Consider the following 72,089-nt stretch of genomic DNA (forward strand, 5'->3'; position numbering starts at 1 on the left):
AAACAATTTGAGAGGAGGCGAACTTGCACTCCTAATACACTTTGTTTAAGACCTACTTGGCGCTAGGCCGTTAATACAAGGGCTAATCCCATACTAAAGAGGTGACTTAAGAAGAGAACAATTTGTTTTACGTTAACGAAGAATAGATTGAGAAAACTAAGTTCACCTCACAACAATATGAGTGGGAGCTCGAGAGGGTTAGCACTCTCTATCCCAGTATGAAGCTTTAAAAGAGAATATATGAAAAGAGTAGTTACATTTTAGGAAAAGGTTACATGGTTGAACGCTTAGAACCCGCCCCGAAAGTTAAACTGCTGAGCTAGCAAAGAAAGAAGTTATTAATCGGCCATTACCTTGTTGTTGACCGCTGCCGAAGAAAGAGGCGCTTCCCGCCTCCTGCTATGTACTTAACACACTGAAAGATGGAACAGAAGTGGCACGGAGACCCAAAAATCAGCAGTTTATAACCTCTCGTGGAAGGTTCTAGGCGTTAGGGGAATGAAAACACCCGCCCACAATATTTTATTGGCTAGGACCCCGCAATCGATTCAAGTTGGGGGAAGATACATCTGATTGGATAGAAATTAATTTAAGAAATTCGGGATTGGCTACATGCAAAACAAGGGGAAAGAGAGGGGTATACAGCCAACTTAAACAATAACAGAAAGAAATTTAGCAAAGAACAAACATTTGAAATAAAAATTTCTTCAACAAAATAGTTCTTTGATTCCGCACTAGGTTGCACTATTGTTGATCTTCGGTAGTGTCCTCTAGAAGAGAAAGTTCACACTTCTTACTTCAAGCTAAACAAAAACACATCAAAAGTGACACAGTTCAAAAACTCAAAATTTTCCACGTGGTGACATCTTCTGAGAAAGTAGAGAATTAATAGAGTAGATAAAGTTCAACCTTCCTCCAGAAGAGGAGTTTCAACTGGCGCAACTTTTAAATAAACGGTGTAGAGGTGTACCGCCCGGTACAGACCTCCCCCCCCCCAAAAGTTCCTCCAGGGGTGACGCATGAGATCAGTTTGAAACAAAGTCCAAGTAATGATGTTGATATGAAGATAGATAGCAGGAGCATTTACAAGATTTCTTAAATCAGTTTCAAAATGTTGTTGTTGCAGGTGAATGAAAGTCTTTATGTTTGTAGAATTTGAATTTCTGAAGATAAACTTTTACTACTTAAAAGTGAAGAAAATTTTGCAATGTCCACCAAATATTGTTGTTGAATTCCCAAGTGTAATTATTGCTTATGGTGACTGTCCATGTAGTTGATGTAGATTAAGTTGGATGGCCAGACCGGCCGTTGCAGCTTGCGTCGAAAGGAGGCCGCTCGGACCCCTCAAGTACCCTGAGATACCGCTCGCCCGCACTAAGAGGGGAGCAGAGGTGTTGAAATACGCCGCGCCCGCGGTGAACATATACAGGCTGCGGGCCAGTAGCAGGTCGTGCGCCGCGCATCAGCCTTGGCCGGGAGGAGAGCTCCGGCTCGCCGTACACATGTCGTCCTCGCTGGAGAGGAGGGGGCCCATCCCCCTCCCCAGTTGCTGCACGGCGCTGCGCGGCTGCGGGGGCACTGAAACATAAAAGCTCGGCGGCAAAATTGTGTTGGACCATCATCTTTTTTTTTGAGGGCACAGGCATGTAGATTGAGGGGCCAGCGGCGTGGCGATATCCATGGCATTTCATCTAAGCCAGCCACTGTATTTAGTGGAGCAGGAGACGGGAGCGTGGTAATGGCCGTGACAAGGACAGGATGGCAGTTTAACAATCGGGGGAGATTTACAGAAATGCTTACATATAAAATAAAATAGAAGGAGCAGAATGCCTTAAAAGTGGAACTCAAAAAAATATAACCATCATATTCCTATCAAATTATATGAAGCAAGTTGACACAAAATTTACACCGGTTTCACCTCGGACAGGTGAACCCTAAATATCCTCTCGGTGGCTGGATTGCTTACTAACAATGTAACCGGTGTGAGAAAATCGAGAATGATGCATGGCCCATGGAATCTGGGGGCAAGCTTGCCCGCGGGAACAAAATTTTTGACCATAACCTGGTCACCTACATTCAAAGGGGTGGATCTCCGTCCACGATCATACCTTTCCCTAACCTTTTCATGAGACACTTTAAGATTGGCTTTAGCCTTCTTCCAAAGATCTTTAATGTTATCCGGATCTATTGTCTCGGGTAGAATGTCATTCAGAGACCAGAGGTTAGAGAGCGGCGAGTTGGGAACAAACTTGAACATCAAAGAAGCTGGAGTAAACTTGTGAGATTCATGAACCGCCGAATTCAAAGCAAAAGCTATCCAATGCAGGGACGTGTCCCACCTGGAATGATCTTCATGATGATAGGCAATAAGTGCAGACCTGAGATTACGGTTAACCCGTTCAGCCAGAGATGGTTGAGGGTAATAAGCAGAAGTAGTTACATGAGAGATGGACAAGTCAAAACAGAATTTACGAAAAAGATTTGATGTGAACGCCTTAGCATTATCAGATACAATATATTGGGACGGACCAAAAGAAGCAAAAATGGAATTTAGACAGGTAATGGTGGACTGAGCGGTAGCCAGCTTAGTCGGAAATAACCAAGAAAATCTGGTAAAACCATCTACACATACAAAGATGAACTTGTTGGCATTACCCTTTGACTGGGGGAAGGGTCCTACATAATCAATATACAGGCGTTCCATGGGGCGCGACGCTTGATGCGAAGACAAAAGGCCTACCTTGGTGGACATGGTGGGTTTACTCAGCAAACATGATTTACAAGCTTTTACAAGTTCACGGATTTCACCGTCCATACCTTTCCAGATGAACATTTCACGAATCTTTTCACGGGTTTTAAAGATTCCAAGATGCCCTCCTAATGGGGTCTCATGATAATACTTGAAGATCATAGGTACCAGAACGGCTGGAACGACAACTTTCATCATCTTATCATGCCTCGATGGGCAACATAGAACACCATTCCTCAGAACATAAGGGACAACCTGTTCCCCAGAAGAAAGGGTTTCCATTATCGGAGCCAGCGTCGGATCTTCACGTTGGTATTTCTCAATATCTCTAAAAAGCATGGGAGCATCTGTTAGGATGGCATTAACCTCGGATAGTATGGACTCGGAAGGTGATGAACTGTCGACCGGTTCGTGGGTCTCGACCTCGTTTGAAAACATACGGCTGAGTCCATCAGCAACAACATTTTCAGTACCTCTGATATGCCTGACATCGAATTGGAAGGCAGAAATACGAATGGCCCAACGGGCTATACGACCAGTACGACGCGGCCTACCTAAGACCCAGCTTAAGGCTTGATTATCTGTTTCCAGGTCGAATTTGACATGTTCCAGATAGAGACGGAACTTCTCTAAGGCGAATAAGACTGCCAAACCTTCGAGCTCATAGATGGAATAATTGGCTTCTTGAGCCGACAAAGTCCTAGATGCATAGGCGATGGGTCGCCTCCCTAGTTCAGTCTCTTGAAGAAGGACTGCAGCTACAGCTGACGACGACGCGTCCGTTTGGACGATGAATTTCTTTGAGAAATCAGGCATAGCAAGGACAGGGGCATTACAGAGAGCTAATTTCAGATCTTCAAAAGCGGCTTGTTGAGAAGGTCCCCACTCGAATTTGATGCCTTTCCTACGAAGAAGGTTTAAGGGCGCCGCTCTATTAGCAAAGTTAGGAATGAACTTTCTGAAGAAATTCACCATACCAATAAACCTGGCGATGCCTTTAATGTCCTTGGGAGGTTTAAAATCACGGATGGCCTGTGTTCTAGAATGATCGACTGCTACACCATCAGGTGACACAATATGCCCTAGGAAAGACATAGAGGGCTTAGCAAAGGCAACCTTGGACAACTTAACAGTTAACCCAGCCTTACGAAGGCGATTCAGAACTTCTCGCAGATGATCTAGATGTTCTTCGAAGGTCTCCGAAAACACGACGACATCATCCAAGTAGTGATATAAGTATTCAAATTTGATGTCGGAGAAGACCCTATCTAGTAGCCTAGTGAGCACAGCTGCCCCCGTGGGGAGCCCGAAAGGCACGCGGTTGTATTCGTATAAATTCCAGTCCGTGGCAAACGCTGTAAGGTGTTTAGACTCTTCGGCAAGGGGAATTTGATTATAGGCCTGATTCAAGTCCAAGATAGTGAAGAACTTGGCCTTACGAAACCATGAAAAACAAGAATGAAGGTCAGGAAGGGGCACAGATTGCAACACCACCTTCCGATTGAGAGCCCTGTAATCAATGACAGGCCTGAAGCCTCCTTGGGGTTTCGGGACTAGAAAAATAGGCGATGAATACGCCGACTTAGAGGGCCTAATAATACCATCCTTCAACATCTGATCGATGATTTCTTTCAGGGCCTTCATTTTAGGTGGAGATAGCCTATAAGGTGGAAAACGGACAGGAATCGAATCCGTGACCTCAATTTTGTATTCAATAAGGTCAGTAACACCAAGAGTATCAGAGAATACCTCTGGAAATGACTGACATAATTTACGAATACTATCAGCCTGCTCCTCAGGTAGATGTCTAAGGTCTAACAACATCTCATCCTGGGTAGGCGAAATAGAGAAACATGACACAGAATTACACGTTAATAGTGGGATTTTACAACTAGAAGCAAATTTGAATGTGCACGACCTAGACTGGAGATCGAGCACAAGACCAGTGTGAGAAATAAAGTCCGCTCCCAGTATGATGGGGCAAGACAAGTGCTTAGCCACAAACAGTTTGATTTTCCATGTAAACTTAAAAATACGAATTTTGACCAGTAAAGAACCTAGAATTTCTAATGGAGATGTATTAGCCGAAACATATTTAACAGGAGAAGAGTCATAGACAGGTAGTTTACAAACAGATTTCAATTTGGAGTACCATTCAGCCGAAATAATGGAGCAAACACTGCCTGAATCTAATAGAGCTGTTATAGGTTCGTTATTTATCTCAATCTTAAGAAAAGGAACAGGTGCGGGGATATCCGCCGCAATCCTAAGACACTCTTTGGGGCATTCAAAAGATGTATTCGAAGACTTATCGTTCCCTGAATTCTCGACCTTTTTGCCAGGGGCTGAGCCTTGGCAAGATGGATTAGTTGACTCAGCCGAAGCCACTAGTCACTTTTGACTGTTGTTGGAAGTTACCCCAGAAGTTGAGCAGGAGGGGGTGCTATTCGAATTGGGACAATTCTTGGCGATATGTGAGAAAGCCCCACATTTAAAACAGCCCTGTGATGAACCAGCTCCATTATTTGCCCTACTAGACTTGATCAGAGGACACTTATTGCGCAGATGGTCAGGCGACCCGCAAGCATAACATTTACGAGGGGTGACTGATCGGCGAGGTGGAGGCCGAGTGTTACTAAAGGAAGGCGGGGGTTCTTTCGCAACACGCAAGGAATCGGCGTATCTAACTCCTTCCGCTGAGACGGCCAATGCTTCAAGTTCCGAGAAAGTTTGCGGGCATGCCGCGAAACACAAATATGACCTGTAGGGTGGGGAGATCCCTTCAACAATAGCTTGCACGATCTGATCCTCAGGGAAGTGGAGAGCAAACACCCTAGTATAAAACTTAATGTCCTGTATGAAATCAGCCAAGTTTTCATCCAAGCGCTGTACCCGATAATAGTATTTCTGAATCAGAGATGACCTCGCGCGGGCAGGAATGAAATTTGCAAGCAAGTGTGCGTGAAAATCTTCAATAGATGACTGTTCAGCAATAGCTCTTACTATTTTATCTGAGAGAACACCAATAGCATAAGGATAGATAATTTGCAAAATTTGACAAGGGGAAAGAGAAAACACAAGGGCGTGATCCTGAAATTCAACTAGAAATCTTAAAAATGAAATTACATCACTGGTGGTGTTAACAGAAAACTTAGAAATACCTCTGAGCAACATTGCCAATGGATGAGGCAAGCTGCTAAACCCGGGTGACATAGTAGGTAAAGATTTCAATGGTAAGGAAGTTAATTCAGAACGGATGTTACTCAACGATGCACGGCGTTCAGATTCAGTGTCCAATGGGGCCGGGATAGTTTGAGCAGCAACGGTTATCCTATTGACTTCTCCCTTGGGAGGCGCTTCCTCACTACCTGCATTCACTATGGTGGGCTGATCAGATTTGGGAGGAACTTCCCCAGTTAACAATTGAGTGACTTTACTAGACAATTCAGAAATAGTTTCAAGGAGCGTATTAGCTTCCTTCCTCTGAACGTCATTCACCTTTAGAGACAACAGATCATTAACTCTATTTGAAAAGTGATATAGTCTGCCTTGCACACGCTTAATTTGATTAGGAGACGGATCATTTTCATCAAAAAAACTAACTACAGATGCTAGCCCCGAAATATTCTCGACGATCGTGGAAAGAGAGTCATCAATTTCTTTCTCTCCCAAATTGGGGATGGAAATGGGCAAATCAAGGGACTATCTAAGTTTGTTAGTGTCGATAGCAACCGTGCCTCCAGATTGCACGTTTCTAATAGTTAATTCGTAGATCAACTCCTCTTTGCGCAAATAGTTAAGGAGGAGAACATCGCGAGGGCCGGGCATGATGACGGAAAAATTTTGAACAACCTCAATAAAAAATTTCCAGCAACTGAGAAAATGGTTAGAGTTCGGATCAAAACAGTGTTTAGCCGTCAAATGGGGCTAAATTGAGACCCATTCAACCACGCTCTGCTACCACTTGTTACCGTGTTTTTGGTGGTAGTTATGCGTGAAAGAAGGTGCTGGGTGGTGAATAGATCTCAAGCTACTAAAGTGAAATTAATTTTAAAATTTAACAAGGTTATATTTTCTTTTCAAAATTAGGTAACAACAAATAGAACAGGTACTTAGTAGCCGAAACACAATTGAAAAATACATTTACATAGGTACCCCATTTGGGGCTTCAAAAGTCAGAAACATAATTCTTGGGCAATCAGCTCAGTTTTACCCCAAACACAATTTTAACAGAGGGGCAGAAAACCCCATTCATACCTAGGAGCCCTTGCTCCAAATTACACTGAAAAGCCTCCTCGAGGCATACAATATACCATTTTCAAAAGAGCCACTCGCTCTCAATTTTAAGCCTCTCCCAGGCCACACCAAACTCCACCTTTAAGCTGTCCTCAAAGGACATATACACAGGGGTAAAATACCCAACCTACTGAGGTCTATTAAATGACAAGAAGGTTAATTAAATGACCTCTAAAACAATTTGAGAGGAGGCGAACTTGCACTCCTAATACACTTTGTTTAAGACCTACTTGGCGCTAGGCCGTTAATACAAGGGCTAATCCCATACTAAAGAGGTGACTTAAGAAGAGAACAATTTGTTTTACGTTAACGAAGAATAGATTGAGAAAACTAAGTTCACCTCACAACAATATGAGTGGGAGCTCGAGAGGGTTAGCACTCTCTATCCCAGTATGAAGCTTTAAAAGAGAATATATGAAAAGAGTAGTTACATTTTAGGAAAAGGTTACATGGTTGAACGCTTAGAACCCGCCCCGAAAGTTAAACTGCTGAGCTAGCAAAGAAAGAAGTTATTAATCGGCCATTACCTTGTTGTTGACCGCTGCCGAAGAAAGAGGCGCTTCCCGCCTCCTGCTATGTACTTAACACACTGAAAGATGGAACAGAAGTGGCACGGAGACCCAAAAATCAGCAGTTTATAACCTCTCGTGGAAGGTTCTAGGCGTTAGGGGAATGAAAACACCCGCCCACAATATTTTATTGGCTAGGACCCCGCAATCGATTCAAGTTGGGGGAAGATACATCTGATTGGATAGAAATTAATTTAAGAAATTCGGGATTGGCTACATGCAAAACAAGGGGAAAGAGAGGGGTATACAGCCAACTTAAACAATAACAGAAAGAAATTTAGCAAAGAACCAACATTTGAAATAAAAATTTCTTCAACAAAATAGTTCTTTGACTCCGCACTAGGTTGCACTATTGTTGATCTTCAGTAGTGTCCTCTAGAAGAGAAAGTTCACACTTCTTACTTCAAGCTAAACAAAAACACATCAAAAGTGACACAGTTCAAAAACTCAAAATTTTCCACGTGGTGACATCTTCTGAGAAAGTAGAGAATTAATAGAGTAGATAAAGTTCAACCTTCCTCCAGAAGAGGAGTTTCAACTGGCGCAACTTTTAAATAAACGGTGTAGAGGTGTACCGCCCGGTACACAGAGTAAACGACCTCTCGTAGTTGAATATTACACCCTCATACCATCCTGAAATGTCTCATTAAAATTTTAATTAGCTTTAAAAGAAGAGCAGTGTCCCTAATCGAGACAGCAAATGCATGCTCTGTTCACCCACAAGGGCATGGGTCCGATTCCCGGTCTCCGAACCGTGGCCGCTTCGGCGGTTATTTTCTCCATTCTCTGCAATTTTTCATCTTTTTGATCTCCTTCATAACTGTATTCCAGTTCGGTAGTTTCTCTGATCTATTGCTATTTTTACTTTGCCTGCAAAGATATCAATTTCTATTGTCAATATTTTAAATAGAAATATGTTACTCGTTATCAAATCCTCTCGCATGAGCTAGAACAGATAGTACTGTAAAAAAGGAGTACGTTTACCAATTACATATTTTCTTTTAGATAGCATATAAATACTAATGTAATATTATAAGATGTGAATAGGAAAATAATACTTACATGATATGAAAAAATGAAAAATAATAAGTTCAAAAGGCGTGACTAATGTATTGGCGTCCTTTCATATTTCAATGTCGAAAATAAAATAACCAAATGAGTTCAGTGCTGACACAATTATAGTTTCGGATACAAAAAGAATAATCCATTTAGCTCAAAAAGGGGAGTTGAATATATAAAGTTTCAAAATTTGGATAAAATACTCAGTTTGTAATAGTTAACAGATTGAAAATATCCCAGTGTTCAGTACGTACTTCAGGTTTCATTCAGACACCTGAATGGAGTTGATGTGGGAAACCACGGAAAACTACTTTTGTGGCCAACTGTAAAATTCTAACCCATTTTCTCCTCGTTTATTTGTGGCTCAGTGTAGGCGTACACCTTTTCCAGTCCCTCAAACTACCCTTAAATTCTTGTCAGAGTTTGGAATCGAACCGAAGCCAGTCGGGTTGGAACTACTGTACGAACTCATAGGCCATGATGGTAGACTTTTGAAAATCACACTTCTTAACGGTCTAGAATGTCACAAGGGGATGACTGTAGTATTCTAGTAAGATTCACTCAATTCATGGTAAGGGTAGGCTACATGTAGCGCGAAGTACACTCTTAGAATTATGGTCAAAATACTTTCTAGACTATCTCGCTTAAGATAAAACGTAATATATCATAAATCATTAATGATTCAAGCATAGTGTGTAACAAGAATATTGTACTTCATGGATCGTCTACATCGCTCAACCAAGATCAATATTAGCTGTGAAACTGATCTAGTATTTTCACTACAGCAAAGAATACATTCAAGGAAACTTCCCTCTCTCTCTCTCTCTCTCTCTCTCTCTCTCTCTCTTAAAGATAGTAGATAAATGAGGAAATTCGTTCACATCAAGTCATTTAATAAGCACTTGATATATAGACTTTCTCTTTTACCAAAATTATACTAAAGTCATTAATTAATGGATTAAAATTCCCTGTCTCTTGGAATAATCTGATGTTTAAATCTTAAAAATTCGTTTGTTTCAACAACGTAACTGTAATTATTCTCTAGTGTATACTGCATGAGAAAAACAGTGGTGAATTTTTATTGGTAACAAATAATTCGAAATGAATAATTCGAGATCGTCTGGGTTTTGGTTGTTTTTTACCTTCTTGCCATCATTGTTTTGCTGTGCACTTCAAAACTGGCTAGTCGAGCTGTTAAAAACATCTAGATTTAAGTAGGAAATGCTGGATTCGAGATGATGGTTTTTCATTACATGTGTACTTTTTATGCACAGTTTCAAGTATTCACCAAATTAGGTCTCGAGAATTTTCAATAAATTTTTACAAAACATGTAGTTTCTTCTCGGTGACCTTTTTTCCATTCTCTCGTATATTTTAACTTCATTCTGCACTCATACATAACTATGTTATAGTACAGTACTGTACGTCTTCTTGTTATTTCTAATTTGCCTTCAAAGTTTTTGATTTCTATTTGCAATATTTTAAATAGAGATTATACACTATTACTTATCAAATCCTTTCGCTTGAGCTAGAAAAGATTAAATTGTGAGTGGGTTATCAGTGAGGTCTCTTATAAAAAAATTGTTGTTGGCCTTGTGGACTGCTAAGTGGTCACTTTACCGCAGAAATAATAAAACGAGTAACACGCTTGGATTCAGTAGTTCCTGAAATTAGATATCAATTTGTCGCATGGTCAGACATCTGACAATAATAATAATTGTACCGGGCGGTACACCTCTACGACGTAAGTTCAAATCTTGCGCCAATTGAAACTTCTCTACTGGAGAAACCCGGAACTTTAACAACTAAACTAACTCTACGGTTTATCAGAAGATGTCACTGAGTGTTTTTGATTTGCTTTTGTTTTTCATTGATCAAGAAGTGTGGACATTCTCTAACAGATGTCTCTACCAAAAACTATGATAAAGCACTCTGGTGTAAAGGAATGAACCTTCTTGGAGAAATGTTGTATTCATAAGTTTTGTCTTTACTAAATTTTGTTCTGTGGTTTGTGGGTTGGCAACATTAATCCTTTCTTTCCGCCTGTTTTGAATTTAGCCAATCAGTAATTTCTGTAATTAACTTTCCTCCAATCATAGCTTTCTTCTTCAAATTTCCATGTGTAATTCTTAGTCAACCATTGAGACTTTCCTAACTGTCTGACTGATTTTACAAACATACATAAAACAGCATTAAATTGAAACATCTGAATATCTGCATTTAAAATGGAAATTATGAAAATTAACATTCATTAAATAAAATACACACTCGTCGGACCTTGTACTCACACTTACTTGTTACCTGCTTACTTACACATACGTTATTTGAAGGGCGCCAGCTGCCACTCAGTACAGCAATAATAGAATGAGACTCTTGACTATCTCTTGGGTGTGGGGTAATAAGCTTACTTTTGACAACATACCATATAAGTTCTGGGAAAAGGAGATTGGCGTTCGGTTTCCCCATTAATTTTGAGGTTAAGATATTTTACTGTCAATGAAATGAAACTACGAATTCGTTTGATAGAACAATATATATTCTTTAAATAATATATAAAAAAATAGTGAGTCTTGTTGCGATAAAACAGATGAGAATATGAAATTATGACATTGCAACTGAAAGAAACTAGGCATGAATTTGAATTCTTCTTGACCGGACATTTAACAATTTATACGAAATATTTCCCTCACTGATTCACTTGACTGTACCTTCAACACTTTGAGTGTAATTACGACGTAATCCATTGATCTGGTGTTTACTGTAGATGTGTCACGCCTAACTTGGTGATACATCCTTGTGACTGCTTCTTCTCCATATCATCTGACTTCTTTGTAAGTCAATATGGTATTACCTCTTGGTAGGTCCAGGGTTGCCCTCTCTGACTTCATGGTAAGCCCTTGCGTCCGTGTCTTCCACTAAGTGACGGACCAACCATTTGGTCTCACTCTCTCAATGACCAATAATTAATGGCTCACTGAGTCTTCACCATCTCTCGTTCACACTGGTTGACTGACCAACTAAGGCCTCTTGATCTAGTAGACTTCTTCACTGTACTGCATCCGTATAAGTAATGACTGACGCTACACTATGCACCCACCTTTTATAGACGTTGGTTGACACCGCTACGTAATCTCCAGAAATAACAATGACATACTCCCACAACGCGGCAAATATTACATCCAGTGGTGAAATAGCCCCGGGCCGGCCGACTCTCTGAGCGCATATCTAAATAAATACGATGCCGTAGCCATGGAGTGGCGATGACTTGGCAGAATCGCCAGTGGTATCGCAATATAACAACGTCACTTCCAATCTCTGATATATACAACAATTCTCACTGTACAGGTATTGAGTGTTATTCTACACATACGTATATATGCATACATCTAAGTACAATCTTGCAAGCAACAGGCAATTGCAAAATCGAATTGAATAAAACGGATAATTACAATAATAGTAACAATATCACAGATAACATAATAATACGGACATAATAATAATAATAATAATAATAATAATAATAATAATAATAATAATAATAATAATAATAATACAGATAAAATAATAAAATACAGATATCATCTTTTAACGGGATTTGAACCGATACAATTCGCCTCCCTCATAAATAAATCGAAGAACAAAGAATCGATTGATTTATGAACAAAATTATATACAGGGTGTTAGGGGTATACGTGCAGATATTAAGCTAGTCGGCAAAGAAAAAGACATCTCACAATATATGCTATGTACTTTGTACCTTGTCCTATTAGTTTGCCCATAACTGAACCAAATATTTCAGGACCCAATGTGTTTTGAACGGCCGTAGCTGGATACGCCGGTGATGTCATTCTGTCCACGCGTAGTCCAAGTACAGTAGCAGAGTATAGAGTTTGTTGAACCTGTTTCTTATCGCAGGCCAACACATGTTGTGCACTTCCCCTAAAGGCTTGGCAAGTAGGAGAGGTTGACTCACCTGCCAGGCCACTTGCTGTGCTCGAAAACCGGTCTAGGGTAGCCTGTGTGAAAAGTACACAGAATCCTTACGTTGACGTCGAAGATCCGTACCAGCACATGCATGCAAATCAAGTGTTGTGTAGTTGTGTGTGATTTATAAGACGTCAGTGGCATTAATCAGTGACCCAAGCTGACAAAATGAAAGGAAATAGTTAATAAGTAAATGAAAAATGGGCGCAACATTTCTGTGCTGTTATTGCGACAGTCTGCGATGAATTTCTGACGATAGACCATGCGGGTTGTCTATGCTTATTCATAAATATTTTATGTCAATGAAAGGACGATGGACACTGAAAGAAAAGGCTATACATATTCAGTGAAATTATTATTAAAGAGACACATTTCAAAAACCGTAGTTGCATCCATGCGTGAACATTACTCGAAGGAAAAAGACCTACTGTGGAATTGCCGCCGGGCATTTGTAATAGAAGTCTTATTCTTCTTTTTCCTAATCTGTTTGCCCTCCAGGGTTGGTTTTTCATGGGACTTAGCAAGGGACCCCACCTCTACCGCCTCAAGGGCAGTGTCCTGGAGCGTGAGAGATTGGGTCGGGGATACAACTGGGGAGAGTGACCAGTACCTCACACAGACGGCCTAATCTGCTATGCTGAACAGGGGCCTTGCGGGGGATGGGAAGATTGGAAGGGATAGACAAGGAAGAGGGAAGGAAGCGGCCGTGGCCTTAAGTTAGGTACCATCCCGGCATTTGCCTGGAGAAGTGGGAAACTATGGGACACCACTTTCAGGATGATGGCTGAGGTGGGAATCGAACCACCTCTACTCATTTGAGCTCCCGAGGCTTAGTGGACCCTCTTCCAGCCCTCGTACCACTTTTCAAATTTCGTGTCAGAGCTGGAAATCGAACCCGAGCCTTCGGGGGTGGCAGATAATCACACTAACCACTACACCACAGAGGCGGACAGAAGGCTTAGTACTGGACAGTAAGTGCCGATAGGTAAAATGATGACTGTAATGGACCCGTTTAATTAGAACTTCCGTAATAATAATATTACTACTACTACTACTACTAATAATAATAATCATCAACATCATCATAATAATAATGTTTTTACGTTGTACTAACTAATTTTCACGGTTTTCGGAGACGCTGAAATACCAGATTTTTTTACCGCGGTACGTTTTTAATGGAAATAAACCTACAGACACGAGACAGGCGTATTTTAGCATCTTCAAATACCACCGAACTGAGCCTCCATCCAACCTGCCAAGTTGGGATCAGAAGACCAGCGCTCTATCGTCCGAGCTACTCAGCCCGGCATTAGAGCTTGCAGTAAGTTGGTCGTGCGGTTATGGGCGCACAATTGTGAACTTAGATTCGGGAGATAGTGGGTTCGAACTCCACTGTCGGTAGCCCTGAAAATGGTTTTCCGTGGTTTCCCATTTTCACAGCAGGAAAATACTGGGGCTGTACCTTAATTAAGGCCACGGCCGCTTCCTTCCAACTCCTAGGCCTTTCCTATCCCATCGTCGCCATAAGACCTATCTGTGTCGGTGCGACGTAAAACAACTAGCAAAAAATTGTTATTATTATTATTATTATTATTATTATTATTATTATTATTATTACTACCGGGCGAGTTGGCCGTGCGGTTAGAGGCGCGCGGCTGAAAGCTTGCATCCGGGAGATAGTGGGTTCGAATTCCACTGTCGGCAGCCCAGAAGATGGTTTTCCGTGGCTTCCTATTTTCACACCAGGCAAATGCTCGGGCTGTACCTTAATTAAGGCCACGGCCGCTTCCTTCCAACTTCGAGGCCTTTCCTATCCCATCGTCGCCATAAGACGTATCTGTGTCGGTGCGACGTAAAACAACTAGCAAATTATTATTATTATTATTATTATTATTATTATTATTATTATTATTATTATTATTATTATTATTATTATTACCGGGCGAGTTGACCGTGCGGTTAGAGGCTCGCGGCTGTGAGCTTGCATCCGGGAGATAGTGGGTTCGAATCCCACTGTCAGCAGCCCAGATGATGGTTTTCCGTGGTTTCCCATTTTCCCACCAGGTAAATGCTGGGTCTGTACCTTAATTAAGGCCACGGCCGCTTCCTTCCAACTCCGAGGCCTTTCCTATCCCATCGTCGCCATAAGACGTATCTGTGTCGGTGCGACGTAAAACAACTAGCAAATTATTATTATTATTATTATTATTATGTGCGTATGGACCCAATGGATCACGCAAAGCTCTAACGATTCTGTTTTCTGAGTTGCCAAACAGCTCTCATCCTTTCTCCGTGGATCCTTTTTCGTTCTTCTGTCCACTTTGCTCCAGTCTTCTTTTTCACTTCGTTCTCTGGTTGCAGTTTCCATCCATTAATTTTTTTCCTATAAAGGTTTCTGTCCGCGGTGTCATTTGGGTTTATCTGGGCTTTTTCCAGATCCTTCTTCACTTCTAATACCCATGGAATATTTTTTAGATGTTCTATGTAGGTGAGAATCTTGTGTGTCAGTCTACTTGCCGGCAATCTGTGGACGTGCCCATAGAATTTCAGACGTCTTTTACGGATGTCTGCTGCAATGTTGGAATGCTCTTCTGTCTCTCTGCGTAACCTCAGTCTATATCCATCTTCTGTTTTTCGGGGGCCGAGAATTTTCCTCAGGATTCTCCTTTCTTCTTTTAAAATATTTTCTAGGTCACCTTTCCCGTTTAGTGTAAGGGTCTCACTGGCATATAAGACTTCGGGCTTTATTACTGTATTATAGTGTCTGATCTTTGCATGGCGGGACAAGCACTTTTTATTGTATATGTTGTGAACCCTACCGTAGGCTTTCCGAAATTTTTGTAGGCGAATTTTCTGGGCAACCTTCTCGCTTCCCGTTGGTTCAAGTATTTCTCCCAAGTACTTGAAGTGTGGTACTCGGTTGATTTGTCCATGTGTCGTGTTCAAAGTTTGGATGTCAAGTTTTGAGCAGAAGAACTTGGTCTTTTCAAAGGAAATTTGTAGGCCAACCTTTCCAGCACATTCGCTAAGGGTTTCAATTTGTTTAACGGCTGTGAATACATCATCTGTAAGTATGGCCAGGTCATCTGCAAAAGCGAGGCATGATATCTCAATACCGTCTTTGGGTCGTCCTAGTCGTATGGGGCGCCAGTATCCCATGTCTTTCAATACCTTTTCCCACTCACGGATGACTTTGTCTAGGACGAGGTTGAAAAGAAGCGGAGATAAGCCGTCACCTTGTCGGACGCCAGTTTTAATCGGGAATGGTTCAGAGATCTCCCCCATGAATTTAACTTTGGAGATAGTGTCAGTGAGTGTTGCCTTGATGAGGTTGAGGGTCTTGGAATCAAGCCCCAGTTCCTCAAGAATAACGAAGAGAGACTGTCGATCAACCGAGTCGTACGCTTTCCTGAAGTCAACAAAAATGCAGATGACCGGTTTGTTCCTCAATGCTTTGTATTTAAGTGTTGCCTTCAAGTTGAATATTTGTTCTGCACACGAGCGACCAGGGCGGAAGCCTGCTTGATATTCGCCAATACTTTGTTCAAGTTGTTCTTGCGTTCTCTTCAAAAGGCAATCTGAAAGAATTTTGTAAGTCACTTGGAGAAGAGAAATGCCCCTGTAATTGTTTACGTCGGTCTTATCTCCCTTTTTGTGTAATGGGTGGATGAGGGCGCACTTCCAGTCCTGAGGTAATTCTTCCGATTGCCAGATATCTGTGATGATTTGAGTGAGCTCCTTGAGGGAGTTAGGTCCAAGATTTTTCAGAAGTTCCGCAATGATGCCATCTTCTCCGGAGGTCCTATTGTTTTTAAGTTTGAGGATGTGGCCGCGGATTTCTTCCTCTGTCGGTGGTGGAGATTCTGGGAAAGTGTACCTTGGGGGTTCTTGAGGGAATCTTGTGAGGGGCTCTGGACAGTTGAGGAGATCAGCGAAGTAAAGTGCTAATTCCTGACAATTATCCTGATTACTGAATGCAAGTTTTCCATCTGATCTTTTGAAAGCCAGGTTTTGAGGAGCATACCCACGGACTTGTCCCCCGAATTCCCTGTAGAAATCTCGTACATTGTAGTTACGAAAGTTGTCTTCAATCGAGTCCAGTTGTTGCTTCAAGTGTTTTCTCTTGACCTGCCTGATGATTTTGGCTACTCGTTTTCTAGTTTCATTGAAATATGTTTGGTTTTCTGGTGATTTCTTGCTGTTGTATTTCTGGAATGCTTCTTTTCGTTCCTTCAAGGCACGTTCACATTCAGAATTCCACCAAGGGTGTTTAGTATTCTTTTTCAGGGGAATTTGCTCTCGAGCTTTCTGGATGATTTTGTTGCGGAATTTCTCCCAGGTGCCTGCATGTTCCCTTTCCCACACTTCTTGCAGATTAGTATTTCCAATCTGTGTCGTATCAAACTTCGGTATTTGTGACCTCTTATGATGAATTTTCTTCGGGGTGAATTTTACTTTTATTCTCACTAGGTAGTGATCGGAATCGACGTTTGCTCCTCGGCGTACCTGTATATCGTGTACCTCTCTCTGCATGGGATGAGAGATGGCAATGTGATCGATTTGAAATTCACCGATTCTGGAACGGGAGACCTCCAGGTCTTCTGTTTCCGTGGAGATTTTCTCAGAGAAGTTGACATGACTTACGATTGTTTTGTTGACACAGTTCAACGAGTCTCAACCCGTTTTTGTTAGTGAATTTGTGAGCAGGGAATTTGCCAACAGTTTTCTGATGTTCTTTTTCTTTACCAATTTGTGCGTTAAAGTCGCCCAGCAAAATTTTTGTATCCTCTTTATTATTATTATTATTATTATTATTATTACATATGACTTCGCTCCACTGATTTATTCCAAAATGTATTCTTATTTTTTACTTTAAATGTACCCTTTTAGCCTCAACACACTGTTAACTCTACGTAAACTAATCACATGAGGAAACGGTTTGACGCAGCTGTTGCACATTCAGCGGTGGCGCGTGAACAAGTGAATGTGGCACTGGACGTGGGCTCCACCCACTGCCCCATCGTCATTGCGGGCACATTGTCGCTTGCTGTCCCCAAGGCGTGGAACAGTTGTAGACCTAACATCGCTGTATCCAATTGATCAGATAATGGAAACATTTACGTTTTCAGAATTAGCTGATATTCACCTCGTTTACGGTGCAGCAGGAGAATCGGCACAGGCAGCGAGGGAGCTGTACAGACAACGATTTCCAAACCGCCGTATTCCCAATAGCCGAACGTTCGTCGCTGTGCATCAAAGGCTCTGGGACACAGGCTCGCTTCTTCCTCGGTTCGAGGGTCGTGGACCGCATCGTGATCCTGCGGAGCTTCGACGGGAAGAAGAAATTTTACGACTTGTCGAAGAGACACCATCAATAAGCACAAGGAGCTTGGCAAGGCAAGTAGGTACATCTAACTGGACTGTTCACCGTACATTGCGTGAACAGCTATTGTACCCGCACCACTACCAGAGGGTTCAGCATCTCCAAGAAGCGGATTACCTACCAAGAGTTGAATTCTGTACCTGGTTCTTGCAACAATGTGAAGGTAATGCAGACTTTCCGCACGATGTGTTGGTTACAGATGAGGCATCTTTTACTCGTGAGGGTATCATTAATTTTCACAACGCCCATACATGGGCAGAGGAAAACCCTCGTGCCATTCACCAAGGTCATTTCCAGCACAGGTTTTCTATAAATCTTTGGGCCGGGATATTGGGAGATCAGCTTCTTGGACCATTGGAACTGCCTGCACGACTAACTGGCTCTAGTTACCTCCATTTTCTACAGTCTTCTCTGCCAGAGCTTCTGGACGACGTTCCACTACAGATACGTCAGCGGATGTGGTTCATGCACGACGGGGCACCTCCTCATGTCAGTATGGACGTTCGTCGATTTCTAGATCGCTGTTTCCCGAATCGGTGGGTTGGTCGGTATGGTCCCATCAGCTGGCCATCGCGGTCCCCCGATTTAAATCCACTGGACTTTTATTTCTGGGGGCACCTCAAAGACTTGGTGTACCAAGTGGAAATCGCCGATGAAGCAACTCTACGACAACGAATCTGGGATGCCGTCGCAACTGTGAGAGCTGACGTGGATGTGTGGAGGCGGGTGAGAGCTTCGTGGTGTCACCGCATGGAAGCTTGTCGTCGAGCTAACGTAACGAATAGAACTGTAACTTTGGACGTTCAAGTACATGTTCGCCAGCCTCTGTGGTGTAGTGGTTCGTGCGATTAGCTGCCACCCACGGAAGCTCGGGTTCGATTCCCGCTCAACCACGAAATTTGAAAAGTGGTACGAGGGATGAAACGGGGTCCACTCAGCCTTGGGAGGTCAACTGAGTAGAGGGTGTTCGATTCCCACATCAGCCATCCTGAAAGTGGTTTTCCGTGGTTTCCCACTTCTCCTTCAGGCAAATGCCGGGATGGTACCTAACTTAAGGCCACGGCCGCTTCCTTCCCACTCCTGCCCTTTCCTCTCCCATCGACGCCATAAAACCTGTCTGTGTCGGTGCGACGAAAAACAGTTTGTAAGTACATGTTCCACTAATCTCGGAGACATGTCCGAAATTTCAAGATTAATAATTCGGACTTCTTGTCAGTTCACTACTTTCCTTAGTGTTTTCCGACAGATGAAGAGCTACGAAGTTTGAATGTAGTGGTTAATTGTTATTTGAACAATAATAGTAGTAATAGACTAATACAACAATAATAATAATAATAATAATAATAATGATGTTGTTTACGTCCCATTGGCGACTCGAGGTGGCACTCACCTTCTGACCCCAGTTTGGGACGTTCGATCTTGGTCAGTCCGATGGTATTTGAAGGTGGTCAAATACGTCGGCCTCTTGTCGTTAGATTGACTGGCACGTAAAAGAACTCATAACGGACTAAATTCCGGCACCTCGGCGACTCCGAAAAGCGGAAAAGTAGTTAGTGGTACGTAAAGCATATAACATTATTATAGATGCGATGTGTTCGAATTTTGCCCGCGGGTATTCTTTAACGTGCCTGTAAATCTACGGACCAGAAGCGGGGCGTATTTTAGGAGCTTTAAATACCACCGGACTGAGCTAGAATAGAGAGTTAAAACACACGCAAATCGTATAGTAAAATGTGTGTGGTTTAGCGATAAAAATGTTTACCTTATGGTATTTAGAGATGTCTACCAGACTAATCGGACGTCCTATAGGCTTTGTGTTTGCGCTTTGTTGTGCATTATAATAAAATAAGAAATGAAGTCCGGGGTGTTTCTGCATACTGCTAATAGTTCTCCCAAGAATTCATAATAATGAAATCACATTGTGGGAGAACATCCAACGTAAGCAGTTCGAAGAAAGCACTATACGTGTCACGTGCTGGTCCGGTTGTCTGCTGTTCCTAGCGAGAGGGATATGGTTAGACGGGTCCCCGCCCCCTACATGACACCGGACTAGACGTATGAGCGGCCTGCCTGACTTTCACATGAATAACAGCTGTCAGAGCGGCGAATTATTGTCCGTACTAGTCGTTCACGAGTTACGTAGTAGTAGTAGTAGTAGTGGTAATAGTCGTAGTAGTAGTAGTATTTGAATAATGCCAGTGTATGAAAATCACGAATACGCGCGCAACGAACCTATTGGGAAAGGTTTTCCAACATACGGGTGCCTAATCCAGCAACGATACTTGCTGTAGTGCAACATGTGTGCGGTATAGGCTGGGTTATATCATGCTATGAAAAGCCAAGGTCTGCACGGCCACGTGTAATCCTAGACGCGGAAAGGCCGGGCTGAGTGACTCAGACGGTTGAGGCGCTGGCCTTCTGACCGCAACTTGGCAGGTTCTATCCTGGCTCAGTCCGGTGGTATTTGAAGGTGCTCAAAAACGTCAGCCTCGTGTCGGTAGATTTACTGGCACGTAAAAGAACTCCTATGGGACTAAATTAAGGCACCTCTGCGTCTCCGGAAACCGTAAAGGTAGTTAGTGGGACATAAAGCAAATAACATTAATTTATTCGACGCGGAAGGAGACATCCTCACAATGGTAAACGATGATCCCGGGCGCAGTACGCGTAGTATAACACGTACCGTTGGTATACCAATTTGGACCATACGTAGGACACTGCATGAAGAGCGAATGCACCCTGACCACATTCAACGAGTGCAGTGTCCTTCACCAGCTGATTACCAATTTTTTTACAAGTTGATGTACATCGCCACGACATAGATAGGTCTTACGGCGACAGATATACCTAAGGGCTAGGATCGGGAAAGGAAGCAACCGTAGTCTTAATTAAGGTACAGCCCCAGCATTTGAGTGGTGTGAACATGAAAAACCACGGAAGACCATCTTTAAGGCTGCCGACAGAGGGGTTCGAAGCCACTATATCCCGAATACTGGATACTGGTCGAACTTTAGCGACTGCTACTATCAAGCTCGGTGATGATTTAAGAGTGGATTTCTGCCGCTGGTTAATTGATCAAGCACGCAATCCAGAATTTCTGTCAGGTGTATTAGTGACACATGAGTCAATTGTTACACAAGGAGTTTTTAATATTTACATAACTCACTCATGGGCTGTGGAACATCCCCTCTCAGTATACCAAGGCAACTTCTAGCACCGGCTCTCAATGAATATGTAGATGGATGCAGTGGGAGGTCTGTTTCTTTGACCAATCGTATTTTTATTTGAGTTATTTTGCTTTACGTCCCAATGACTATTTTTACCGTTTTCTGAGACGCTGAGGTGCCGAAATTGAATATCGCAGGAGTTCATTTACGTGCCAGTATTTCTACGACACGAGGCTGATGTATGTGTGCCCCATCAAATACCATCAGACTGAGCCAAGATTGAACCTGCCAAGTTGGAGGTCGGAAGGTCAGGACTTCAACCGTCTCAGACACTCAGACCGGTATCAATCACCTTGCTTGCATAAATTTGATCGTTGTAGCTTTCCTTATGGTGACGATGGGATGGGAAAGGGCTAGTGTCGGAAAGGAAGCGACTTTGGCATTCTTGACGTTACAGCCCCAGCATTTGCCTGTTGTGAACATGGCAAACCACGGAAAACCATCTTTAGGGCTGCCAACAGAGGGGTTCGAACCCACTGTACCCCACTCATGAGCTGTGGAACATCCCCATTCAATAGGACAAGGCGATTTCCAGCACCGGTTCTAATTAACATCTGGATGGGTGTGGTTGGAGGTCGGTTACATCTTTTTATTAATGTTATCTTGCTCCTGTAGATACAGTACGTTACTGGAGCTTTCAGAGGATGTGTCGCTTCGACTACGCCGAACCACGTGGATTTTACACGATGGTGCAGACATTTCCTAAACGGTAGACAGGACGATGTGAAACTATCAATTGGCCAGCCCTTATTCCAGACCTTATTCCAGTGGATTGTTATGTCTGGCGGGACATGAAACACAAAGTATACTGAACTGAAGTAACCACTTCGGGTGACCTCCGTAAACGTATTTTTTAGGCACCAGAGGATATTCTGAACAACACATGTTCCTTGTCTCGAATGTGTCGCAACTGGATTCGGAGAAGTGAAGCCTGCAGAGAAGCCCAGGGTGGTAACTGTGAACAATTGCTACGAGTTTCGCTTTGGTATGTCAAATGTTACGCCATTTCTGCACCGTAATGGCTTGGGAGTACAGTGCAGTATCGATATAGTATTTTGAGTCTCGATAGTTCGATATTCTCATAAATCCGAGCAGGGAAATTGAAGTACCGGTAACAAAAATTATAAATCGAGAGTTTCAGTGCGCGAGTGACTTGTACGTGCCGAAAGCTGAACACAACACAGGGAAGACGTGCTTGTTAAAACGCTAGACATTGACCTTGAACGCATTTTGGCAGTTCCTCAATTCTACCCTGCATGTGGTTTTGGTTTTTTACGTGTGTTCGAGCAATTTATATTTTGTTTCTTATTCACTACGAGTTAAAACAAAAGACACGCGCTTTTAAGGGCTGATGACCTTAAAACAGCAATCATCATCATCATCATCACCATCATCATCATTAACACGTATAAAAATTCAATAAAATGCTTGTGTTATATTCATCATTACTGAAATAGGAAAAAATTCAATCAAATTAGTTATTTCATTCCCACACTCGTAGAGGGGTGGGTGGGCCGTCAGCTATACGTGTAGCTCTTGGGCCATGTAGTAAGGAAGTAGAGTTGTGAGGATGAAATAATTCAAGTTGGACGTATGTCTTGTACATACAATAAATTGAGTTGAATATGTTAGTAAATATGCTTGTTGTTTAAAGGAGCCTAACATCGAGGTCATCGGCCCTGTTTGTAAATACCTCAACCCACAGAGAGATAACCGCAGCAACAACACGGACCCCAGAGTAGGCCCGCAGAGCACCCCACCCAGGACAGAGATCCCCCCAAAACACTCCGTTTATTGAGTAAATTTTCATGGTACGATGTTGACATAGTACAATGTTGATATACATACATGGGTAAATAAACAAACAGAGAGAAGTAGTTGGCCTTGAACTTGCTGGGCCGAGTGAGACGAGTTCTTAGTCCAGATATGTGAACAAAATAAGCACTGAGGTCATTGACCATGCTAAAAGGCTACAGAGCAGATTAAAGGCGATGTATCACAAGGTCAAACTTAAACATGTAACAGAACGTAAGATGTAACTGTGACAGATGAGAAACGAAACGCAACCCGGGCTGGGGAAACAAACACAGACCTTGCAGCACTGTCTTGAAGCACAGGACAGAAACGTAGATGTACACCTGCACACGACACAACAGGTGAATTAAAGACGGAAAAAGTATTGTGTCACTTGAAGCTAAAGAGAAGTTATAAATGAACGAAATAAAGTAAATCTAAATAGTAAAAATAACAATAATATTAATAACAAAATATCAAATATGAATAACAAGTATACGACTTAAAAGGAGAGTAAAAAGAGGAATAAGACGAAAATATGAACAGGTGAATAATAATAATAATAATAATAATAATAATAATAATAATAATAATAATAATAATAATAATCAGACGAGGAAAGAGAGTAATAAGAAGAAGTTCAATATGAGTAGTAGCAATAAAAATAAGACTGAAAATTAATAATAATACCGGTAATGTTATTTGCTTTACGTCCCACTAACTACTCGTACTGTTTCTGGAGGCGCTGTAATTTAGTTCCGCACGAGTTCTTTTTACGTGCCTGTAAATCTACCAACACGAGGCTGACGTATTTGAGCACCTTCGAATACCACCGGATTGACCCAAGATCGAGCCTGCTAAGTTGGAACCAAGAAACCAGTGCTCTAACCGTCTGAGCAACTCAGACTGGCCACTTTTATTTTGATAAATTTATTAAGCACTGCAAAGGAAGCAGTAAATTATGCTTTATTTTACCATAACACATATGCTTTTCGTTTGTAAGCACGAAATAATAATGTAATTTTTTACGTCCTAGTAACTACTTTGACGGGTTTTGGAGACGCCGAGGCGCCGGAATGTTGTACCGCAGGACTTTTTTTAATGCAAGTAAATCTACAGACACGAAACTGGCGTATTTCAGCACCTTCAAATACCCCCGAATTGAGCCTCCATCGAACCTGCCAAGATGGGATCAGAATACCAGCGCCCTATCGTCCGAGGTACTCCGCCCAGCATTAGAGCTTGGAATACGTTGGTCGTGCGTTTAGGGGCGCGAAATTGTGAACTATCATTGGGGAGATACTGGGTTCAAACTCCACTGTCGAGAGCCCTGAAGATGGTTCTCCGTGGTTTCCCATTTTCACATCAGGAAAATGCTGGAGCTGAACCCTTATTAAGGCCACGAACGCTTCCTTCTCACGTCTACACCTTTTCTGTCCCATCGTCACCATAAGACCTATCTGTGACGGTGCGACGTAAAGCCAATTTTGAAAATCATCATATTTAGGACATTATACAACTGACGAGATCCATAGTTATAAACGATGAGAAGTATTTTCTGGGCAGACATTATTGGCGAGTAGTCAATAATAATAATAATAATAATGATAATAATGGTATTTGCGTTACGTTTACGGTTTTCGGAGACGATGAGGTGCCGGAATTTAGCCCCGCAGGGGTTCTATTTACGTGTCACTAAATCTACCGGCATGAGTGTGACGTATTTGAGCACATTTAAATACCACCGGACTGGGCCAGGTTCGAACCTGCGAGGTTGGAGTCAAAAGGCCAGCACCTCAACCGTCTGAGCCATACAGCTCGGCAGGAAGCACGAAATGTAGGTACGTACACCGGCAGCAGCCTTCAGCTGTTATCGTAGTTCAGTTGCTCGTAAACATAAAACCAGTTTTGCAAGTATATTACGTAACATCTCGTGGCATTGCATTAGCGTTCAGCTGTTACAGTAGTATATATTTTCTCTGAAACATAAACAGAAACCGGTTTGGCACGGATGGCGCGTGACTTGCCTGTTATCAACGGAGAGCTATTCATTCACAGAACAAGGCATACTACCTATTCTAAAAACATCGTATCCCTTTGCTCTCGAAAATAACTTCCGCGGATTACTAAAAGTTTGATATATAGTGGTTCGTCACATCGTTCTCTATTGCTACAAGAAATATCTGCACGTATACACCTAACACCCTGTATATATATATATATATAATACTGACACATATAAACACTTTAAATGAGTATACAACAATAATTTTCTTTTTCAGCATCCATACATTTTATAATACATCACATATATGAGAATTTTTCTCGCACATTGTCATCGCAGATAACTGTCCAGTGTCCCATTCTCATACAATTCACAAGAGCATAGCCCTTAATTTAACACACACAAATAATTTTCAATCAATATACAACATTCTTCTCCTTTTTTTAACATATCAAAATATTTTGTGAAAATTCACTTATATGAGAACTTTTCTCGCATATTGTTATCGCAGATAACTGTCCAATGTCCTGTTCTCCGTTTTGTCACACAGTACATGACAATGTAGCACTTATTCTTCCAATGCACCAATACGACACTTGGTTCACACGCCAATCGCAGATGTTAGTTTTACTTTGCCAGTTTCTTACAAAAATTAATCATCTTAATCTTATCTGAACAAATCTCACGTGAAATACTTCTTTAAGTTCTTAATGTTGTAAGTACCGACAATCTTCCCTTCCTGATCTATTAGAGAATATGCACACTTCCCGATACGGTTCACAATAGTGAAATACCCCTGATACAAAAATATAACTTCAACATATTTCCCGCCTCTGCAGATGATGAAATGGAACTCTGAGTAGCACTCTGTCACTCAAACTGAATCAATTTTGCCCTTATTAACTTACATATCTCATCAAATCACCTCCTACTTGGCAACACTAATTAAAGGATCAACACCATGGCTACAAGATGGTTCAATTATTCCGTAATCCAGCATAATGTTTATTTGTTCTTAGACTTCACTAGCATTTTTAAGTTGACCGGGGTACTTACCTCCCACAAATGATGAATGGTCATGTACTACAAATTTGTTCAAATACGTGTTCTTCCTCACTTACCACTAAATTCATCTCGATGTTGACCATACATCGAACACAATTACTCCTCCTGTAATTCACTCAAATTACCTCACGTCACTGCCTCATACCGACTATCCCTCGGATACTGGTCGTACAGGCACGTAACACACCCAACAAAACATTTCCTCTCACTAGGAACAACTTCACTTACCTCTCATATATTTCAAAGAACACACGTCACTAACACACTTACCTCAGACCATCATAATTAACACGTACTTCTTTGCTAGTTTCCTCATAGAACAGACACACACTACCCAAATTAAAGTCTACTCTACTTCCATGATTTGCAACCAAGTCAGCTCCTAAAATAACTGAATACACAAGTTTTGGTACAACAAGGCGTGGCTGAAACTTACAATTATCTTCAATTATGATTGGTACCGCTATCATCTTATTTACTCACTTTGACTTACCCAACGGCTGTTATAATATCTGATAGTACCTTCTTCATATCACAATTTCCATCATCGACTACCTCACTGCTTACAGTATATTCTCAGTATTATAAGTACTTACATCACTTACCAGAACACTTCTTACGTCTAACTTACTGCTACCATAAATTACTGCATGATCTACGACTACGGCACTACTTAAATATCTCACTTTACTTAGGTCACAATCACACTATACTTAAATCTACTTTCACTATATAACTACTTATAATAAATACCAGTTCATCTTCTACCTTCGGCCTGTCCACTTAACTTACCCGATTCCCTGTGAATCTGAAATACTCTGGCTCGATAACGGCACCTTGATAACATTCATATTAAGACTATCATAATCCCTCTGATAACTCAAATCCGTACGCCTCCCATCTCCCGATTCTCTCTGATTACTCCTCTGACCTTCTCTCTCATAACTCAAATACATACGCCTCCCATCTTCCGATTCTCTGTCGTTACTCTTCTGACCACTATCACTATCAACACAACTATTAATCCTCTGCGGATCATGATCACCCCCTCTCCTCTGATACACGGCTAACATTTTCCCCCTTCTCTCTACAATATTACTTTCCCTAGACATTATGCGCTCTCTCTCTCTCGCGCGCGCGCGCGCGCCCTTGCACACATTCTTTCCAAAGCCTATCAATGAACACTTTAATCCCTCCTAAATTAGACGTATTATCCCAGTATACTCGAAACCATATTCTACTTTCACCGATAAAAACATTAGACAAAATTTCCAGCACGTATTCCCATTCAATAACATTATTCCTCAACTTACTTGCAAATCTTTTCTCGACTATTTTCACAAACTCTATAGGATTAAACTGTTTTCCAGAAAACTTGGTTAAATCACAATCCCTACTGAACAAACCACTCGCTATTACCACTTCTCTCGCCGTCTCACCTGTACCTTTCTGCCGTATCACACCCTGGCAGTTCACAACTACAACTTCTTCTTCTTCTTCTTCTTCCGCTCCTCTCTCAGCCTTCTCTTCCTCTATTCTCACGTCTTCCTGCAATTCTTCCTCGCTCTTTCTCACCTGCTGTGATAGCGTTTCCTGTTCGTTCCGCAGTTCACCGACTTCCACAAGTTTGCTTTCAATTTGTTCAATTCTACTAATCTGTTCCCTCGTATCTTCGATAACTGCATTGTAAATTTTGTCCAATCTTTTCTCGACTACCTCATGAATTTCTTCCCGATTACTCGAAATTTTATTTCTTAATTCTTTGATATTCTCTGTACAAGTTCCTTTGACATGCTCAATTTGAGTATGAAGATCGCTCCGACTCGACTCCATTTCTTCCCTAAGGTCAACACACTCTTTATTTAACTTATTTTCTAACTTGCATATTTGACTAGTTACCTCTACTATCTTAGTATCTATTTTAGAATTAAGTGATTCACTTAGCCCATCTATTTTATCATTAATCCCACTGTTACCATTAATCAATTCTTCGATTTTACTACTTAAAGAGTTAATCTGTTTGTTACAATTTTCATTACTATTGTCAATTAATTCTTTCATCTCTTTCTTATTATTTTCATTACTAATACCAATCATTTCTTCCATTTTATTACTTATCTCTTTCTTACTATTTTCGTTACTACTAATTATTTGTTCCATTTTACTACTTAGAGAGTTAATCTGTTTATTACAATTTTCGCTACTAGTATCAATTATTTTCTTAAAGTTTTCATTACTGATCTCGGTAAATCTGGCCATCATTAAATTTATAAAATCTTGGTTCATCCCCCCCGCGATTTCCTTTTGGGTTTCAGTGTGCTTCTCAATTTCTGCACTTTCCTGAATTATCTCAGAAACTTCCATCGTATTCACCTGCTCCCTACTCTGAATTTCACCTTGGATGTCCGCAGAAGCAATGACCTCGTCGTCACATGACTTGTTATTGTCTTCCTTGTCCATCTTTGGTTCACTAGTGATAGTACGCGATCTCAAATTAATTTCCCTCTTCAAATCCCTTGACATATCCCCAAAATACAAATATATATCACAAAATTACAATCCTGACAATTACCGGTAATAATTCCGTTGGATTAAATGTGCATACTCTTCCCAAATGAACCTATGATATGCTGTCATTCAGACCAAATTCTGAATTTATTCGAGTCCCACGTTGCGTCGACACATTGAGACTTGTTATTACTAAACATACTAACAGGGTGTGGGGTAATAAGCTTACTTTTGACAACATACCATATAAGTTCTGGGAAAAGGAGATTGGCGTTCGGTTTCCCCATTAATTTTGAGGTTAAGATATTTTACTGTCAATGAAATGAAACTACGAATTCGTTTGATAGAACAATATATATTCTTTAAATAATATATAAAAAATAGTGAGTCTTGTTGCGATAAAACAGATGAGAATATGAAATTATGACATTGCAACTGAAAGAAACTAGGCATGAATTTGAATTCTTCTTGACCGGACATTTAACAATTTATACGAAATATTTCCCTCACTGATTCACTTGACTGTACCTTCAACACTTTGAGTGTAATTACGACGTAATCCATTGATCTGGTGTTTACTGTAGATGTGTCACGCCTAACTTGGTGATACATCCTTGTGACTGCTTCTTCTCCATATCATCTGACTTCTTTGTAAGTCAATATGGTATTACCTCTTGGTAGGTCCAGGGTTACCCTCTCTGACTTCATGGTAAGCCCTTGCGTCCGTGTCTTCCACTAAGTGACGGACCAACCATTTCGTTTCACTCTCTCAATGACCAATAATTAATGGCTCACTGAGTCTTCACCATCTCTCGTTCACACTGGTTGACTGACCAACTAAGGCCTCTTGATCTAGTAGACTTCTTCACTGTACTGCATCCGTATAAGTAATGACTGACGCTACACTATGCACCCACCTTTTATAGACGTTGGTTGACACCGCTACGTAATCTCCAGAAATAACAATAACATACTCCCACAACGCGGCAAATATTACATCCAGTGGTGAAATAGCCCCGGGCCGGCCGACTCTCTGAGCGCATATCTAAATAAATACGATGCCGTAGCCATGGAGTGGCGATGACTTGGCAGAATCGCCAGTGGTATCGCAATATAACAACGTCACTTCCAATCTCTGATATATACAACAATTCTCACTGTACAGGTATTGAGTGTTATTCTACACATACGTATATATGCATACATCTAAGTACAATCTTGCAAGCAACAGGCAATTGCAAAATCGAATTGAATAAAACGGATAATTACAATAATAGTAACAATATCACAGATAACATAATAATACGGACATAATAATAATAATAATAATAATAATAATAATAATAATAATAATAATAATACAGATAAAATAATAAAATACAGATATCATCTTGTAACGGGATTTGAACCGTTACACCAATAAAAATTGAATGGGTATGTCTACTCATTCCTGAAAGGTCTCGAATTTTCCACGAGGGTATAAAAACTGCTGATTTTCTTGTCTCCGGGCCACTTCAGTAACATCTAGCTTAGTGTGTGGATATGTAGCAGGGGGCAGGAAGCGCCTCTTTCTTCGGACAACAGATCTCCAACAAGGTAATGGCCTTTTAACATCTTTATTTCGTGCTAGCTCAGCAGTTTAACACTCGGGGAGGGTTCGAAACCTTTAATATGTAAACGATTAAACATGTAAACCCTTTTCCTGGTAAACTTCAGTTTTCTTGAACTTTAATTCGGGGATAGAGAGTGCTTTACCCTCTCGAGCTCCCCTTCATTTGAAATTGAGGTGACTACGTGTTCGCGACCGTTTCTTATCTTCCTTAATGTATTAAAGTTTTCTCATACGAGTCACCTCCCTAGCTTGGGATTAGCCCCTGTGTATCCGCCTAGCGCCACTTCTGTACGTTGGGCCAGTAACTTAACCTGATGTTTGTTTTTCACGCGAAGGCCCTGTAGGTTGGATACATGATACCCCTGTTTCTTTGTAAGTGTGCCTTGAGGGCAGTTAGAAGTAAGGTTTGTTGTGGCCTTTGATAGGCTTGTAAAAATTGAGAGCAAGTCAGCTCTTTCTGGTATTTTGGAAGGTGCCTCAAGGAGGCTTAACATTACTAAGCGGGAGCAAGAGCTCCATGTAATGAAGGGGTTTTCTGCTCTTTGGTAATTTGTGATTGTGAGCTGAGAGCTCAGACTTTGGGGCTCGTAGCCAGAATTTGTAAAGTTGCAGTGTACCTAATTTTCCTTGTTATTTCCCCTAGTGGAAACTGGTTAAATTTTTCTCTAATTTTGGACTTCTTGATCGTGTACCTGATTTAACTGGTTGTTATTTGTTGTACGCTCAAAATTCTATGTCACCATTGTTAAGTTTTGAAAATATAACCTCTGTTGAAATTTTAATTCATCTTTCGAACTTGTAGTTAGACCCATTCCAGTCCGCACCTTCTTTCACCTCTGACTTCCACGGATAACTCCGTAACAATAATAATAATAATAATAATAATAATAATAATAATAATAATAAATTTAACGTCCTACTAACTACTTTTACGGTTTTAGGAGACGCCGAGGGGCCGGAGTGTCAGTAAATACATTTGAGCACCTTCAAATAACACCGGACTGAGCCAGAATCGCACACATCGGATACAGGTGCAAAGGAAGTCTTCATGAAAGTTTTACTTTCAGCTTACCAAAGTAGTCCCAAATTTCACATTCTGCATGATAGTTTTAGTTCTCGCAATACTTGACTCTCGAGTAAATTCACTCGCTATATGAGCTACAAATTTTTGTTGTTATTGCTTTATTTTTCTCCTAACTTCGGTTAGCCTTGTGTGTTACTGCGATATCCGTCACAGTACGAGTAACTTTAATTACGTTCCTCAAAAGAAAACACAAACTTTCTGGTACCACGGCACTCTGTATGCACAGAGAAATGGCCCAAACGGCCATACAACGCCAACAGAGGAAGGACGTTATTCAGTGGGAACAGAACATATTAACGGCACTTGCATAGCAGATTCAAAGCAAATCGTCAGTAACATGTTGTCAGTCCTCCACAAGCACGGAGGCGCTCTTGCACGCGAGCGGACATGTCCAATACCAGATCATTGAGCGTGTGTTGTGGCAAATTTTCTCATTCCTCAATGATGCCGTGTTTGAGAGCCTGAATGCCTACTTCTGGATGTGGACGATTGGAAGTGATCACCACCACCATCACCTGGACGATTGTAAATGGCTATTTTCACCACAAATTTCCGCAGTTCATGTTAGGGAAACATGTGTCCATTTCATCCTATGTTCCTTCAGATATGCATTCACAGATCCCGCCCGAAGAGGTTGAACATTGTTGTAAAGGAAAAAGAATCCTTCGCCTATCGCGGCTGAAAAATACGCTACCGTGAGTCCTAATTGTTGTTTAAATACACCTGAGACTGAGACGTCATATTTGCTTGCATGGACTCCATGTGTGTACGGTGGCCGAATATGGTTCCTCATCAGAACAGGGCAAGACCTCCACGATCTTGGTGATGCCCGAGGGTGTGTCTCTGTAGATATGAGCATGTATCGGGCTTACACAGCTGTTTTGTTTTTTTTATGATTTTTTTGCATTGTTGGACCCTTTGAGGTCGATCGGCTACTGAACGGCTTTCTTGGAACTTTTACCACAATATGGGGATAACACTTCGTTTCATGTCAACAATGTTGGCAACGTCCATTTATTTCATGTGTTGCTGCAACAAGGTGATGATTTTAATGCGATCTGACACGCAAAGAGCATGCCAAAGCCCATCAGACATGAATGAAGCTTGACGACAAAGTTGCCTGGCGGCGACTTCGGCACCAGTGTTTTGTGTGTGTGTGTTGATAGGCGTACTACGACCTCGCCTGACGGGGATGTGGACAACGTGTCCAGGCTTCCGACACCATCCGTATTCCGTACCACATACAATGACCATAGAAAATTTACAGATCTAATAGAAATATACTAAACTTTCATGAGTGCGATTTTGTTAAGGAGACCCGGAATATCGAATAAACTAATATTTAATACTTTACCAGGAATGGGGTAGGAAAATGAAAGAGAATGAATACACTCAGAATTGTTGGCGTCTGCATACGAATTCGAACCTCGAATATTCTTACAATAGACATCTTTCAGTACCAGCTCATATACGTGAAAGTGATGCCAAATACTCCGTAGCCCATGTGTCACTATAGAAACCTTACGATTACGAAGACCTCGATGTTAGGCTCCCTAACAGAACGATAGTTATTATCATAAACAAAACGTCCCAAGTTACGAGATCCTATAGAATAATAAAGAGAACTATTAATGAGGAGGAAGGTAGGTGCCTTTCTGTCGTAAGACATGACATGACTAATGACTAAGTTTGCCACTAACAAAATAATCCATGCACGAACGGGATCGATCTTCATCTTCTCTTTGTTGTCTTCCTACTCGTCTCTCTATACTCCGTTTTCTCAAGTCCGCTAAACTTTTGGACGGCTGAAGAAACTACGTGTGTCTACTCTCCTTTTCTCCTGTTTTTTCTTCATAATCTTGTTTAGTATCAAAGGCTCTCATGCTAAACAGCACTGTTAACAACAAAGAAAGGAGAGTACTACCACTGTTTCTAAATTTCATTAGTACACTGTGCAACAAGCCAATAATGGCAATAATTAAGACACGAGTATGTTTATAAAACTCGCTTGGCTCGTTTTATAATTTCCATACTCGTGTCTTAATTACCATTATAGGCGAGTTGCATACGACTGTTTATGCTCGACGATAATTATAACTCTATTTTTTAAATTTTTATAAATTTCTGTCGAGATGTCACATGTCAGTTGAGTTTACTGAAGAGCGCGCACAGCGCATGCGCTGGGTTATTGATTTTCCGTGACTGGAATCAGAGCCTTTCACAATGTCATATGTTTTCAAAGCTTTGATAGACGGTTATCATAACCTAGCTTCATTTTAAGTACAAATTGTTTATTGTATAGTTGGTGAAGTGAATTTGCGGGAATGTGCCGAGTGGTTGTGGAATATTGGAAGTAGAAGGTACAATGATGTTAATATGTGTGTCCGACATGTTTGATTTTGCTATCGTTACCTATTTTGTCAAACAGTTGTATCATAATGAAAATCTGAACTCTGATTGGTGGAGAACCTGTATCATAATGAAACTTGAACTATAATGAGACTCATTAAGATTCAGTTTTCTGGCATATAATATTTATATTTCGACATCGTCGAGCATAAAATGTCTTTTAATGTGAGGACAGTAATTACATAGGTCATTATGATCAACATGAAGTTAAACCATATCTCTAAAATATCCTTTGACATTTGGTAAATTAAATGTACAGTTTTGTAACCTACCTATACATACACATGCATTCGGAAGACATCATCATACTCGCCACCGAGTGAATGTGAAGATACACACTAACCAGCAAGCTAGATTTGTGTCTGACTTAGTGTACTATTTTAGAAGCTCTTATATACATACATACATACATACATAAATACATATATACTGTGCCCTTTTCAAGGCAACAACTGCGGTGAACTTCTTCCTTCTCCTGTGCGCCGGCTGCTCCTGTAATAAATGACATTTAAGTGATACTCACCGCTGCATGTAGACTCTTCTTCCTCAGTCGCGGACCGTCCGATGGTATCCCCGAAGATAGGCCACACGTCGATCAGGGAGTGAGGAAATGAAAAGTTGGGGTAAACTAACTATAAATGACGGTACCCAACGACTGAATTAAAATTTTAAATAACAAACTGATTTATTGAAAAAGTGCAAAGTGCCAAAAATGTAAGTAAACTAAACTGGTGAAAAATGTAAACAAAGTGAAATAAATGAGAATAAGAAAATTAAAGTTTGAGGTTCTGCCTTACAATAACTCAAATGTCTGCCTAATAAAACTGACTGAAAGTCGATCAAAATTTAAAATATTCCAGACTATGTCGACACTGTCTTCAAGTCGATGACGTGAAAAAATTCAAAACTCTGGTCAGAAATACCACCTCATTTGAAGTACAGAAGTGTATTACGTAGAAAATGTCTCTCAAAATAAATTAAAGTAGTTGAATCATTAATTAAGTAATTAGTTACGTCATCAAATAACACTGACTCAGAGGAGTTTATCAAATCTTTAACACATGTGGCTTAGTTGGGAAACACCCCACTTTAAAATAATCGTGGACTGCACTAACCATGTATAACAAATAAGGAATAACTCAAAGAAAACAGCCATGGACATCGTACTTCATTTACCACGTAACCACTATCACATTCAAACTACTCGTGGTTGAAAAGGAAATTATTGACACCTGAACCTGAGTGTTACAACCACTCATCTAATTATTAAACTTCACTTGCATGACTGTGATAGCCTGGACTTCTTAAAAATAATCCAAATGATTAGGCCAAGTGCCTCATGTTTACATTTCAAATGAAAGCGATCCTTGTACATTAAAATTTTTACTGAATTTGCCGCTGACTGCATTTCATTATGAACTCATATTTGTGGTACCACCACTAGATGGAGGCAGACCCCATCTTATTTTACCTCATTCGTTGCGGCAGTTATTATACAACTGGTTTATTAAAGATCGCTTCACTTCCTTAATTTAAAATGTAGTGGATTTAAAAGGTTTGGTAATTACTGAATGCCTGGTATGAGCATACCACTACTATGATTTTGACTGTGACCTAATCGATGATTTCTTATCCTAACACATGAAATATTATTTACATAATTAAATCTGTTAATGGAGAAACACTGCTCCAACCAAAAGAAATACAGAAATCAAACTAACCTAACTACACCTATCTATTTACGTCAAATCAAATATAAATAATTCACATACGATCACATCCTACCAATAAACGGTAATAAAAGGTACACGAAGAAAGAATAATGAATACAAGACTAGATCCCAAAATCGCTGCCTACTGAACATTAATGAAATAAAATAAATAAATAAAATGCGCAAAAATGTCAGAGCTTACAGAAAAAATTTACCCCGCTACGAGTAGCAAAATATTGTGAATTTGACGGCAATCTCTAACCTCAGACGACAAATGTCTGGCCATGACACTACTTAACCTTTATGGACAATAATTACTGTTATTCCATGTCATCCATGACACTACATGACTATCAAAATACACATTGACTCGTCGCTCTGCTCACATGTGCTACGGCTAGCATATTTGCCAAGCATCTACTTTCCCTGGAATTATTTGAAACAAATACAGGCTCCTGCCTACAATCATAACCCATGTCGCAACATATTTAACACTCTTGGTTAAATTATTCATCTCTCAATTCTACTTACTCATCATTATTCTCGACGTAGTACTTCATAATACGGCCTCGCTCGTATCCGGCGGGCGAAATATCTGTCGTGCACATTTCTATTTCTTACGACAGTTCATGACATGGTCCAAATATCACATTTCCATTACCAATGTAGTTCATCAGGGATATTATTCATTTAGCTCGATCTCTAGATCATTCTCTGCTTCACATATCACAAAATATCAGAGCTGACCCATCAATGGCTGCCTGGCACTACCTGTTTCTTGAAAAATGACGAGATTGCCTCTCAAAACACAGCTATTGAAGAATGTGTAACCGCAACTACACAGAAATAAATACTCGCGTCCACCAAAACATCGTCGCAAAATACACGGGATAAGAACTACCGGAAACGGTCATCTGAAGGATGATTCCACAACATAACAAGCTGAATGCGCAAAATAGCAAAATAAGCATTAAAATCAACAAGGCGGCGTCTACAAGATCACAACTCCAACAGAAATATCACTCAAAACTAAAGTTATAATAACATGATTATTATTATTATTATTATTATGAATCGGCATTACACTCATTGAGATCAGATAATATCGCATCTTAAACTGTCAAAGTGACATACTACAGAATAATCCAAAACAATACGCAAACACATCTACATAAAGGAAGTGCGCAAATAACCCTAGCTGAAAGTGCAACATTATTTATTATTATTATTATTATTACTATTATTATTATATTATTATTATGTGAATTATTTACAATCTTATCCAACAGTCTAAGCTACATTTGATCATCAATTAGGCACGGTCCTACATATTTATTTACATTATTTTATTGATGCTCATACCTGGGTGATGGAGGCATGTTGGATCACCCTCCGGGCTCCGTCATGGTGAATTAGAATTCCATCTTGAAGCTGAGGTGGTATTCCAAATTTTCACACACGCAAACTTGATACATTTTTATCATGGCGTTACACACGCTTACATTAACATAAACACTCGCATTTTCTCGCACTCCAGTGAAGATTAGACGATAGCACTGCATAGACTCCTGACGTGAAGTCGAAAGTTTCCTCTCTGCTACCTGCCTGAAAATCACCTGCTGGTCTCCATACCCTCTCTCAGTTTTTGTTTACCTAGTGGCTTGCCGGTTATTCACCTCTTCGGAACATAACAGTTTGCTCAAGGTCTTTAACACTGCGGCCTTCATTAAAGAAAAGTCATTCTGCTCCCTGTCTGCTTTAACTAATTTCTCCAGAAAAACATCTCGCTTGCCAAAACAGTTTATTGTAAGTGGTAAAAGCAAGCTAAAGTACAGTTTCCAATGATGTGGAGAAATTTATGCTGATCGTCCTCCCAAAATGAAGAATAAAATAGCTTTCCAACAAATGTCAAACTACCCGTGGATTAGAGAGGTTTTATGCAGCTACGCTGAAAACATGGACTTGTCCCTCTCGATTCGTAATGTGAGTTCATTTAAGCCAAGTGTTGAAAGTGTAGCTATTGCCTGTTATCTCTGCATAAATTCAAAGTAAAGTAAGAGTTTGTTAAAGTGTTCATTTCTGAAATGTTACTCTCCCAAGTAAAATACATGGCTCACTCGGATGCCAACAAGTGTGTTTGATCGCTTTCTTACCAGACAAAAGTAAAGTTCAAAGCTGACTAACCGAATTAGCTGACACACTCTAAACACACTGAAGATTCGACTAACCCACGAACACAGGATACGCAGTGAAACACACAGTCACACCGTCACACACTGTCACACTGAAGATTCAGCACCCTGCTCGCTGGTTTTTGTAATGAGTTCTCCCCCCACCTTGAAAATAGTTCTGTGGAAGGGATGTGACGTAGTAATCCAGCACTCGGGAGCGCTTTATCATACATCTGTAGGTTAAAGTTTCAAAATTTATGTACAAAATCTTCCTAATTTCGGTCTGACTTACTTGTTATATTGCGCCGTGGGAAACGATCACAGGATAACCCACACGACGGCGCGCGTCACCGGCGTTATTTTCTTCCAGCGAATGGCTCCTTCCCGCCATGACAGTTCATTTTCTGGGCGATACTACTATTCCGTGTGAAGTTAAAATTTTATTAATTAGCCAATAATTAACCACACCTTGGCACTGATAAATTTCCAAATATTATTAGGAAGTCAGGACACTGTTTTTCACAACTCTTCAGGGCTTCAAATAGCGAAATACTGACTGTAGATTCCCGCTATGACAGGACATTCAAATTTAGAATTTTGTGATTGGCTGAGACTTTCGCGCTCTTCGTAGCGTGGATGCTTCCATTTCCTCCCAAGGGTTGGTGGGTGCTATCGTTGTCTCTTTGTCCTGCTAAGCAGGTCAGGCCTCAACGCGTGATTTTCTCGTGAGAACCAAGTAGAAAGTTGTCACTCCTAGGCGGTACCATGAAATTTATTGGATGCAGTACTCAGGGCGGTTTACAAGTTGCTCGTGCTCTAAGAAGTGTTTCGAGGATTTTCCTTGCCGACTGACTGGCGCCAGAAAGTTCCTTTGTGACTGCTAGATTCACAGCCTACTGTAGTATCCCAATATGCGAAATATTCAACTTTTAATTTGTAAATTAATTACGTAAATTCGCTTATGGGTGCAATACATACATACATCTTCATTATAGACTGTTATACTTTCAGTCTTCATTCCATAAGCCTTTTTGAATTAATTTAGCGCCTCCACAATCCGCTAATTGCAACTAGTTTTATAACTTCGTTTGCCTCCACACATCGTATTTATAAATCATTAAAAACTGAGCCCAACCATCATCATGTTGTCCTTCCTCCGCTTTCTTATCCTCCATGACCAAGTGCATTATTCTCCACGGCAACCTAGCCTCCTCTATTCAACTCACATTACACCCTCACGCAAACAACTTCATGCATCTAGTTTTCATTTCTAACTCAGATAATTTTGCAAACGATGACCAATGTCATGCAATTTTCCTTCGATGAGAAAAAGATTATATACTATTTATTATAAAGATTACAGAGATTATATTATCTTATTTTCGCTACGTGATCTTTCTCTCTCGGTAGCAGATTCGGCCAGTGGCACCGGATAATGTTGTTTGTCCAACTCTTGTCCCGTTTCCCTACAGAGTCGGGTATGAAGTGAGATGAATCTGTCATAGCGGGTTTTTATGACCGGATGCCCTTCCTGACGTCAACCTCATCAGAGAAGTTAATGAGATGAAATGAATGACATGATATATGACAGTAGGGAGAGGGGGAAACCCGGTGCCGGCACATAACCTACTCCTGTCGAATAGCACCAAGGGGTCTGCTCAAATCTTAACGTCCCCATCCGACGGACGAATCACCATCAACAGCGTCATATGTCCTCACTCCATATGATCATTGCGGAGAGGTTTGGAATTTAATCCAGGCTTTTTGTCATTTTTTGGGATTAGAAATTGTATACCACCACCTCCCCTGCCCTGCCAGTCAACATTCTGATGGTGAAAATGTTTTCGTCCAACGGGACTCGAACCGGCTAACCTCAGTGTCAGCGCCTTAACGATCATGGACACCAGGTGGGCTTTCAGTGTCATCGGATAATACGAAATAATAATCCTAATAAATTTTAAAATATCCTGGTCGGTGAAAACTGGGCCGATTGGGGAGGTGGAAGAGATGGCGCCACAGCCCTGCCAAAGTAAAATGTCACGAACAGTCACTGCATTCTGGCACCACTTGAAGAGCGCCATCTGGCCACGGCTTGACTGTCTTTTGTTTATTTCTTTCGGACAACGTGACAGCATGGCACAAGGCTACACAAGGTTGCCAACTTAGGAACTTACGTTTCGTTGTTAGACAAGAACGGGTAAAAAATGCTAGTTAGGTTTCAAAGGTAAATGTACTTCTGGGATTCGGTAGGTTTGTCACTGGAACATCTCTCCTCTGCAAGTAATGTGAAGTAAGATTAACGTAATTTTTGTTGCTATTTGCTTTACGTCGCACCGACACAGAGAGGTTTTATGGCGACGATGGGACAGGAAAGGCCTGGGAATGGGAAGGAAGCGACCGTGGCTTTAATTAATTAACGTACAGCCCCAGCATTTGCCTGGAGTGAAAATGGGAAACCACGGAAAACCATCTTCAGGGCTACCGACAGTGGGATTCGAACCCACTATCTCCCGGATGCAAGAGTACAGCTGCACACTCCTAACCGCACGCACAACTCGACCGGTGATTAACATAATTTAACCTTCATCATCATCTTGAGAGCCAGATGGTAAAATTGTTGAGGCAGCCGGAGCGTACTGTTCTTCAATATGGGAAGAGGAGGTACTGTGTTTCCTCTCTGACCGCCAGGCGAGAGGTACGTTCCAAATGTTACAAAAACGACCTCACGGTTTCGCATGAGCCTGGAGATGGAAGTATAATGTAAGGCGAGGCGCAGAGAGCAACTTCTTAGTTAGTGCTACAAGTGGCTTTACTAACACTGACACAGATAGGTCTCATGGCGACCATGGGATAGGAAAGGGCTAAGAGTGGGAAGGAACTGACCTTGGCCTTAATTAATGTACAGTCCCAGCATTTGCCTGGTATGAAATTGGGAAACCACGGAAAACCATCAGCTGCCTGGGAAGACTGATTGTCTTGGATCGAGTGGCGTTACATCAGTCACCTTGATATAGATAATACTGCAATATATTCGAAACACCTGCAACCTGTATATCTGGTATATAGAACAAGGACTCGGACCAACCCGAAATAAGAACTTAACGATAGAGTAATGGAGCATGGAAACTTCATCTTTAATCTACTGTTTACTTGAAGAAAATGGCTGTACATTAAGGGCATACAATGAATCCCAATTACGTCGGCTAGAACTTTATAGAAATTTCCATTAAAATTTTCTTTGCATTGTATGGATCCGGATTTAGTCCCAGAAAGTCTAAATAAGGTTGCTTTATTGTGGCTACACCTTCACACCCGTTGTTGTGTCTTGAAAAATGGTGAATCGCCATGAATAAATCTACTGATGTCTACGTCCGGGAATGGAGACAGCGCTGATCTTACGAAGAAAAGTTTCGAAGCGTGCTGTATCCTTATTACTGTCCGTGGGGAAAAGAGAATCCTCGTTGCATCTCACCAGTGACTCTATAAGGAATAAAACACTGTCGCTAGCCGTAATTCTCTCAGGAGAGATAACTAACCATTACTTCAAGACGGAAAGGGTCACCGTCCGGATGGGATACTTCGTATGTCATCGTAACTACAAGAGACATGAACGAGAGCGCCATCTGTTCGTGAAGGATAGAAAATGAGAATATCAGAAAAGTGTGCGCTAGGCAATTCTTTCATCAGTGAACAGTTCCTTTGAATAATTAGCATGCTGCAAGGAAGGATAGTTTCTGAGTTAGTGAAGACTTCCGAAAACTCCGATGACTTTCCATACCATACACTAGCATCAGTATTAACCGACCTAGAGCTGAGTTCACCAGATGATGAATATCGTCGTCCGCTATCCTTCCAAGGATTATTCACGTTTTTTCTTTGCAACTGATGCTCATATAGCACGTTCACCTTAGCCATTGACAGCATCCTTCCCAACTTTCTCTCCACCGCGCATACATACTGTACATCCCAGTGAATACACTACAACAACATGCTAAGAAAACGACTATTAGACCTAGATTCCCATACTCTCAAGAGAAAAAAACAACCGCAAACAAGTATAATTTTGCTTTACGTCGCACAGACACAGATAGATCTTATGGCGACGATGGAATAGGAAAGGCCTAGGAATGGTAAGGAAGCGGCCGTGGCCTTAATTAAGGTACAGCCCCAGCATTTGCCTGGTGTGAAAATGGGAAACCACGGTAAACCATCTTCAGGGCTGCCGACAGTGGGGTTCGAACCCACTATCTGCGCGCCCCTAACCGCACGGCCAACTCGCACGGTGCGTATCGTTTTGAAACGTGCTTCCAGTGGAATATAACACCACTACATAAGATATTCACAAAGGTTTGTTTTTTAAGGACTCTCTCTCTATATATATATATATCTAGATAGATAGATAGATAGATAGATAGATAGATAGATAGATAGATAGATATATGATACAGGACCAATGACCTCGATGTTTTAACCATTAGAACAACCATCATCAACAGCAGCAACAACTACGACAACACTGTCACATAGTTTTCTCATATTCTGAGGATCTTAATCATGTAGAAGGACAGTACGACATTTTCTCCTTTCTTTACGTTCTTGTACCAGACACAGAACATTCAAGAGATGTTCAAGTTGAAGTTCAAAGTTGTTAGTTTAGGGTGTAGATTTCTGTCCGCGGTCTCTCTCCTCCCAGGGACATTTCAAACGACGATGATTTTTAAATGGCCCCTTTCACTATAATATATAATATGGCCGAAACATTGGAAAATCCTTTGAGTTCGTATTGTTAAGAGCTTAATATTACTAGAAATGTCTTTTAAAATTCATTTTTTGTACGATATGGTATCCGAGGTATGTGAAGCGGTCTTCTACAATAACACGTTTCAAATATTCAGTTTTCTTCAGATCAGCTTTACGAAGGTCTTTGTTTCAAACCCATAGAGGAAATCTAAAAATGCAAATGTCTGAGTTACTCTTCACTTCATTTTCAATGAAATGAAGCAATACTTCCGTAACTGGGATAATTATGTCATAGTTATTATATTTTAAACCACGGAAGGTACTTTAATCTGTCATTATTAATTTCTTATTTAACACTAGTTGTTGTACCCACTGCAACACACAGTAACTTCTACAACGACTTCACTTTGTTACGTGTAGCCGTTCTGTGCATTACAGTGAGAGCCCCTATACCGCACCAGGCATGCCACCTCCTTTACTGTGAAATATTTATCTAGTAGATTAACCGGTAGCTACTTAAAGTAACTCATAGAGAACGAACCTACGAAACCTCGGCGTCTCTGAAGAGGGTAAAAGTAATCAGAGGGACGTAAAAATATTATGATTATTATTATTATTATTATTATTATTATTATTATTATTATTATTATTATTATTATTATTATTGTTCCGGGGTTATCTGTGGAACGCACAGGTGAAAGAAGGTGTGGGCTGGAATGGGTCTATCTTTTAAAACTTTAAAATAAAGGTTATATTTCTTTTCAGATCTCAAATTTTAACAAAATTCTTCACTTGGAGAAAGATCAAAATTTCATGCACAAAAATAGGAAACCCAAGGATTGGTAATTTACAAATTTTGAACTTCAAGCTCCTAATTTACAAGTTTCCAAAATCACTAACCTTCCCCTCGGGTCAGCTTGCGGAGATAACTACATAGATGGAAAAACTGTTGACCATTATCTTAGCTGATGTTCTGCCTGCCGAAGATTGAGGCCCCGCCTCCTGTCTTAACATACACACACTCAGTAATTCGACGATCAATAAGACAAGTTAGCTCCAAAATGCTACAGCTTCTATACCCGAGGGGAAGCTTTGAGAAGGCTCTGAACTAAATCCAGACACACCCTCTCATTTTTATTGGCGGATGAAATAGGTACAAGGAACGTTTGATCGGCTGAAAAATAAATACATGAAATTTCTGATTGGTTCGAAACCAACAATGGCGGGATGAATAAGAAGTGTTGCAAACCTTGAAGTACCAAAAATAATGAAAATCATTCAGTTGAGAAAACCTATAAACACAAAACTTCTTTAGATTTCTAGTTACTTCACTTTTCACCAGAGTGCATGACCTCAGTTCTTTCATAGAGGCATCTATGGAGGAATGTCCAAATTTCTTGAACCCAGTGATACAACAAAACAACGAAATAGAGTCAGTTTAGGAAACTTTAAAATAACATATTACTCTGTCATTTAGTGGTGACATCTTCTGATCAATGTCCCAACTTCATGCACTAGCTGTTTCAAGTTTTATATGATAGGTAGCGTTCTTCAAGGCGCTTCATTTAAATGCACGAGGATGAGGTGTAACTGCTGGTACAATTATTATTATTATTATTATTATTATTATTATTATTATTATTATTATTATTATTATTATTATTATTATTATTATTATTATTATAGTGGGCGTTAACTTGTTTTTCCGTAATTCAGTCTTAACTCGCGAACGCCTCGCAGGCAGATAACTTTTAGCGATGTAGCCATGTGCTAAATAAATAGAATAAAATAAGTGATGAGGCTATGGAAATGAAGCTTTTGGATACAATGTGTCATACAAGCACTCCGTTATTCAATTTGTGACCACTGTGAGCACTGTTTCCAGACAGCTCAATCAATCAGTACTGATCTGCATTTAGGGCAGTCGTTCAGGTGGCAGATTCCCTATCTGTTGTTTTCCTAGCCTTTTCCTAAATGATTTCAAAGAAATTGGAAATTTATTGAACATTTCCCTTGGTAAATTATTCCAATCCCTAACTCCCCTTCCTATAAATGAATATTTGCCCCAGTTTGTACTCTTGAATTCCAACTTTATCTTCATATCGTGATCTTTCCTACTTTTATAAACGCCACTCAAACTTATTTGTCTACTAATGTCATTCCACGCCATCTTTCCGCTTACAGCTCGGAACATACCACTTAGTCGAGCAGATCGTCTTCTTTCTCCCAGTTCTTCCCAGCCCAAACATTGCAACATTTTTATAACGTTACTCTTTTGTTGGAAATCACCCAGAACAAATCGAGCTGCTTTTCTCTGGATTTTTTCCAGTTCTTGAATCAGGTAATCCTGGTGAGGGTCCCATACACTGGAACCATACTCTAGTTGGGGTCTTACCAGAGACTTATATGCCCTCTCCTTTACATCCTTACTACAACCCCTAAACACCCTCATAACAATGTGCAGAGACCGGTACCCTTTATTTTCAATCCCATTTATGTGAGTACCCCAATGAAGGTCTTTTCTTATATTAACGCCTAGATACTTACAACGATCCCCTAAAGGAACTTTCACCCCATCAACGCAGTAATTAAAACTCAGAGGACTTTTCCTATTTGTGAAACTCACAACCTGACTTTTAACCCCGTTTATCAACATACCATTGCCTGCTGTCCATCTCACAACATTATCGAGGTCACGTTGCAGTTGCTCACAATCTTGTAACTTACTTATTACTCTATAGAGAATAGCATCATCCGCAAAAAGCCTTACCTCTGATTCTACTCCTTTATTCATATTATTTATATACATAAAAAAACATAAAGATCCAATAATACTGCCTCGAGGAATTCCCCTCTTAATTATTACAGGGTTAGATAAAGCTTCGCCTACTCTAATTCTCTGAAATCTATTTTCTAGAAATATAGCAACCCATTCAGTCACACTTTTGTCTAGTCTAATTGCACTCATTTTTGCCAGTAGTTTCCCATGATCCAACCTTATCAAACGCTTTAGACAGGTCAATCGTGATACAGTCCATTTGACCTTCCGAATCCAAGATATCTGCTATATCTTGCTGGAATCCTACAAGTTGAGCTTCTGTGGAATAACCTTTCCTAAACCCAAACTGCCTTCTATCGAACCAGTTATTATTTTCGCAAACTTGTCTAATATAATCAGAAAGAATGCCTTCCCAAAGCTTACACACAATGCACGTCAAACTTACTGGCCTGTAATTTTCAGCTTTATGTCTATCACCCTTTCCTTTATACACAGGGGCTACAATAGCAACTCTCCATTCATCTGGTATAGCTCCTTCGACCAAACAATAATCAAATAAGTACTTCAGGTATGGCATATGGTATATCCTAAACCATTGTCTTTAGTACATCCCCAGAAATCTTATCAATTCCAGCTGCTTTTCTAGTTTTCAGCTTTTGTATCTTATTGTAAATGTCTTTGTTATCATATGTAAATTTTAATACTTCTTTAGCATTAGTCTCCTCCTCTATCTGGACATTATCCTTGTAACCAACAATCTTTACATACTGCTGACTGAATACTTCTGCCTTTTGAAGATCCTCACATACACACTCCCCTTGTTCATTAATTATTCCTGGAATGTCCTTCTTGGAATCTGTTTCTCTGCCTTAAAATACCTAAACATACCCTTCCGTTTTTCACCAAAATGTGTATGACTGCCAATTATGCTTGCCATCATGTTATCCTTAGCTGCCTTCTTTGCTAGATATTAGCCTCAGAGAATCAAGTCAAGTGTAGTATGGGGTCAATTGAATACATAAGATCAAGTCTTGAAATCTATTGGTAGGTGTGCTATGAATAATAATTGAGGAAAATATTGCTGTGATGAAAGAGTGTAACAAGTATTCCCGCGTTATGAAGATTAATAAAGAGGCTACGAAAGGAAGAAGGAAACTACAAGATAAATAAAGTATATACAGGCGTCCGAGTGACTGGAAATAATGAATTGAAAATTATTATTTACAATTATCTCTTAATAAAATTACAAGCTAATATCTGGGCCACGAGTTTAGTTTATTGATTCCTTCGTCATAACTAGGAACAGGGATAGCTCTCAGAGGACTTTCTTGGACTACATGGAGAACAGTCTGCTTTTCAGTGCCACAGTCACAACTTGGAGAATTTATTTTCTTCTTATATTCTCTCGACAACAACAGAACGATCTAATTATTTACCAAACTGCATGTATTCAATTGACCCCATACTACACTTGACTTGATTCTCTGAGGCTAATATCAAGTAGTGATCTTATGGTATAATTTTATATCCCCACAAATTTCACATTTCACTTACTTGTATTTTTGAATGATGCAGACGTTAAACTTTCCAGGGAAAGTAATTTCAAGTCAATATCTCTGATACTTTTGGAGTTATGGGCTAATTAAGCTTGAAGCTTCTACAGACCAGGCCCCACGTCATTCCCTCTGCATCCCAGGACCTGACAGTTGGTGTGGTTATAACAACTCCCTTGCTGATCCTAGCATAAGGTATTGCACCCGCTCACACCTGAGTCCCAGACTAGCATTTATCTCCGGGGTGTTCGGTTCATATTTAAAAATCTAAAATCAAACTATACTGTATGTTCGAATAGGGCACTCAATTAATACTACAGGGGTGAACGGAACATATAAAATTTACAGGCATAAGGGCTTATCCATATCAAATCAATGGGGGCCGAGATAAGATGCTCCACAATAAGATTGGGAAGACGACATGATCACTCACCATGTACAAGAAAAAGATAATGGGACTGATTTCATTTGAAATGCACAAAGGATCAGTTTAGGTAATGTATTGAGCTGACGTAATACATTCATAAATAAACCTGAAATTGAACACAAAAAACCGTTTAATATTCAAGAGACCATTCTTCTGGCTGGAACAATGACCAACTGGGATCGAACAGCTACCCATGCATTCTGACACGACGACCTATAGGCCAATCGGTCGAATCACTGACCTGTATGGGTCGAACCTATGACAATTTGGGGGCCGGGGGCGCGATTGCAAAGAGACCTTGAAGTCGCCTCCACGTTCCCCGAGATGAGCTATTTCCCCCCTCCCCCCTCCCCCAGAGCGATTTGCACATATATAGCACATATGTATGGCCTGCTTCACTATTATGCATAATGTGGTCGAATCATTGGGGAATGTTTTGAGTTCATATTGTTAAGAGCCTAATACTACTAGAGATTTCTTTTAAAATTTAGTTTCTGATGCGGAAGCTCGTGGCAATGACGTGAACGATAAAGCTGAACAAAGTTGAGAGAGAATGAGGACGGTTTCCGAATTTATTGTACTGTACAGTTCGTGGTGCGAATTTGTGCGAAATTATTCCTGTTTCTCAGGTTGCATATTGTATCTCTGACCACTGGTATGGATGTGCCCTATTGAAAAGAGTAACAAGGCTCTTTAGCTTTTCCCGTTACCCACCTTGAAGTGGGATGCAGGAAGTGCAGGCTACCTACTCTACTGCAGAGTGTGTATCTGATAGATTTAACGGTATCTATATATACAAAATAAGAGTTTTGTCTGCACATTGCTCAGAATTTGAAAAGAATGGTATTTCTGTATCGATCATGTCCACGATAATAAGAAAATGCAGTTTTTACTTGTCCGTAATTTCTGTCTGTCGGTCTGTATGTATGTATGTATGTATGTATGTATGTATGTATGTACACGCATCACGAGAAAACGGCTGAAGAAAATTTAATAAAAATCGATATGTAGAGTCTGGGGGTGAGCCGCTACAATCTAAGCTATAAATTATTTTATTCACGCTGAGTGAAATGGTAGTTTAGGGGAAGGCCTAAAATTCAATTCTCAAATATGTATATTATTAGTGGTCATATCGATAAATACTACATAACTAAAGTTATATAGAATTAAATTTCTGATCATTTACGTCTTATGCATTTTTACCGTACCGGCTATAACACAGACATTCATGAATTTGGATTTTTGTTGCTAAGCCCATATCAACGCCGAGCCCCGACAAAATGGGTAAACAGAATTTAATGAAAATCGGTATATAGAGTCGGGGAATAAGAAACTACAGTTTAAGCTATAAACAATGTTATTCACCCTGGGTGAAATGGTACCGGTAGTTTAGGGGAAGGCACCTAAATTTTAATTTTTAAATACCTATGTTCTTTGTCCTATGGAAAAGTACTACATAACAAAAGTTTTAGAGAATATGTTTTATTCAGTTTTACCGTACCATGGGCGCCCATATGACAGTTTCTAGAGGGGGGCCCAGACCTGGGGGTACGTAGTAATTTTAATGTTTTGGAAGATAAATGGCGATTTCTAATCTGCGGTAGAATTACCCACGGTATCCCCTGCCTGTTGGTGGGGGACGGTACTACAGCTTTTAAGTAATACTGACTGTTGGTCATTTTCTTGAAAGGAAAACACATGACTACACTAGATTTTTGCCTTTCCCTGAGAACTAGAGGGGGGCCGTGGTCCCACCTTGCCCCTGGGTATGGGCGCCCTTGTACCGTATCGACTATGATAAGAGTGGTATTTCAGAACCGGAAGACAATTAATAATGTGAAGGCCTACAATATCAAAAGCGCGTAACATAGATCAACAATAACATTACACTGACCGTTGTTTGTTCTAATGTTCTTTGTCTCTTATGCTGACATTCAACTCCGATAGATGGGATTACTGCTGCGTACCGAGTATAGCAGCCTAACTGAATATTGGCGGGAAATAGCTGAGTAGTTGGATAACTTTCTTCTTTAGCATGCCAATCCTCTGGTTCATACATTTTCTGATACTGCTGGTACGTAACACACTGGTTCATCATAGTATGCCACCTATTCGATACCTACCTGACGCGCTGTTTTGAATGAGCAGTGTGCGCACTTAAGTCAGAGGCTCAGTTAGTAGTAGTAGTAGGAGCAGTAGTATGAACTGGTCTGGAATTACAATTTAGCCCTATTCCAAATTATAGTACCACAATTCACTAAATAACTCAAAATTCAACCCTGAAAAGAGCCGTTTCTTAGGAAAAGGTTCTTCCTCTTCACTTTCATTAAATCTACATTAATTTTATTCCAAATTAGCAGCGAAGATTTGGTTCCTTCTCTGGCTTGGAGGAAAAATTGCCTCCACGTCAGATAGTTCTTTCCCCCTCCAGTGTAGTGAATTGAGATTTTCCGACTCATCGGGTACTCCCAGGAAACAGATAAGTAAACGGGCATAGTTTTTGCCCTGGGACTATCCGCTATTTGAAACCCCCCTCACCCCCCGCCGAAAAAGGACGAAGATTGTTCACGGATCACGGATGTCTGCGTCTTGGTCATTCCAGCTCTGTAGCTTTGGATGTTAGTTCGGCAGCATAGTACTGTTCGTTAAAGGTGAGAAAATGTGTGGTTTTTCATTTGATCGAGTATTTCATATGAAGGCATTGCTTTTAATCGCGCCATTCCTACTGACGTCATTGTAATGACCCATGTTCATTTCAGTTGGGAAAACCACTAAGAGAGTCTTTCTGAGAATCTATAAAGGTAGGCGGAGAGTGAGTGTCTGCCATTATAATGAAAACTCCCTAACCTGATTGTGACTGACGGTAAGCAAGCTGACCTACCATTACAATGAAAATTCCCTAACCCAGTCTTCATATGAGAAAAGACGTTGGTGACTTGCCCGTCGCGCTTCTAGGGCAACTTTAAGAGCTATGCAACTTAATACAATCTTGCTCACAACGTTTACACTACCTAACCTAGAATTCTGTATACAATTTAGAATTCCGTAGCGAAGCACGGGTACATCAGCTAGTTTAAAATAAGTCATACAGAACAAACCTTCGACACCTCGGCGTCTCCGAAAAGATCAATAGTCGTCTGAGGGTCGTAACATTATTATTATTATTATTATTATTATTATTATTATTATTATTATTATTATTATTATTTTAAATCTGTATCGTTTGACGTTAAGTTGTAGTATCCAGCTGCCTTTATAAATATAGTTTTTAAAGAATTTAACCTATCATTAAGTATGCATACTAAGGAAATACCAAACAAGTCTTCATATTTCCATGCCTTATAGCACTTTGATGAGTCACACAGTCTCTTCACATGTTATTATTTAGTACTATAAAAGGTCTAAACACAGTTTTGATCAATGAGCCACGGCGGTGTCAAAGGAAAATTCTATAGAGATCACCAAAATGACCTACCTGTCAGAGCCCATATAATCTGTGCCCATTGGGTATTAATTTAACTGGTACTCTCTGCTCTCTGCCAACGGCCGTAGCCGTGTTGATACATCGGATCCCGTGAGATCTCCGAACTTAAGCAACATTGGGCGTGGTCAGGAGTTGGATGGGTTGCCATGCGCTGTTGGTTGGGGGGTAAGGGAATGGAGGAGCGGAAAGGAACTGGCCACCCTACCGCACGTAAACTCCGGCTCAGGAACACCCCTGCGGAGGTTCGGACCTGCCTTCGGGCAGGATAACCCTTACCTTACTCTGCTCTCTATTGAGACTAAATACTCTCTACTCTGGGATTATTATTATTATTACTATTTCTCCGTTAGAGTCTTCTAGGGACCAGGAGACAATTTCAATGCTTCATCCTTTGTTGTCCTTTCTTCTTCCACCAATATTCCTTCATCAGCTCACTATGACCCCTTTTCCTCTCCTCGGACGATTTAGAGCCTGTTTTCTTTCCCTCCCGACCTTGGTATCCTTCCATTTCTGACACTTTCTTTCTAAAAGTATTTCTCTCTGTTGTTTCATCTTCCCTTATGTTCTTTCGTTCCAAATCTTTCTTAACTTCATGAATCCACGTTGTTTGTGACTTCTTGTTCCAAAGATATTTGAAGATCTGTTTGATTAACTTGTTGTCATCCATTCTGTATAAATGTCCAAAAAATATCAGTCGCCTCTTCCGCATTGTATCTGTTATGTTTTCTAACTTCTGCTATATTTCATCATTATTTCTTGATTTCCAGAGTTACGTAATTCTTATCGGACCGAGTATTTTACACATAAATTTCCTTTCCAGTATTTCTAATTTATTCAGCTTGTAATTCAGTAGATAACTAGACATTCACTTGCGTATAGGCATTCCGGTTTGACTACTGTATTTTGAGGTTTTTAATAAACACTTTTTGTTTTAGATATTCCTAGCTCTTTCCATCGTGTGTATCCTTTCTTCTACAGCGGATTTTTCCAAACCATTTTCTTCAATTGTTTCTCTCAAATATTAGAATTTCCTCACCTTCTTTATTCGACCAATTTCTGTTATTTGTCATAAATTTGTTTTTCCTACATGAAACCTGTTCTGTTGGCTATTTCTTCCAAGAGATTTTCTTGTATTGCTGCATTTTTTAGTTTTTCTGAGAGTATGGCAAAATCAACTGCAAATGCTAGACAGTTTCTTTCAACACCTCTGTTCTTTTTTTCCCAGTGTTATTGGTGATAACTTGTGTTCTTTCAGTTTTCATTCCTAATTCTTACTACTTTCTTCAGGACGCAATTGAATAGGAGTGCAGACAAACCATCACCTTGCCTTACACCTGTATTTATTCTGAACGGTTTCGAAATTTCACTTTTGATATGATGTCTGTGAGGGTTTCACGTATTAGGTTTGCTAATTTGGTTTCAACTCCGAATTCACGGATTATTTTAACAAGAGTTTCCCTATCAAAAGAGTCAAAAGCCTTTTTAAAATCTATAAACATTACTACTGTGCCTTTAGCAAAGCAAAGCAAAGCAAAGTCATCTCCGTACAGGCCATGAATGCCCTTGGAGGAGTGGAAGGTACAGGTTTACACCATTGTTAACCTCGGCATGTGATGGAGTAGAGTGGTTAGCTCTACGCCCGGCCGCCTTTGCCTCCAGGAATTAACCTGGTACTCATTTTTGGTGTAGGCTCAGGGCCATATGAGCCTCCGGAAGTGGCAATCTCGTTTCTTAAATTTTACAACTTCGTGACGGGGATACGAACCCACGTCCTTCCGGGCGAACCGAGCGCGCCTTTACCGCCTCGGCCAGGCAGCCCCTTCTACTGTGCCTTTAGAGTTCATTAATCTGTGACGGATTATGGACTTCAGGTTGATTATCTGTTCGGAGCAAGATCTGCTGTTTCTAAATCCACTCTGATTTTCACCCAAATCACTGTCAAGAGCTGCTTATAGCCTGTTCAGTAATATGGTTGAAAATATCTAATAAGCTACTGTCAAAAGGGACATACCTATTATTATTATTATTATTATTATTATTATTATTATTATTATTATTATTATTATTATTATTATTATTATTATTATTATTATTATTATTATTATTATTATTATTATTATTATTCATCTGCTTACCCTCCAGGTTCGGCTTTTCCCTCGGACTCAGCGAGGGATCCCACCTCTACCGCCTCAAGGGCAGTGTCCTGGAGCTTCAGACTCTTGGTCGGGGGATACAACTGGGGAGTATGACCAGTACCTCGTCCAGGCGGCCTCACCTGCTATGGTGAACAGGGGCCTTGTAGGGGGATGGGAAGATTGGAAGGGATAGGCAAGGATGAGGGAAGGAAGCGGTCGTGGCCTTAAGTTAGGTACCATCCCGGCATTCGCCTGGAGGTGAAGTGGGAAACCACGGAAAACCACTTCGAGGATGGCTGAGGTTGGAATCGAACCCACCTCTACTCAGTTGACCTCCCGAGGCTGAGTGGACCTCGTTCCAGCCCTCGTACCACTTTTCAAATTTCGTGGCAGAGCCGGGAATCGGACCCGGACCTCCGGGGGTGGCAGCTAATCACGCTAACCACTACACCACAGAGGCGGCTATTATTATTATTATTTTTATTATTATTATTATTATTATTATTATTATTATTATTATTATTATTATTATTATTATTATATTCACCGAAAGTGGAGACTCTAAAAATTTCTTCTTCATTTGTAACTTTTACAGCTACTTGAATCCGAATTTTACGATTATGCTTGTTAGAATTAAATGAAGGATGGGAAACAGCGTTATACAGTTAGACATAAAAATACTTAAAATGGTAACAACATGCCCTTTGTATTAAATAACCTCACAAACGAGTTATAATTCTTGGTGCTTCTTAGTGTTTGCTGCAATACGTAGCATGAAGTAAACTATTATCCCAATCTCAAACGTTGAAATTGTATGACAGTTCTCAGAAGTGCTGATTGATTGATGTTTGTTGTTTAAAGGGGCCTAACATCGAGGTCATCGGCCCCTCTCAGAAGTGCAACACAACAACAAACACATTCTATGTGTAACTGAAGCATAATAATCTCACAAACGAGTTACCATTCTCGATGCGTATTACTAATTGTTTTCAGTCACAACACAACTTAACCTGTAAACTAAAACATACTGTTGGGATTGCACGGGTATTCCAGAAGAGGAACAACGCAGAATCAGAATCTTTGATGCACATGCAGCGTGACTGAGGGAGAAATTTACACGGCAATTCCCGCGTAAAGTAAGAATATAGAGAAGTATAATCAAAGAAACACAAACCAGTATCTCCTCTTTACAATTAGAAATCAGCGCTTACGGTACAGGTATGAACAGGAAGTTGGGGAACTCGTTAGTCACGTTAGTGACATACCGTAACCTCTTAACAAATCGGTAAACTGTGAATACTAAACATGTACCATACATTCGTATTACAACGGCAATTTAATGGCTCCGCAGCATTCCTTGATAATTGGTCAGATAACTCGTCTTGATTTTTTTTGCTATTTGCTTTACGTCGCACCGACACAGATATGTCTTATGGCGACGATGGGATGGGAAAGGCCAAGGTCTGTCTAGCGAGGTCAAGTCACGAATGCTTCTTATGGAGCCGCCATATTGGGTCTTTAAGCGAGCGTAACTAAAGGCAAGTGCATTCGAATTTAGAGGATTTCAGTGCCGTACATTGAAATAAAAACCAAATCCTACTATTTTTCATAAAGAATTTAATTGGTCATCTACTGTTCATGTATATATAACTGTATAACACTCAAATGATATTAATACATTCACAGCTATTTGAATAGGAAGATAATTAACAGAGCCTGATATATATATATATTTTTTTTTTTTTTTTTTTTAGAAACAAGAATCAACAGAAAAGCTCATGTCCTACTCTTTCACTTCCTTACAATTTTGTCTTACTGTGTTTCTTATTAATATCATCTGTCAAATACGTAATCTTATTGACAGAAACATAGGAATCTGTGCAGTACCTGTCTGTGTCATATTATGGTTACCGGTACATGAAATACTGAACTTGAAGTACTGTACTTAAAGTACTAAAAGACAGTTGTAATAAACTACCTTCAGCGTTTTTTTTTATTAAGAAAGTAATTACCGATACTGCGTTTCTAAAAGATTACTCCAGTATGTTGACAAACACCGAATGCCTCTTGAGTTGAGGCATTAAATTATGTATGGTAACTGTTGTTATCCATTCATGTGGTATTTCTTTGGGTTCGAAGGCAAAAGTACTCTGCACATGTGCAACAAGAGTGATGTTCTTAGTTACTCTTAACTAGTTTATTGATAACCCATGCAGCTGTATAGTACCAAGTGTTGGTGGTGATTATTGTTTTAAGAGGAAGTACAACTGGGCAACCATCCTCTATAAACACTAATCAGAAAAAAACAAATGGAAGGGGCCCAACACTTCGAAAAATGAAGGTATCGGCAAAAGAAAGATGAAGGCCACAAAGTGCGTGGAAATGAAAAACTTCCTAGGCCTCGAATGCGCTAATGCCGTCGCGGTCGGAAAAGAACAAGTGTTGACCAGGGGAGGTCGGATGGGCTAGAATAGGTGAGAGCCTAACACAAGTAAGTGAAAACAATATAAAGACTCAGCTAAGGGCCTCGTAGTCACAACCCAAATTGATTTCTCCCTGTGGGTGGGGGCAATAGAACAACACCCACGGTATCCCCTGCCTGTCATAAGAGGTGACTGAAAGGGGCGTCAGGAGCTCCTAACTAGGGAGCGTGGGTTGGCGACCACGAGGCTCTTAACTGAGTCCTAACATGCATGCATGCATGCATATAATAATAATAATAATAATAATAATAATAATAATAATAATAATAATAATAATAATAATAATAGTTAAGAAAATAAAAGCCATTGGTGGACACGATTCCTTAAAAAATAGAAAAATAGAAATTCAGTCACTATTCTGTTGAGTTAACCTAGGTTAGGCTATTTTAGGGATTACATTAGGATATTATGTTAGGCTACGGTACGTTAAATTATAGTACTTGGTTAGAGCGAGTGTTGTGATCTTTAAGTATTTGTCCAGCCATATAATGTATTCTATAGAGCATTTAAGATGAATGAGATATAGCTGTAAATAATAACTACAGTACCGTATAAGACTGCTATTAACAATTATTGTTGAAATGATGGCAAGCTGGACACAAATTGTTGGTTTGAAGAGATAGACCAGCGAAATTAACCAATTACGGTTAAAATTCCTGACCACCGAGCTCGATAGTTGCAGTCGCTTAAGTGCGGCCAGTATTCAGTAATCGGGAGATAGTGGGTTCGAGCCCCACTGTCGGCAACCCAGAAGATGGTTTTCCGTGGTTTCCCATTTTCACACCAGGCAAATGCCGGGGCTGTACCTTAATTAAGGCCACGGCCGCTTCCTTCCAATTCCTAGGCCTTTCCTATCCCATCGTCGCCGTAAGACATATCTGTGTCGGTGCAACGTAAAGCAAAAAATCTCCCGACCTTGCCGGGAATCGAACCCGGGTCCCCTATGACCAAAGGCCAGCACGGTAACGATTTAGCCATGGAGCCGGACACATGAAAAGGGAATTTTCATAAACATCAATACTACTATTACACATTTCCTGTTACTTTCCTTGCTTGTTTTGAAAGACAATTCCCTTTCTTTAGGGAGGTTTCCTATCATATGTCAAAGACTTGGGTGGATTAGGGACGTCGAAAATTGTTGGGATGGAATTCCACTTGAGTAGTCTCCGTCTATCTGCCCTCTTTAGTTCAAATTGCGATTCTTCAAAATTATGCTAGAAGAAAATACATATAAATATAAAACATCGTTCATATAAACATATTATTATTCAGGAATAATACGAGTGTATAACTTCACTAATCGCGCACAAGACGGTATTATCTGTAGATTTCCATTTGTCACGCCTACCCACTGTGCTCTCCTTTGCTTATCGCTCGGGAAGCGAAGCACTCTAATTCTGTCAGTTGTCTTATTTTGACAATTTGATGCGGCACAGTATCCCATTTTCCTTCAAAATACAAGTAATAACTCACATCATTACATCGGGCACGCCCACTTAACAACGATATTTAAGACCCAATATGGCCGCCACCGCAAAGGATTGTGGTAGCGTGACCAGACCTCCCTAGACAGACCTTGGGAAAGGCCTAGAAATGAGAACGAAGCGGCCGTGGCCTTAACATGCAGCCCCAACATTTGCCTGGTGTGAAAATGGGAAACAACGGAAAACCATCTTCTGGGTTGCCGACAGTGGGGCTCGAACCCACTATCTCCCGATTACTGGATACTGGCCGCACTTAAGCGACTGCAGCTATCGAGCTCGGTAGTCGTCTTGATATGCCTGTCGCAGTCACAGTGCTTCGCCTGCCCTTTTTCGATAGTTTTATGAACATTTCTTACCGGTAATTTAGTTTATAACACTTCTTTCCATAAAATATTCTCTGTGCTTCAACCATTCGGTCGTATCTGGATCTTAACATTTTCAAACGATTCTTGTCCGAGATAGTGCAACATACAACTGGCCGTAGGTGAATACTGGTAAACTACCCACTGTTTCAAGAGTTCGCCACAACACTTTATTAATGGTCGTACAGAAGTCTAATCGACTTGATACCTTCCCGTCTGTACATAGGCTACGTCGACTGTTTTCTCAGTTCTATAAGTTATTAGGAACGTTCTGCCATCTGTTGAGTATATTCTGAAGCTCTGGAAGGTCAGAGAATGAAAGTGTTAGTCGCATAGCAACATGGTAAGTATAGAATGTATTGCAATTACAGGAGTGATTATTTAATGATTTGGTCTTGAAAATAAATATATTTCCGTTGACATTTCAAGAAATGCAAGATTTTTCCTGTACTACTGAGAAAGGTCCGCCTCTGTGGTGTAGTGGTTAGCGTGATTAGCTGCCACCCCCGGAGGTCCGGGTTCGATTCCCGGCTCTGCCACGAAATTTGAAAAGTGGTACGAGGGCTGGAACGGGGTCCACTCAGCCTCGGGAGGTCAACTGAGTAGAGGTGGGTTCGATTCCCACCTCAGCCATCCTGGAAGTGGTTTTCCGTGGTTTCCCACTTCTCCAGGCAAATGCCGGGATGGTACCTAACTTAAGGCCACGGCCGTTTCCTTCCCTCTTCCTTGCCTGTCCCATCCAATTTTCCCATCCCTCTACAAGGCCCCTGTTCAAAATAGCAGGTGAGGCCGCTTGGGCGAGGTACTGGTCATTCTCCCCAGTTGTATCCCCGACCCAAAGTCTGAGTCTCCAGGACACTGCCCTTGAGGTGGTAGAGGTGGGATCCCTCGCTGAGTCCGAGGGAAAAACCGACCCTGGAGGGTAACCAGATTACGAACGAACGAACTACTGAGAAAATTTGCAAGATTGTTTTTCGTACAAACTGCACCTTTTAACTCCCTATGGTTTAAAAGCTTGAGTTGTTTTAAACATACACATTATCGTTTTATATATACAGATTATCAGTTTACAATTTGTAATCATATATTAATAGGGAAAAACTCTTAGCTAAAAAGGAATTACTTAAATCGGATGAGTAGAAACAATAGGTGAACTGCCCAAAGAAATAGCCTTGTGTTTTAAATATATAGATATTTTAATTACGTATCATCTTTCCAATCGATCACTTTTGGCCACGGAAACTTAGACTATTATTACAGAACCCATCTTCTAGATGAACTATAGTCATGTTAGTCAGTAATGTAACGGCTAATGACACCTCTGATACAGAACACATGGTACATGGGCCGAATTGAGTGAAATCATTCATCATTACGGCAGTGATTAGTTGGGAATGTGTCATTAGCGCATGGCATTGCTTTAGTTTCCACTGAATTACAGTCCCATTTTGTAGATTAATGTGATGAACGTACGTATCGGCCCACAGACAGGAAGCAAAGCGGCACCTCCTTAAATTATCGTAGTGTAGATATACCTTGAACAGTGAGGTCGGTCGGTCGGTCGGTCGGTCGGTCGGTCGGTCGGTCGGTCGGTCGGTCGGTCGGTCGGTCGGTCGGTCGGTCGGTACTTAACATTTGCGAACCTTGTTGGATAGGAGCGTGTTCAAACTGGCAGCTAGGTCAAGTATTCTAATCAATCATAGAAATAAGTAAGGAATTTATTGAGATGGTAAATCGATACACCGTTCGAAAATAACAGGCAGCCTGATGTTAACCAAACTTCAGTATGATGCATTATCACTTTTAATTGAACATTCATAAAACGAAATAGTACTTGAAAGCATGTCCGCTCTAAAAATATACGTTTTTGTCCGTGGATTTTTCCGGCTTTAGTTGTACCTCATATTGTACATGTAATATTTCATACGCAAGTTTTGTGATATGTATTCGTTTCAAGCCAATTTAAAACATATCAGTAGTTTTTAACCTGTCTGTCTGTCTGTCTGTCTGTCTGTCTGTCTGTCTGTCTGTCTGTCTGTCTGTCTGTCTGTCTGTCTGTCTGTCTGTCTGTCTGTCTGTCTGTCTGTCTGTCTGTCTGTCTGTCTGTCTGTCTGTCTGTCTGTCTGTCTGTCTGTCTGTCTGTCTGTCTGTCCCATCGTCACCATATGACCTATCTGTGTCAGTGCGATGTAGAGCTAATCTGATTCCAGCAGATGGCTTACGAAGCCATGGAAATATTTCATTTCGAAGCGTATCATGGACCTCGCCTTTCTTTTACCGATATACTCATTCTTATAATATTCGGATCACTTGATTATCTTTGTAATTAGAGCTAATAAATTATTTTTCATTAAAATAATCACCACCACCTGGATGTAAAATGTCATATTTGTACTTTACTACTGTAACAGATTGTTGAATAAATGTACTGTAGTTATCCAGAATTCCGGCTTTCAGTATTTATACAATCAGAACTCGTTATATTTTCTTTCAATTTTTCAAATTATTTACGAGATAAATCAGCTCTCTGACTGCTTTAAGTCTTGTTTACTATCGTCGTCCGAATAACAATATCCAATGAGAAAAACCGATATGTGTTGCAGAATGGCTTGTCAGCCACTGAAAGGAATGTGTAGAGTCCTTTGAAGTTTGCAATGGAAAGATGCAAGGCAATTGGAATGGCTGTCAGAGAAAGCTCGCGCATCATGGGGGAGTGCAACACAAAGCGAATCCCTCCTAAAAATGATGTCACGTTAACACAACTTCTCTGTCATGTCATGTTAATAAAACTTCTCTGTCAAATACATTTTGATCGGTAGTAACCAGTCCCTGTGGAATAACTCTTTATCTAATACGTCAAGGGTCAGTCGATATTGATCGAGGCTTGCCTGTGCAAAGAAGATTCCTTGCAGAAAACTTTACAGTAGAATCATCGACATACTCCTCACTTAGATCAGCGCACTATGGTCAGCAATGTGCATCCGCGGCCCATATTTAGACATTTTACAAACACACTCGTGCGAGCTGTCAGTCAAGAAGTCAAGAAATTTACAAACGGGACTTAACACCAGAAACGAGCACCAGTGGTTAAAGGCGGCCGGGCATGGAACTAGCCTCTCTATCCCATTTAGTACCGAGGTTTGGATAGAAGTAGCCTTTGCCTTCCCCTCCTCCAAGGGCCTTCATAGCCTTTATGGAGATGGTTACGATTTGGCTTTGCTCTTTCAAACACACTCGAGCGCAGCAGCTTATTAGGTGCCAAAATCTTCCCTACTGGATTGGTTTATTCATTTTTCTGAAGGGAACGGAGTCGGACAGTGCTTTGTTAATGGAACAGCAGAGCAAGAGGAGCCAATTAACATTACATCTCAGCTGTACTCGATGAAGGAGTATTGGCATTGTCCTTCACTATGCTCCATTACCATATTTTTTCGGCTGAAAGACACTCCGTGATCTTAGTACCCTCCATGTCCGAAAGCGACATGGATTTTCGCGCAGTGTGAGAGTGATAGCCGAGTGACATAGTCACCGGGTTCTCATTAAGATGGCAGTGGTTGAATCCAGGGCAATGCATGTACTAACTTTTGAATGAAAATTCACGTCACTATGGTCCGATTTCCAGGCAAAACTGGAAATTCCACAGCAATTATGGTAAACGGGATGTATAATCAGGTTGTTTCACCAAGAGGAAGAGTCCTAGTAGATTTAATTACTGCGTTGATAGAATGAAAGCACTTCATGGGGACCACTATAGATATATAGATGAATAGTGTGGTTTTTGGAGAGTTCAGCCGCCACTTCATTGAGGTGGAGGGGTGGGTATAACGCGGTAGGTTGGAACGGGTAGCTAGTCGAGGTACTTCTCTCTCGAGGTATAATGCAGAAGGGTAGAGACCTAGGGGCTAATGCGCTTCATGGCTTCTGTTTGCAACTGAAATTTCCTGAGGGTCTTACAAGTTATAACCTAGGGCCAATTGCTCTTAAGGGACTAAGTCTGTGGACCTGGCATAGCGGCTAATACATTGCTCTTATGGGACTAAGTCTTGAAAGATGGCACAGTGGATTAATGCGTATACCTTGCTGTTATGGAACTAATTCTGGGGGCAGCCTTGACATCAGTAGCTTCCTCGTAAGTCATTTGCACAAGTTCTTAATTCTCCAGGATTTCAGTTATAGTGGCGTCGTCAAGTTTTTTGATCAAACTGTAACAGTGGTTGCAGTTTCTCTTCTGTACTCGTGTAATTCACGTGATAGACAGCAATTCAGTCTGATGTAAAACCTCTTAACCTTTATTTGCGTCAATTCCGATTGTGAAAAAAACACAAACGCATACTCAAGAATTCGCTAATTACTGATCACAGTATACACTCACAAACATAAACAACCACTTTGGTATCAGACAGATAGCGTTCAAGTGCACTGCCACAAAAGTATACTGCTGCAGGCACGAATAACTTCTAACTGTTCACCTTTTACGAACAAATAGTCTGCAAATACAACCTACGTTACTGCCAGCTATTGGATCATTTATGGCTATTTACAAACAATTATATAAATACACGTCAGGTACTTCGTTAATATTCTTTGTCAGTAGTTTTGGTCTTAATTATGGTTTAGCCCTGTCGTGTGGGCATGGAAAACCACGGAAAGTACCTCCAGGATTGCTGTCTAACAAACCAATGGACTCCATCCCGTCCAAAATCTCATAAATGAAATACAAGCAAAGTCATTTCTGTACAGACCATTGTGAGCTCGTGAACTAGTGTAAAACAAAGGTTTCCACTACTTGTAACATCGGCACCAAGATGGATAACAATTTTATCTCGATTATCGGTCATCTGTTCCTTCAGAAATTACTCTGGTACTCATTTTTACTAGGCTTAGTGATCCTTAGGGCTGTGTATAACTCCAGAAGCGCAAATCTCATTTCTAAATGTTTTTTGATTACTTGACGGGGAATCAAACCCAGGTGGACAGAGAACATTTAACCGGTTCAATTAGGCAGCTCTTATGAATTAAATTCATAAACTACTTAATATTGGTACAGAGTGTGGTCGTAACCGATGATATGAAACCGCGATCATGCTAACGCTGAAAATAAGAGTCATTTTCACCTAACTATAACAAAATGTAAGAGATATCTCTTTGTCAGCCTACTGGACTAAACATCCTGTTGTTTGCAATATAAATACTACCATCGTTCCCAAGTACACGCGCTTTGGTGTACCTTTATTGTTTTATGATCTTAAATAGGTTGACATATTTGTCAATGTAGCGGTTATCTCCTTCATCAACTCGTAAGATTGAGGAACGAATTCGATCATGGAGAGCCGGAACGACGGTGTAATAGGGCCGTAACTTTCCGTAATGGTCATCGTCAGAAGAAAACGACAGCTCGTGGTGTTGACATATAAGCGGACATTCACTAAACATTACTTGGAGAACTTATATGGTGCAAGAGGAGCGAACAAGGAGTTGTTCTCGCCAGACAAGCAACACTGAGCTCTTCTATAGCCCAGCGAACTGCATCGTAACAGAACTAAAAATCCAAGGACAGAATAATAATAATAATAATAATAATAATAATAATAATAATAATAATATGAATTGCCTAGTTGGCTACGCGCTTTTGGACACGTACCTGTTAGCTTCATTTCGGAAAAGAGTGGGTTCGAACTCCACTGTCAGTAGTCCTCAAGATGGATTTCCGTGCTTTCCGTACCTTAATTAAGGACACATTCCAGCCATTTTCTTTCTACTTGATATATTTTGAATGTGGTTACTGTCTATTGTTTGGAAGCTTTCACTAATCATATACGTGTACTTCTGTCCAATATCCTCGTTGTGGAGATTTTCTACACTTACTCGTCTGAAGCAGACAGATTTAACTGTCTCTATCCTATGCTTATATATACTTAGTTCACTACAGATCACATAGGGGTCTGTGTCATCGCATAATCCCCGGAATATCCGCACATTCCTAACAGATTTCCTGAATTCAAAGTCGATTATGATGTATTCTAAAATGGATCTAGCACCCCTTCCCTCCATGTGTAGCGGTGAATAGCCTTATGCTTGAAGAATGTATTCGTAAGTGCTGGACCCATAACACTATCACAGAAGTCTAGTAAACGCTTCCTATTCCTGTTAGCTTCCATATCTTCTCCACATTTACCCACCACCTTCTGTTATGTTTCAGTTCTATTTCCATCAAACTGAATGCACCCATTAGCACTATCCTACTCTTGATGTTGACCCTGACCACAATGTCACTCAGAGTTTCATATAATTTTTCAACTTGATCCTCATCTGTACCTTCACATGGTGTATAGACTTCAGACAATTCTCATCCAAATTTCTCGAACAGCTAAATTTACCCATATCATATGCTCATTTACGTGCTTAACAGAAACTATAGAGTATGCATTAATATTCCTGATTAACTGTCCGACTCGACATTCTGTTCGTCCCTTTCCTTAACAACTCTCAAGAACAGTTTAAAATCTCCTATCTCTTCCCCGTTATCTCCCCTTTTCCGAATATTGTTAACTTTTAACATATCCAGATGCATCCTCTTTGCTGACTCAGCCTGTTCTACTTTCTTTCTTCCATAATACCCATTAGTATTGATATCTCCCCATCGAATTTCATTTCGTTCACCAAGATGTTTCCAAGGAGACCCTCGCCTGTCAAATGTAAGTGGGACTCCGTTACTGAGCGTAAAAATAAAACGGAGAAAGAGTTCTTTTTTTGCTAGGGGCTTTACGTCGCACCGACACAGATAGGTCTTATGGCGACGATGGGATAGGAAAGGCCTAGGAGTTGGAATGAAGCGGCCGTGGCCTTAATTAAGGTACAGCCCCAGTATTTGCCTGGTGTGAAAATGGGAAACCACGGAAAACCATCTTCAGGGCTGCCGATAGTGGGATTCGAACCTACTATCTCCCGGATGCAAGCTCACGGCCGCACGCCTCTACGCGCACGGCCAACTCGCCCGGTGAGAAAGAGTTCATTGCCTTATGTAGTTACTTTTTTTTTTCCTCAATAGCATCAATTAATACTAACTCACAGTAATTGAATATGTGTGAATGGTTGAGAGGGTGGAGCGTAGTGTATGCTTCCCAGAAAGTATCGGTTATGTATTCATACCAATCTAAAGTTTCATCATCATCATCATCATCATCTGTTTACCCTCCAGGTTTGGTTTTTCCCTCGGACTTAGCGAGGGATCCCACCTCTACCGCCTCAAGGGCAGTGTCCTGGAGCTTCAGACTCTTGGTCGGGGGATACAACTGGGGAGTATAACCAGTACCTCGCCCAGGCGGCCTCACCTGCTATGCTGAACAGGGGCCTTGTGGAGGGATGGGAAGATTGGAAGGGATAGGCATGGAAGAGGGAAGGAAGCGGCCGTGGCCTTAAGTTAGGTACCATCCCGGCATTCGCCTGGAGGAGAAGTGGGAAACCACGGAAAACCACTTCGAGGATGGCTGAGGTGGGAATCGAACTCACCTCTACTCAGTTGACCTCCCGAGGCTGAGTGGACCCCGTTCCAGCCCTCGTACCACTTTTCAAATTTCGTGGCAGAGCCGGGAATCGAACCCGCACCTCCGGGGGTGGCAGCTAATCACGCTAACCACTACACCACAGAGGCGGCCCAATCTAAAGTTTAATGACCCGAAATCATTTCACAGACTTTTGTAATGGTATTACAACATCGTTGATCATAACTGTAGGTGGAAGTCTTTCTTTTAGAGAAGCTATAATCCTTGCCAATCCTATGACGAAATGATGGGTGAAAGTGCTCCTGGAAATATATGTATTTAATACGTTATACTGAATTGTCCTTTGCGGATCTTGCCTGTGAATTGCAGCCCTTTATCGAGACGACAAGAAGTGTGTATATTCGTTTTATTCCTTTCCGTGTAGTGTAGGTTCTCGCTCGTAGAAACATTTAGTGAGATTAACTGACATCTTGTTATGTTTTCATGTGAAAGTCGCTTGTTAAATATGTTACTATTCCGTTATCTCGTTGAGAAGGCTCAAGTCGAGAAGGAAAAATGCATGCATTCGGGAGATGGTGGGTTCGAACCCTACTGTCGGCAGCTCTGAAGATGGTTGTCCGTGGTTTCCCATTTTCATACTAGACAAATGTTGAGGCTGTGCCTTAATTAAGGCCACGGCCACTTCCTTCCAACCCTAGCCCTTGCCTGTCCCATCGTCATCATAACACCTGTCTCTGTCGGTGAGATTGTAAAAAAAAAAAGAGAGAAGAAAGGAAAATTTATGGAAGTTCTTGCAGTTTTTTGTATTCTTTTCTGGATCACAGCACATCGATCGATATAAATGTTTCAACTACGCAAGCTCTTGGATCATATTAATATACGAACAAAATTAACCATCTGGTAGACTCTAGGGATACATCGGGGCATCTGGATTCAATACGACCGGAGGTTGATGCATGACAATGCTAACGGAGGGCATTTTGAATATTTCGTATTAGGAAGCTTTTCATGCGGTATGCTGGAACGTTCTGCCCTTGTGTGTTTCCCATGATTAGTGTGCTATGTATAATTGTGGAAAATGAGTCCTAATATGGAGCTGGCCATGCGGTTAGAGGCGCGCAGCTGTGAGCTTGCATCCGGGAGATACTGGGTTCGAACCCCACTGTCGGCAGCCCTGAAGATGGTTTTCCGTGGTTTCCCATTTTCACACCAGGAAAATTCTGGGGCTGTACCTTAATTAAGGCCACGGCCGCTTCCTTCCCATTCCTAGGCCTTTCTAATCCCATCGTCGCCATAAGACCTCTCTGTGTCGGTGCGACGTAAAGCCCCTAGCGTCCATACAACATGTTTTCTTCTTCTACGTGTGAGGAACGGGTCCTAAACGTTGGACTTAATTGTTACATCCTGTATATTTATAATGTATTTGTTTAGATTAGACATATTATTTAAAGGTGCGATTAACATTGCAGGCGACTTGATGCATGGCCGAATGAACGATGAATACGTACGTCAGTGCACATTCTCGTAGGCTATGAGGAGCAACGTTTTAGGCATTATTACAAGATCTTTTGTCGCGAGTAATTCTAGCCATGTGGTCTCTGAAGTGTGTAATAAAATTCAAGATAAGTATGGTAGAAGAACATGCCCTCTTAAAATGACCATTCACAAAATACTTTTGAATCATACCAAACTCACCGATAACTATATCTTTACCGGGCTGAGTGGCTCAGACGGTTGAGGCGCTGGCCGTATGAACCCAACTTGGCAGGTTCGATCCTGGCTCAGTCCGATGGTATTTAGAGGTGCTCAAATTCGACAGCCTCGTGTTGGCAGATTTACTGGCACGTAAAAGAACTCCTGCTGGACTACATTCCGGCACCTCGGCGTCTCCGAAAACCGTAAAAATTTGTTAGTGAGACACTCTTTGCAGTCCAATTTTCTCTCACATGTTCCAACAGTCTGGTCCAAATTAATTTTGCACATTTTTACCTAGTCAGTTGAAACTCAGAACTTTATTAGTAACTATAATTACAATATTATTATGATTATTATATTACATAAACATGAGTCTTGTGAGTTTCTTACAGGTTTATACAAACGTCATAATGCAGGAGTGAAAAATAACATTAATACTTTAGCCCGGCTGTCAAGATTTTCACACCCGCGCAACGATTGTCGTTTGTTTACACGCTCGTGGCCTTCTAGGGAAGGATGTTGTCAAATGGTGCTCAGTGCTGACAACCTCTGTACTTAGGAACTAGTCATATTGACAAAGATAATAAGAATTCACAGACATAGCACTCCTATTCGCCGGTGCTAGCCCTGGACCTCAAGAAAGTTCTTGCTGTGAGGACGGTTAAGAATAGGATCTGGACAAGACATATTCTTGTGCTTTTATTTATTCTCAGCATTTAAGGACACTTTTATTCTCCGTCCCACGTAGTAGGAAAAATAATACTAATCCACCAGCGGTAAAAGTTCATATAACCACACTTCAGCTGAAAATTGTAGTGTAGATACACAGTAGTATAGATACAGTAGCCTACATTTAGATAGTGCCGTATCTTGTCTGCTATATTCGTGTGTTATACTTCGTGTGTATCTATTAGAGCGTAGTACTAATAATAATTTGTCTAAGCATTTAGCTTTGTTGGTAATCTTTGAGTACAGTAGCTCTTGCAAATTTAATTTCGGTTTGTGCTTAGTAGTGACATACGGTACCGGTATCGTAATTAGGATACGTCTGAAAGTAGTTTAAAAATTACTGTAGTGTACTGTACAGTACTATACGAGTAATATCCTATTAGAATTTAGTGTGCTTATTTTATTATTGTAAAATATTTGTGTAGTACTGGTGCAGTAGAGGTATCCGTAGAAACTCTTACTAAAATTCTGTTGTTGTAATTAGGATAGGCTTAATTGCAGTTTGGAATTGTGTATTTCTTGTGTATTACTTTCGATATTCAGTAATTAACAGCAGTTTTTATCCTGTTAGGGGTTGTAGGATAAAAAATAGAGTACGACTAAGTAGTATTGTAGTGTAGTCGTATATTAATTTTCCTTATTGTTGTGTGATCTTTGAGTACTATCCCAGACAATATATCCCTCCGTTCATTTATTTTTTGCAAATAAGTTATTTTATTTTTATTTTCATTTTTTCCGTAAAGAATGGCTAAGGAGCGCGAGTGTACGAACTGTGGGTGTGGCGAGGCATTGAGGGGTATGAGGGAGGAGTTGGAGAGTTTGAGGGAGATAATTAGGATTCTCACAGAAGACAGGAAGGTAGGACTCCCTCAAACTATGTACAGGTTACAGTAGGTGTACAAGAGGGAGGGGAAGGAAAGGGGGGAGTTGTAGAAGACAGGTAGTCTAATGTTCTAAGGGGAAGGAGATTGCAGGCTAAGGGCTCTATTCAGGATCAGAATTCAGGACAGGTGTCTGTGCGGAATCGGTACGAGTCACTCCAGGTAGAACAACAAAGGGAAGACGAGGGACAGGGAACTGTTGCTGAGATGTGTGGAAGTAGGAGGAAGGGAAAAGGTAGGAAAGGGAAATGTAGAGTATAGGATAGGAAAAGACAGGTGGAACAGGGTCTTGGGAAGGAGAAAAGGGAGGAGAAAGTAGCTTCTGCAGCTATCAGGAAAGATAGGGCTGACCAGGAGGGGAGGGGATCAAATGAGGTGGGTAGGGTTGAGGCTCTGGTCATGGGGGATTCCATCGTTAGACACGTGGAGAAAGTGTGTGGAGGAAAGGGAACCAGAGTAGAATGTTATCCAGAAATTAGGTTGAGGCAGACGTTGAGGAAAGTAGAAGAGAGGGAGGAGGGTAAGGAGAAGGTGGTAGTGTTTCACGTTGGTACCTACAACGTAAGGCAAGCTGATCTAAGTACCAACATAGTTGGAGATGTGTGGGATCTGGTAAATGCAGCACGGGTGAAGTTTAAGAAAGCGGAGATTGTTATTAGTGGAATACTGTGTAGGAGGGATACTGACTGGTTGATAAGATAATCAGTTAAATGAGACTATGGAGTGGGTATGTGGGAAACTGGGAGTGAAATTTCTAGATCCTAGTGGGTGAGTAGGAGAAAGAGATCTGCGCTCTGATGGCCTTCACTTAAACCGCAGTGGTACGTTTAAGTTAGGAAATTTGTTTGGAAGGGTAATAGGGAGGTACATTCAGGGAAACGGGGTGGCCTAGGGAGCGGTGATAAGGGAACAGGGAACTGGAAATAAAGTAGGGATGACATAAAATTGTTAGTGTTGAACTGTAGAACTGTAGAAGTATTATAAAGAAAGGATTAGAATTAAGTAATTTAACAGATATATATTTACCAGATATTGTAATAGGAGTTGAATCATGGCTGAGAAATGATATAATGGATGCAGAAAGTTTCTCACGGCACTGGAGTGGGTATCGTAGAGATAGGATAGGAATGGTAGGAGGGGGAGTTTTCATTCTGGTGAAAGAAGAATTTGTAAGCTACGAAAAAGCTAAAGATGAGACACATGAAAATCTAGGTGTAAGGCTCATTTCTAAAGATAATAGGCAACTTGGAGTGTACAGACCTGGAAAGGGTAGCACTGACGCGGAATCGGAATTATTTGATAGGATAGTCGGCTATGTGGGAAACGACATGGAAAGAAATGTGATTGTAGCGGGAGATCTGAATTTGCCAGATATCAATTGGGAAGGAAATGCGAACGACAGGAAGCATGACCAACAAAAGGCAAATAAGTTAATATTGGAAGGACAGCTGATTCAGAAAGTGATGGAACCAACCAGAGGGAAAAATATCCTGGATGTGGTGCTGATAAAACCAGATGAGCTCTATAGGGAAACTGAAGTACAGTAATAGATGGTATTAGTTTTCAAGAAGCTGTTTTTGTCGTAGTTAAAAATTAATGTGATAGAAAGGAAGCTCTTAAAAGTAGGACTATAAGGCAGTACCATATGGCTGATAAAGCAGGCATGAGGCAGTTTTTAAAAAATAACTATGATCGGTGGAAAACGGTAAATAAAAATGTAAACAGACGCTGGGATGGGTTTAAAGAAATTGTTGAGGAATGCGAAAACAGGTTTGTACCTTTAAGGGTGGTAAGGAATGGTAAAGACCCGCCTTATTATAATAGAGAAATAAAGAGACTAAGAATGAGGTGCAGACTGGAAAGAAATAGAGTTAGAAATGGCTGTGGAAGTAAGGAGAAATTGAAGGAACTTACTAGAAAATTGAATCTAGCAAAGAAGGCAGCTAAGGATAACATGATGGCAAGCATAATTGGCAGTCATACAAATTTTGGTGAAAAATGGCAGGGTATGTATAGGTATTTTAAGGCAGAAACAGGTTCCAAGAAGGACATTCCAGGAATAATAAATGAACAAGGAGAGTGTGTATGTGAGGACCTTAAAAAGGCAAAAGTATTCAGTCAGCAGTATGTAAAGATTGTTGGTTACAAGGATAATGTCCAGATAGATGAGGAGACTAAGGCCAAAGATATTAAAATGTACATATGATAACAACTACATTTAAAATCAGATACAAAAGTTGAAAACTAGAAAAGTGGCTGGAATTGATCAGATTTCTGGGGATATACTAAAGACAAGGGGTTGGGATATAGTACCATATCTGAAGTACATATTTGATTATTGTTTGGTCGGAAGAGCTATACCAGATACTGTGTATCAAAGAAAGGGTGATAGACATAAAGCTGAAAATTACAGGCCAGTACGTCTGACGTGCATTCTATGTAAGCTTTGGGAAGGCATTCTTTCCGATTATATTAGACATGTTTGTGAAATTAATAACTGGTTCGATAGAAGGCAATTCGGTTTTAGGAAATGTTATTCCGCTGAAGCTCACCTTGTAGGATTCCAGCAAGATATAGCAGATATCTTGGATTCTGGAGGTCAAATGGACTGTATCGCGATTGACCTGTCTAAAGCATTTGATAGGGTGGATCATGGGAGACTACTGGCAAAAATGAGTGCAATTGGACTAGACAAAAGAGTGACTGAATGGGTTGCTATATTTCTAGAAAATAGATCTCAGAGAGTTAGAGTGGGTGAAGCTTTATCTGACCCTGTAATAATTAAGAGGGGAGTTCCTCAGGACAGTGTTATCGGAACTTTATGTTTTCTTATATATATAAATGATATGAGTAAATGAGTGGAATCGGAGGTAAGGCTTTTTGCGGATGATGTTATTCTCTATAGAGTGATAAATGTTACAAGATTGTGAGCAACTGCAGCGTGACCTCGAAAATGTTGTGAGATGGACAGCAGGCAATGGTATGTTGATAAACGGGGTTAAAAGTCAGGTTGTGAGTTTCACAAATAGGAAAAGTCCCCTTAGTTTTAATTACTGCGTTGATGGAGTGAAAGTTCGTTTTGGGGATCATTGTAAGTATCTAGGTGTTAATATAAGGAAAGATCTTCATTGGGGTAATCACATAAATGGGATTGTAAATAAAGGGTACAGATCTCTGCACATGGTTATGAGGGTGTTTAGGGGTTGTAGTAAGGATGTAAAGGAGAGGGCATATAAGTCTCTGGTAAGACCCCAACTAGAGTATGGTTCCAGTGTATCGGGCCCTCACCAGGATTACCTGATTCAAGAACTGGAAAAAATCCAAAGAAAAGCAGCTCGATTTGTTCTGGGTGATTTCCGACAAAAGAGTAGCGTTACAAAAATGTTGCAAAGTTTGGGTTGGGAAGAATTGAGAGAAAGAAGAAGAGCTGCTCGACTAAGTGGTATGTTCCGAACTGTCAGTGGAGAGATGGAGTGGAATGACATTAGTAGACGAATAAGTTTGAGTGGCGTTTATAAAAGTAGGAAAGATCACAATATGAAGATAAAGTTGGAATTCAAGAGGACAAATTGGGGCAAATATTCAATTATAGGAAGGGGAATTAGGAATTAGAATAACTTACCAAGGGAGACTTTCAGTAAATTTCCAATTTCTTTGAAATCATTTAGGAAAAGGTTAGGAAAATAACAGATAGGGATTCCGCCACCTGGGCGACTGCCCTAAATGCAGATCAGGATTGATTGATTGATTGATTGATTGATTGATTGATTGATTGATTAATTGATTGATTGATTGATTGATTGATTGATTGATTGATTGATTGATTGATTGATATTGTGCTGGGGTTGGTGACGGATTATGATTAACATAATTGACTGCAACGACAACACGTTGCAATTTCATTAGCCAATAGGGATGCAAATACCTATTTCAGAAATGAAAATAGCGCGTAACAGTCTTCATTAGGTTATAAAATTAAGTATACTTCTTCGGGCGGGATGGTGGGTTCCTGGACTTCGCAATAATCACATCTCTCCTCTGAGAGGCTCTCCAAGTAAGATTTCATTATTTCCAATTTAATATAACATTACAAATAACATGACAGCCGGGCTACATTTTTACCGAAATAACAAAAATAATGGAGTTATGCAGCTAGGAGGAACCTACGGTCCTCTAGTTTCCTGACCTGATGAATAACTTAGTCTAGA

Source organism: Anabrus simplex, chromosome 1, assembly GCF_040414725.1.
Source record: "Anabrus simplex isolate iqAnaSimp1 chromosome 1, ASM4041472v1, whole genome shotgun sequence".
Taxonomy (NCBI): Eukaryota; Metazoa; Arthropoda; class Insecta; order Orthoptera; family Tettigoniidae; genus Anabrus; species Anabrus simplex.